The 51,529-nt window shown below is 39.2% G+C and overlaps 1 protein-coding gene and 1 long non-coding RNA gene across 2 annotated transcripts; one reads left to right on the forward strand and one right to left on the reverse strand.

Moving 5' to 3' along the window:
- Window positions 1–2,064: 2,064 nt before the first annotated feature.
- Window positions 2,065–40,526, forward strand: Gabrr1 (gamma-aminobutyric acid type A receptor subunit rho1). The gene is made up of 10 exons (XM_046431513.2): window positions 2,065–2,197; window positions 18,018–18,071; window positions 20,792–20,901; window positions 22,796–22,863; window positions 24,152–24,375; window positions 30,084–30,166; window positions 32,874–33,014; window positions 36,257–36,409; window positions 37,626–37,828; window positions 38,794–40,526. The coding sequence occupies exons 1-10, from the start codon at window positions 2,076–2,078 to the stop codon at window positions 39,085–39,087; spliced, it is 1,452 nt and encodes a 483-aa protein (XP_046287469.1). The 5' UTR covers window positions 2,065–2,075; the 3' UTR covers window positions 39,088–40,526.
- LOC131423801 (uncharacterized) lies at window positions 24,678–37,409 on the reverse strand. The gene is made up of 3 exons (XR_009225857.1): window positions 37,296–37,409; window positions 33,336–33,574; window positions 24,678–25,287 (listed from the first exon to the last, which is right to left on the reverse strand). It is a non-coding gene; the product is annotated as an uncharacterized LOC131423801 (long non-coding RNA).
- Window positions 40,527–51,529: the final 11,003 nt, after the last annotated feature.

Consider the following 51,529-nt stretch of genomic DNA (forward strand, 5'->3'; position numbering starts at 1 on the left):
AATTTTGTTCCTTAAAATGGCTTGTCACATTAGTTAAGTGAACATCAGTCTCAAATAAGACATTCCAGGCAAGGCCTTGATTGCATAATTGATTCTTCCACTTATATCCTGGCACAAAAGAAGACAGATTTTTACTGAACCTAAGCAAACAATTATACTGCCATGAAATATAAATGGGTAGAATGTTTCTGAACTTGAAGGAGGGGAATTATATCAGTGGGAATCAGATATCATTTTAAAATGCTTCATCATGGTTTACAAAAGCAGAATTTTAAAAATTATTGTTAATTACAGATAGCATAAGAAGGAAAAAAAATTCTTACATATCTAGGAAATAGGAATTTAAAACAAATCGATGATAATCCAAACAACCTAGATAAAATTCCCTCATCAATTCATTCAAGCCTATGTAGTTATTCGTCTATTTTTTGTTGCTGTAACAAAATGTCTGAGTAATGTAAAAAGAAAAGAGGTTTATTTAGCTCATAGTTTTTGAAGCTGAGCATCCATGATCAGCTGTCTTCACTGTTTCAGCCTCTGGTGTAGGTCTGATCACATCGAAGTCAGGCAGATGGTATCTTGGGAGTATATCAAGAGGGAGAGAGCAGTCACACAAAGAGACAGGAATCAAGAGTCAGGCCCTGCATGCTGGAGCATGCCTGTAATCCCAGCAGCTCGGGAGTCTGAGACAGGAGGATCGTGGGTTCAAAGCCAGCCTCAGGAAAATCGAGGCGTTAAGCAACTCAGTGAGACCCTGTTTGTTTCTAAATAAAATACAAAATAGAGCTGAGGAGATAATTCAGTGGTTGAGTACCCCTGAGTTCAATCCCTAGTACCAAAAAAAAAAAAAAAGAGAGAGAGAGAGAGAGAATATCAGGGGCCAGGCCTGCTCTTTTCATAACAACTCCCTCACTAATAGGGTCCCTTTAATTCCTTCTGAAGGCAGAACCTCCATATGAACGAATTACCTTGCACTAGGCCCCACCTCTTAAGAGTCCCACCACTTCAGCACCACCATGCTGGGAACTGAACTTCCAGGACACGAACCACTGGGGAACATGTTCAAACCGTATCCAAAGCACAACAATTAATTCTTGTTCTGCTGGATCTTGGGTCAGTAGTTTTGTGAAACTGTCTGCTTTTCAACTACAGAGTTCTGGGAATCGTGACTCAAGTCTGCCAATACAGACTCAAAGTTCAGCTTTGAAGAGACAGTGGTCTGGAGTACAGAGTACAGTCCTCTCCCGCAAGGCTCTGAGACTGTCCTTTGATGAAGACACAAACTCAGGCCTACAGATTAGAGCAGAGCCTTTGAGCAAGCATCAAAGGAAAAGAAAAACTATCTGTAGCTAACACAGACTTGATGGCTACAGTACATTTATTACTAGCATTTTTCAAATGTGAAAAGTACAATGAGGTTTGCAGTAAGAATAATGCAACTGACAAGGAAATTTAGTTCTTTCTGTGCAGAACAAGGATTTTAAAAACTCTACTCACCCTCCCAATATCTACAGAGATGACCTGCCCAGGTGCTGATCAATGTCTGAGGTCCTAGGGATTCAGCCACAAGGAGGGGGGGCTGAGAGCTGTCTAAATCCAGCCCTCAGCAAAGCAAATAGTAATGGCTGGAAGCTTAAAATAGATCTGGGGAGGAGCTATTAACATGGCATATGAAGCAGTTCAGCACCTCTGGACTTTTTCATTTTGGAAATTGCTGTGGTCCATTTTTACTTCCTTCTATGCAATGGACAAGAAAATACAGACGTTGACTAACATATTTGCCCCATTTGATGATGAACTAATTTAGACCAGCCAAAATAATTGTTCCACAGGGACACAGGAATTCAACCTCAGTTCAGAAAATCCCTGACATCTGACGTAGGAGGATTTATAGGTTTAGTGGAAATTACTTTCTCCTGCTTGCCAGATTACATACTGCCGGTTGATTTTTTTTTTTTTTTTGCATGAGTAAACATCCTTCCAATAATGAACAGACCAATAATGTCTTAAGAGAGAAAAGAACATCCGTTTCCTTTTTGTGGTTTCTTGAGAGACGTGTTTGGATTTTGAAACCCATGTTGGCTATCCAGAATATGAAATTTGGTATCTTCCTTTTGTGGTGGGGATGGGTTTTGGCCACTGAAAGCAGAGTGCACTGGCCAGGAAGAGAAGTGCACGAGATGTCTAAGAAAGGCAGGTGAGTGAACACTGAGCGACAGAGGATTTTAGGGAACGAGGCTGTGCAGAGCAAGCTTGGGCATTGTTCTGGGAACCGAGCATCATTTTCAGTTTCTGTGTGTTCTGTGTGGATGCCCTTTCCCTTTGTTCTCCCATTTCTCCCCTTTTCTTTTATAATGATACTAGATTAGATGATATTATCATCATATATTCTTAAACTCTTAACTAATAATTGTTCTGAGTGACAGAGATTCTGGAAAAAAGAATATATGCACATTTTCTAAAATATTAAGGGCAATTCTTTGATATCTGTATCCTAGGTTTAGGACAAATCTGTGAGTTCTCAAATCACCTATTGGATCTTTAATTTCGGAGAATTATTTTATTATTTCTATTAGATATGTGGGTCCCTTCTTAATCTTAAAAATAAAGGTAGATTGTGTTGAAGGACCATTTGATCATTGCCTACCTGTAAACTGGGAGGGGGCAGGGATGGAGCTGCCAACACAGTACGTGCGGCCCCAGCCGTACCAGCCTGTGCAGATGGAGCTTAGACAGGGAGCGACTCCCCACTGGCCCTTCTGCGCTTGGCCTCACCTGGGTGCTCTGACGGCAAGGTTGTATGTATGTGCACTGCCCACCTGCTTGGATGCCATTAGTCAATAAAGCAGGACTGTGGGGACAACCTAGTCCAGCACTCTTTCTTGACTGATGAGGAAATGGAGTCAATAAGGGCATCCTTGATTTTTGATCCTTAGCCTTAGCTCCAAGTTTGATTTTGGCTTTCTAGAAGAGCTGGAAATACCAATTAATATGAAAGGAAATTGAGCTTTTGGAAGTTTAGGGCTGGGGGCAGGTTGTGTCTTGCTTCTCAGTGCCCTGCCTCTTGGGATTTGAGAGACACTTATACGAATGGGCTCCTACACAGCCAGTATAGCTCATAGCACTTATTTCAAGCTGCTTTGCAACATCATAAAACTAGGAGCTTAAATATCTAGAGGCTACCATGAGCCCTGGTGTACTGAGAAAGCCCACTGTGCCCACCAGAATTAGCTTGGCAAACAGTGTAATTTGTGGAGTGATACAACCATAGAGATTGCTTGAACCAAATATGCTCATAGGAATTAAAAGTAACAATAGCTATGAATCATATTGGTTGTCATCAAAAACTTCTCATCCTCTCTCCCAAGTTAGAGTAAAAACCTATTAGCAAATGCGGGTGATTAATAAGTCACAGTGAATTAGACTTTTGTTTTAAAAATTTTTTAAAGATTTTAATTTTATTTATTAATTTTTTATTTTATTATAAACTCATAAATTATAACTATACATTTATGGGGTATAAAGTGATGCTATTTTTATGTATTGCATATATTTATATGTGTATAAATACATACACAATGCAAAATAATTAAATCAAGCTAAGTAACATATTCATCACCTCAAATACATTTCAGGTTTTTTTTTTGTGTGTGTGTGTGAGAACATTTGAAATGTATTCTCTTAGCAATTTTGAAATGTAATGTTAATAACTATGATTACCATGTTGTGTAATATATTGCAAAAAAAAAAAAACACTGATACCTCTGTCTATTTGAAATTTTCTACCCCTTGACCAATATCTCCTCCCAATCCCCCTCCCCACGCGCCTCTGGAAACCGAATTCTCCTTTCTGGTTCAAAAAGTTCAGTTGTTTTAGATTCCACATATAAGTGACATCATGTGGTATTTAGACAGGTCTATTTTTGGACATTAAATTTAAGAAAGTGGTCAGATAGTCTGTGGAGATCTCTTTTAGGCATTTAGAAACAATTAGTCTATTGGAGTTTGTTAGAGTTGGAGCTTACAAAGGAGATAGAGTCATTGGCTTTAGGTATTTGTGTCTGTGACTTGTTAAACCCAGAATAATGTCTTCCAGGTTCATTTATTCTGTCCACAAATGACAGACTCCCCTTCTTTTTTTGAGGCTAAATAGTATTCCATCGAGAATACATGCCATTCATCCAACAATGGGCCCCTGGGTTGCTTCCATATCTTGGCTATTGCAAATAGTGCTTCAGTGGACCCGGAAGTGCAGGTGTCTCTTCAACATCCTGAACTCGGATCCTTTGGGTATATACTATGAAGTAGGATTGCTGGACTTTATGGAAATTCTATTTTTCTTTTTTTTAAGAACCTCCATACAGTTTTCCATGATAACTGTACTAATTTATATTCTTACCAATAATGTACAAAGATTTCCTTTTCTTAACATCCTCTCTAATGCTTAGCATTTATCTTTTTTATAACAGCAATTCTGACAGGTGTGATGTAATATCTCATTGTGGTTTTAATTTGCATTTCCCTGGTGATTAATGTTATTGAGCTTTTTTCTTTTCTCATTTATCTGTTGGTTATTTTTATGTCTCCTTTTGAAAAAACAAATTGGCCCCTTGCCCTTTTTTAATAGTTGGGGAGAGGGGGGTCTTACTGTATTGTCCAAGTTGGTCTCAAATTCCTGGGCTTAAGCAATTCTTTTGCTTCATCCTCCTGAGTGCTGGGACCATAAGCATATATTGCTGTTCCTGGTTTGCCCTTTGTAAAATCAGGTTATTCACCAGGCATGATAGTGCACACCTGTAACACCAATAACTTGGAAAGCTGAGGCAGGAGGATTACAAGTTTGAAGGCAGTCTCAGCAACATAACAAGACTCCATTTTGAAACAAAACAAAATAAAAAACTTAAAGGGCTGTGGATGTAGCTCAGTGGTAAAGCACCTCTGGTTTTCATCCCCAGTGCCACCAAAAAATGCATAAAAATTAAATCTAGTTATTTGCTTTTTTACTATTAGGTTGTTTGAGTTCCTTATATATTTAGGGTAGTAATTCATTCTCAGATGTACACCTTGCAAATATTTTGTCCTGGTCTATAAGTTAACTCTTCACTCTGCAAATTGTTTCCTCTGCTGTGCTTTTTAGTTGGATGTAATCCCATTTGTCTTGCTTTGGTTACCTCAGCTTTTGGAGTCAGATTTTAAAAAATCATTACCTAAACCAATGTCTTATAATTTTACTGCATGCTTCCTTCTAATATTTTTATAGTTTCGGGTTTTACATTTAGGTCTTTAATCCTTTAAGAGTTCATTCCCATAGGATGTGAGATGAGAGTCCAGGTTCATTCCTCTGTATGTGAATATCCAGTTTTCCCACCACCCTGTATTAAAGAGACTGTCATTTTTCCATCATTGTGTTCTTGGGACCCTTGTTGAAAATCAACTGATTATAAATGCACAACTAGAAATGATGTATATTCTGAGCCATTGGTTGATGTGTCTATTTTTATGCCAAGATCATGCTGTTTTAAGTACGGTAGCTTTGTAATACAGTTGGAAATCAAATAGTATGATGCCTCCAGCTTTGTTCTTTTAGCTTAAGATTTTGTTTTGGTTATTTGGGGTCTTTTGTGTTTCCATGAACAATTTTGGATTGTTCTTTCTATATCTGTGAGAAATACCATTGGAATTTTCATAGGAATTGCATTGAATCTATATATTGCTTTGAGTAGTTATGGATATTTTAATAATATTAATTAGATGGGCACAGAAGTACACGCCTATAATCCCAGCAGCTAGAGACACTGAGGCAGGAGGATTGCAAGTTCAAATCCAGCCTCAGCAAAAGTGAGGCGCTAAGCAACTCAGTGAGACTCTGTCTCTAAATGAAATACAAAATACGGCTGGGATGTGGCTCATTGGTCAAGTGCCCCTGAGTTCAATCCCCAGCAACCCCCCCCAAAAATAATATTAATTATACCAATTCATGAATGTGGAATATCTTTCTACTTACTTGTGTCTTCTTCAATTTCTTTCATCAGTTTTTATAGTTTTTAGTGTAACTGATACCTCCCTGGTTAAATTTATTCTTAAATATTTTATTCAGGTTTCAATTTAGCTATGGGGCTGTTTTCTTTATTTAATTATCAGAATATATAAATGGGGCTGTTTTCTTTACTTCATTTTTAGAATATAGAAACCCCAATGATTTTTGTGTGTTGGTTTGTATCCTGCAACCTTAATACATTCAAATATTAGTTGTAACAGTTTGGGGACGAAATCTAAGTTTTCATTTGTAAGATCACATTATTGGAGCTGGGGTTGTAGCTCAGTGATGGAGCCCTTGCCTGGCATGCGTGAGGCACTGGGTTCAATCCTCAGCACCACATAAAAATAAGTAAATAAAATGGGTGTACTATGTTCATCAACAACTAAAAAAAATTAAGAAAAAAGATCACATTGTCAGCAAACAGCAACAATTTCATACTTTGCTTCCTTTCTTTGGATACCTTTCATTTCTTTCTCTTGTGTAATTGCTCTGGCAAGGACTTTTAGTTCTATAGTTAAATAGAAATACTGAGAGTAGACATTCTTATCTTATTTCTGATCTTAGAGAGTGAAATAGACTTCCTTTTTAAAGATTACTTTTCAAATTTTCTTTTTTTATTATGTCTACACATATAACCAAAAATCTTCCACATTTTTATCGGTGCCTTAGGCATAATGGTGAGAATCATTGTTACATATTTGTACTTGCACACAATTAACAATATAATTTGTTCAGTATCTTTTCTAGTAATTCTGCTTTCCCTCCCCTCTTTCCTCTCCTGGTTCCTTTTCCTCTACTCTACTGATATTCCTTTAATTTTTATGAGATTCCCTCTCTCCACACACATACCTTTCTTTTCCTTTTTCCTATCTCCTCTCCACATATGAGAAAAAAACATACGCCCCTTGACTCTAAGTTTGAGTTGTTTCACTTAACATAAGGTTCTCAAGATCCATCCATTTTCCTGCAGATGACATAATTTTCTCCTCCTCCTCCTTTTCTTCTTCCTCTTCCTCCTCCTCCTCCTTTTTTTTTTTTGTACTGGGGAGAGAATCCAAGGTACTTAACTACTGAGCAATATTCCCAGCCCTTTTTAAAATTTTTAGTTTGAGGCAGAGACTCTCTAAGTTGCTTAGAGTCTCACTAAATTGCTGAGACTGGTCTCAAACTTGTGATCCTCCTGCCTCAAATAGCTTCCCAAGCTACTGGGATTACAGGTGTATGCCATTTTTTCTTTAAGGCTGAATAGAACTCCATTGTGTGTATATGCTACAGTTTCTTTATCCATTCATCCACTAATGAACACCTAGGCTGATTCCTTAACTTGGCTATTGTGAATCGTGCTACTATAAACATGGTTTTGCATATATGGCTATAGTATGAAGACTTTAATTCTTTAGGATAGACAGTAAGAAATGGTATAGATGGATTGTATGATGGTTCCATTCCTAGTCTTTTGAGGAAACTCCATACTAATTTCTATAGTTGTACTAATTTACAATCCCACTGAGAGTGAAAAGTATTCCTTTCCCCCAACATCCTCTCCAGCATTTATTATTATTTGTATTCTTGATGGTTTCCATTCTAACTGGAATGATAAGTAGCTTTGATTTTCATTTCCCTCATTGCTAAAGAAGTTGAATGTTTTTTCGTACATTTATTGGCCATTTGTATTTCTTCATTTGAAAAGTGTCTGTTCAATTTATTTGCCCACTTATCAACTGAGTTATTTGGTTTTCTTGTTTTTGTTTTGGGTGTTAAGTCTTTTGAGTTCTTTATATATTCTGGATATTAATCTTCTGTCAGAAGAGTAACTAGCAAAGATTTTTCTCTCATTCTGTAGTTACTCTTCTCATTCTTGTTTCCTTTGCTGTGCAGAAACTCTTAAAATTTATACCACCCCTTTTATTAATTCTCAATAATATTTTCAGAACATTAGCAGTCCCATTGAGGAAGTCATTGGCTGCACGGATATATTGGAGTGCTGCAGATGACATAATTCTAATATTCTTTGAGGAGTTGCAAAGTCTCTGATCTAATTCATAGGTCTTTTATACATTTTGAGTTGACTTTTATATAGGGTGAAAGTCTCATTCTCCTATATACGGATAACCAGTTTTCCAAGCCCCATTTATTGAAAAATCTGTCTTTACTCCAAAGTGTGTTTTGGCACCTTTGTTGAGGATCAGATGACTGTATCTGTGTGGGTTTGTCTCTGTGTCCTCTATTCTGTACCATTGGTTTATGTATTTGTTTTTATGCCAATACCATCAGTTTTTATTAAAATAGCTTTGTAGTATAGTTTGAAGTCAGGAATTGTGATGCCTCCAACATTTCATTTTTGGCTTAAAATTGCTTTGACTCTTCTGGGTCTCTTATTCTTCCAAATGAATTTTAGGATTATTTTTTCTAGTTCCAAGAAGAATGTTATTGGTAATCTGAGGGGAATACTTTGAATCTATATATTGCTGTTGGTAGTATGATCATTTTAACAATATTGATTCTCCTAATCCATAAACATGGAAGGTCTTTCCATATTCTAATATCTTCTTTAATTTCTTTCTTCAATTTTCTATAGTTTTCATTGTAGAGGTCTTTCACCTCCTTGGTTAGGAAAAAAAAAACTAGTTTTTTTTTTTTCTCTTTTTCTTATGGCTACTGTGAATGGGATTATTTTCCTGATTTCTTTTTCAGCAGACTCACTATTGATGTATAGGAAAACTTGATTTTTGTATGCTGATTTCATAACCTATTACTTGGATGAATTAGTTATTAGCTCTAGCTATCTTGTAGTGGAGCTTTGTGGATCTTCTAAGTATAGGATCATATCATATGCAAACAGTGATAATTTATGGGAAAACAACTTTAAAACACAAAAATTACCCATAATCCTCAATCCTGGAAGGAACTTTGTTAGCATCTTAGTGTATTTTCTCCTGATCTTTTTTCTAAGCATATATTGAATATTGACTGGTTTGGGGTTATTCTATGTCTATAGTTTTGTAACCTTTTTGTATCTAATATATTACCTGCATGTTTGCTTATTTTAAAAGTCTATAGAATTCTCAGTTGATTGGCTGCACAATAATGTAAAATATGCATAATAATACACAATGTGCCACTACTTAAACATTTTCCTTTATGTATATTTAGTTGCTTCTTCTTTGATATTATAGATATTCTGTGTGTACATCTTTGCACATAAAAGTAGTTGACTGTATACATGAATATTTAATTAGGATAGACTCCTGGGTGTGTTCTGTACTAATTGGCATGAGAACATTTAAAGTTCTAGGTACTTTTGGCCAAATTTCTTTCCAAAATGTCAAGTGGACCCAATTTATAACCCATCAGACAGGTTAAATTTTATTTTATGTAGCCTGAACTTTTAAATGGACAACTTAATTTCTTCCAGACTCTAAACCCACAAGCTGCTGATAATAATTTATGCTTGTCTTCTTTTCATGGTTCATGCTAATAAAGTAGGAAACAAGGTAAACACAGACATACCTGGGATGAGGAAGCTGAGGTTCCTAGGGTGTAAAATTTAGGGAGATGCTTGCATAGCCCTGACAATGACTGCCTCTTTAAATTTTGCCCTATATGTACTTGCCTAGCACATAGGAGCCACTGGGTTCAATCCTCAACATCACATAAAAATAAATACATTTTTCTAACTCTAGTCTCTATTCTGGCAAATAATTCATATGTTTTTACAACATCTCCATGGAAGGCATATCCAGGTGGGCTCACTTTCACAAATCATGGTAAAGATCAGAATGCCACAGCATTGGGCAGTATTTCTAGAATGAATCAACATTACTGTCTCTCTTCCTCCCTGAAGGAAAGGAAACATAACTTGTCTACATCACAGGCCCCTGGACAAATGCCAGCTCAGGCTCTAGGAGGGCAAAATGACGTTCCAGAAGCCAAAAGAACAATTATTATACATTCTTTGCAATGCTAAAGAATTCACATTTATACTGAAGGTAAAGAGGATCTGACCAGTAGATTTCCATTTGAAGAGAGAATGCTTGCTTTCTTGCTTGCTTGGCAGTATGGTGGAAGGATGGGAAGAGTTTGAGAAGGGAGACAGAAAATAATCAGAGTCTGTGCTTGAGACTAGGTGAGAGATAGTGAAAGGTTGATCTAGGATAATAATAATGGAATAAACAGGGGTGGGGGAGATGTAGATGAGAAATTTTATGGAACAAGAATTGCTTGGCTTCAGGGTGAGAATTTGATTGGCTTCAGGGTGAGAGAGAAGTTTAGGTATTTGGATTGTATGACTGGGTAGATGGTGGTGCGGGAACTAACAAACAGGAGGAGGAGTTTCAGGAGTAAACATGATAAATTCAGTAGAACATATGGATCTGGATGTACCTGCAAGATTCCAACAGACACCTGTCCAGTAGCAGGAAGGGATATAGGTATGCAACTGAGGAGGGATATTGGGCTGGAGATATGGATTCCAATGTAGTCTCTATAGGCATGGTGGACGAAGTACCCAGAGAGAGCATGTAGCAAGAAATAAGAGCAGGATCAAGGTTAGAATCTAGGGAAGAACAATATTTAAGGAGAAATTAGAGGAAGAGGACTCAGTGGAGGAAACTAGTAAAAAGAGAACAGAGAAATAGGTACAGAGCTGGAATAGAAAGGCACTAAGAAGGCCGCTTATTTGACAGTTAGTAAATATTTTTAATGGCAGTTAACATACTGGGCAATGGGTTCTTCACCAATGACTAAACCAGATACAGGCTCACGAGGCTTACAGAATGGGAGGCATTCCAGTGAGGGGTCCAGGGTTTCCAGGAGGGAGTGATCAGTGGGGTCAGATCACACCAAGGTCAAAATCCATTGGGCAGAGGAATGAGAAGTAAGCCTTAAGATATAGGATAAAGTGGGCTGGGGTTGTGGCTCAGTGGTAGAGCGCTTACCTAGCACATGTGAGCCACTGGGTTCAATCCTTAACATCACATAAAAATAAATACATAAAATAAAGGTATTGTGTCCAACCACAACTAAAAAAAATTTTAAAAAGATATAGGATAAAATAATTAAATACCATTAATACTTAAAAAAAAGAGAGACAGGTGTCAATAGAGTGTAGCAAGGACAGGAGAAAATGGAATGACTATAGACAACACTTACAAAAAACTTGACCATGAACTGAAAGATTAAGCTTGAGTGAAGACAAGACAGGGAACCAGGCAAGAATTTTAAGCTAGGAGAGACTTGGACAGGGTCAGATGATAAAGGATAGAAGCCATAAGAGCGCAACAATAAAATTTTGACCTTGCTGCATCAGATGTTGCTATCAAATCTCTGTCACACATGACAAAGTGGGAGTCATTGCATTATGAGATAGGTCTCTCTGATCATCCTAAATACCCTGAACTTTGATTTTTCTCTTCAGCTAGTAGTGCTCTGTCTTCATCTTATTCCTTTATTCTCCAGAAATTTTCCCTGGACTGTTAAGTCCCCACCTTGTGTTTCCTGGGTCTTTTCTCTCTGCCCAAGATTTGCCCTTCTCTAAGGTTTCCTGATGCCTCTGCACATGCTGCTCCCATGCTCACGACACCCTTCTCTTTCTTCTGATTATGGCCCATTGAAATATTTAAGAGATATCACCTCCTCTCAACCTGCACCATTTATCTTTGTTTCTTCATGTTGAAGTACAACATCTGATTTATGGTGAATGCTTAAAAAATGCTGGACATAAATAAATGAGTGGCTCCTCTTACCCTTTGCTAATCCTGTACTTCATTAGTTCCTTCATTCATCCATCCAACAAATATGTATGTAGGGCCCTCTGCTCCAGGCACCATGCCCATGGCTTGGGAGACAATGATGGGCAACATGGACCTGCTCCTTCCCGCAAGGTGCTCACAGTCTGGGGGCAGGGTGGATGTTAATCAAATAAATCTTGCAGAATCTCAGACTTCAAGGACCTTAGAAACCATCTCATATTAAAGATGAGAAGGGTAAGGTCCCCAAAGGTACAAATCTTATGTTACAGTCCCACAACCTACCTTGAGTCCCATAGCCCACATTTTTCCACTTCCTGTATTCTCCTCTCATCATCATAAAATGAAAACCCAAAGTTATGTTGACAGATATAAACCTCAAGTCAAATCACGAGGAAATGCTTTTGTAAGTCAAAAATGGTTCAATGTCAGCTGTTTCATGTTTCAGATCTACAAGTTAGAAAGTAGACTTATCTATAATAAATAGGAAAAGTACAATCTGAGAATCTATCAAAGAGAAAAGATAGGAAGAAATTCAGAGCTTTAAATTCCTAAAAGGAACCAGTGCCTTCAAGGAGAAAGGCACAGGGAACTTATGTCCAAACATATTTACAAGAAAAAAAAAGGAATGGGCTAGGCTGAGATTTTGCCTGAGAAGCAAGTTGACAAAAGTGCCTTTTTCTCTCCCTGGAAGACGAATGCAGGCCAAGTCTGTGAGTCAAGGACCCACCAGGTTGGCAGGAACAAAAGTCAGTGATGGGTGGCAGAAAGATAGCTTGATTTGATGACCCCAAGATAGAATAGAGTTGGCAGGTTAGTTCTGCCCACACCCACAACCCCTGCTATTCTTTGGCTCCAGGCTCAGACCTCAGAAGCCAAGGAGTGTTCACACTGTATATTGAGGGATCTCCAGCTAGTAGTGCTCTGTCCCTCCTCAGTTGCATACCTATATCCCTTCCCTTCCAGAGAAACAGGCCAGTAGCATGCATATGTACATGTTCATATGTATGTATATATGCATGTGTGTATCCATCCATCCATCAATGAGAGAGGGAGAAGGGAAAAGAGACTTAAGAAATCAGCTTCGAGACATTTGTAGAGGGGCCTGAGGTTGTGGCTCAGTGGTGGAGCACTTGCCTAGCATGCATGAGGTACTGGGTTGGATCCTCAGCATCACATAATAATAAATAAATTAAATAAAGGTATTGTGTCTGTCTACAACTAAAAAAAAATAATAAAAAAGACCATTTGTAGGGGATGCCACGTCTGGAATCTGTAGGACCGGCTAGTTAGCAGCCTGGAAATTCTGGCAGGAGTTGATGCTACAGTCTTAAGTACAAAGGCAAGTTGGCAAGCAACATGGACCTGCTTGCAGAATTCCTCCTCTTTGAAATCCTCAGTCTTTTTTTCTCTTCAACTGATTAGAGGAGGCCTACTCACATTATGAATAGCACCCAGCAATGCTCCCTGGTCTGCTAACCTGAAGGCCCCACCCAGGGACATGAGATCAGTATAGGATGTTTTGCTCTGATCGAACTCACACTGATCTAATGTTATTGGTACATGATCCAATGCAGTAATGCTCCTAAGTCCTTTTGTAACCAAAGTTCTAGAACATGGCCAGGAATCAACCTGGAACATAACCTTAGCAGTTTCCACAGGACCCTGTTCCACCTTTTGAATATCAAGAAAGCATTTCCCCATCTTTAGTTGTCTGGCCACTCTCCCATCTTCCAGTTTTTCTCTGCTGCAGTATCCTTAAATTTCCTGAGATGTCATTCCTCTGGGTCTGTAGACTTGAACTCCATATTTTGAAATTCTGAATGTTGTCAGAATATCAGAGCCACCTGAGGTTCGATGACTTGATGACTGGGTCCCATGCTCAGAGATTCTGATTTAATTGCTCTGGGGTATGGTGTGGGTTTTTTTTTTTTATTGTTTGTTTGTTTGTTTGTTTTTAACTCCTTAAGTGATTCCTCGGATGCACAAGCAGGGCTGAATCATTGAGTTGGTTGATCTCATGCTGTCATGTTCACTCTCCTGGGCAGCAATGAATTCTCTTCACTTTTTCCAATTTGAAGGCTGTTCTCTTTGTGGGAGAATATCAAAGTAAAGCAGGATTCTGATAGCAGAACCTTAGCCTCACTATAATCCTTTGCTAACATGGCCCCTTCTTCTTCAAGCAGCTTTTTTCCTTCTACAGACTCTTCCAGCTAGAACTCAACTTTATAAAATTTTGCTTTACTTTATCATGTCTTTGAGTCCTACTGATGACATCATTTCTGAGAAGATAGAGACATCAATTTTGACAAGGAAGTAAGAACTAGCTAGCAAAAATAATCCTGATTTATTGGCATTTGTAATAACCAAGGGAAAAAAATGCTTGTTTGTGGTCCAAATGCTCAGATATTAAACTTGAATCCTCTTGTCTCTAACCCTCACCCATGGGAACAATTGGGCATGTCCAGTCCCGGCTCCACTGCTTGGAGGTGTGTCTGCTCCTGTGCACCAAGGAGGCCTCACAGGTTCATTAAACTCTCTAGAATACACCCTTGGGTTTGTGCTTCTCCTTCCGCATTCTGTTAAGTCTTCATAGAATAAGCTGTGCACAATGCTAAGGGCCTACGAGTTGTATAAGGAAGAGGCTTTCCTTTACTGAGCTCACAGTGGAATGAGGTGGTCAGAAAGCTCATTGCCACACAGGATGGTACACATCCTAACAGAAACCTGTAGAGAATTCAGTGGGAAGGAGAAACGCCCAGAAATGCCTCCAGAGGCAGTAGTACTCTACCTGGGAGCACATGGAGTTGTTTGGGCAGGGAAGGGGTGAAGAATGGTGGGAGGGACATTGCAGACACCTGGGACATCCGGAGCAGAGTGTAGAGACATAATTGCAAACTGTAAGTAATTGGACCAGAGTGGGAGCCAAGGCAGAGGGTAGAGACTTATTATGGGCTGTGCGTGCCCAATGTCTATGGATTTGACTTTGAGGGTGAAGGTTTTTAAGAGGGGGAGAGGTGTGATTATGATTCTCATTACGTGGTGTTGATATGATGGTTGGATTAGAGAAGGGCAAGGCAAAAGCAAGAAAGCCTGCTGCCTCCTTTGTGAGAAAAAAATGATGCATAGGGCAGTGGGAGCAGGGCAGGGAGAGAAATCTGGAAGAGGTTCAGGATTGGTGGGCTGGGTGGTGTGGGTAGGGGCCCAGCTGGTCTATTCAAAGACTTTTTGCAAATCAGAAAAGGTTATCTCTACAGGCAGACCTACCTCCAAACAGTGCAGCTAGAGCTGGACATGCCTGTTGAGAGCCACAGCTGAAGGGGCCCCAGCAAACTTTCAGACTGCCAGCTGATGATTGGCTCTCAGCGTCCCCAGCAACATCTAGCTGATTGGCTCCTCTGCGGTGATGCTCATTGGGCTGTTTCCCCCGCCCTTTCAGACTATGGAGCTGCTCATTGGGGGACTTTTTTGGCTCCGCCCACGCGACCCAGCCAATGGGCCTCAAGAGCAGGAGGAGTCGGGGAGGTTGAGAGGCTTGTGGGAAGCCGGTGGTGGCAGTTGGGCTCTGAGGGTTTTTCCTGAGGAGCTGTTTTGTTTGGTGTGTGTGGTTCTAAAAATAAAGTTAGTTTCTTTTGACAGGTGGCTCCTGAATTGTGCCCAGCCAGACTGCAGCACATGCCCAGTTGTTCCCACAGTGAGGAAGTAGCGAGAGAGAGAAGTCAGGACCATATCCCAGTATTTGGACCACAAACAAGCATCTCTTTCCTTGGTTTTGATGAATGCCAAGAAAGCAGGACTGATTTTGCTAGTTCATTTTTGCTTCCTTGTGAAAACTAATTTCCCTATCTTCTCAGAGATGATGTCATCAATTTATCAGGTGCACTCCTGTGCCCTGGCTGAGCCTTCCATAGTCCTCCATCATCAAAGGTCCCCCACCCCCACCCCTGCCTGCCGCCACCACCACCACCACCACCACCACCCATTCAACCTGGGAGAAGTTTTAGAGACCTATTGTAGGAAAAAATACACACTAGCTGACTAGAAACTATAGCATGCAGACACCAAGTTTCATAGGTGGGAATTTTATTCTATCCAAAATGAAAATAAGGGCTCATTCAATGAATACTTATTGGGCACCAATTTTTTGTAAGGTCCATGCTAACTTCTGCATGAGAGAATGAGAGAAAGACCTTCACCTTTGACCCAAATTCCTGGCAGTGGGTAGGCAGATCTTTCAAAAAGACACTGTGACCAATTTTGCTTCCAACCTTTGGAGTCAGACCCCCTGTATCTGACTCCTAGTGCCATCATTTTAAGTTATGTAAGCCCTCTGTGTCTTAGTTTTATCATATTTAAATTGGGGGTAATGATAAGGCCTGCCTCACAGAGTGTTGAGAGGAATATGTGAGCTGAATACATGTCATATGAATCACAATAGTACCTAGCAGGTCCTAAGTGCTCAGCAGTGTTCATTGTTCCTACTATGTTGTGTTCCTACTATTTTCAACATTAATAATCATATCCACAACCAGTAAAAAGATGTCAATGACATGAGGAAGTATTTCATGATGTTATAATTTGAGTTTAAAAGCAAGTTACAGTGCAATCTGTCTCTGAGGACTGTAAAGATATTTATAGAATGACAGATTATTTCTGAATTGCTTTCGTCTTCTTTATGCTTAACCTACTTTCCAGTTTTTCTTAGATGGGTATTCAAAAATATTAATCAACAATAAAAAGACTTTAAGGGTCCTGTTTATCAATCTTCCCTACGCTAGACCCTGAGCTTCATGGAGGCAACATTGGTGGCATCTCAGAGTGTGACAAACCTCCTTTTGGGCAGTGTCCAGTTCCGCAGGCTGGCCTAAAGTCGGAGTCAGTACTGGACCAAGCTTGTTTTCTGTTGTGACCCCTGTGTTCAGTCCTGCCTAGCTCTTTTTCCGGGTGCCCATGTAAAGGGGATGGTGCCTTCCTTTATTCAACTAACCTGTGCTGTGAGTCCACTGGGGCCCAGCTCTGCCCAAGGTGCTTGATGTGCTGAGGATTCTGCCCTTCCTGGCCTATTGCCCTCCAATCTTAGCTTTTTGCCCTTCTGCAGAGCTCACACCTGCCTCTGCTCCACTTTACTACAGATAACATAATCCCTGCACGTCCATCCTAATGTGCCCTATTGCATCAGTGAAGTCCTAGCAGAAAACAGCATTGCACTCAAAAGGGCTTAAACAATAATAATGGAATTAAAGAACTATTCACAGAGACATGGGTGGGGTTCAGGGAATATCAGGCATCCTCCTGTTCCCAAGGACTAGGAAGAGCAGGAAGCTTTGACTACCCCCAGGCAGAACAACGCAGGCATTGCTAGTCCCTGGCATCAAAAAAAGGAGATAACATATACTCTGATCTCTCTCCTTCTTCTTCATCACTTCCCATAGTCATTTGACAGAAACCATAGCTAGAGGGTAAGGACCAAGGGAAAACAGCTTACCAGACAATGTATTACTCTCCAAAGTTTTATTTATGGTGGATCCAATTTAAAATGTGCAATCTAGGGGAGGGGAGGGGGGATAGTAGAGGATAGGAAAGGCAGCAGAACACAACAGTCACTAGTATGGCAATATGTAAATCAATGGATGTGTAACTGATGTGATTCTGCAATCTGTATATGGGGTAAAAATGGGAGTTCATAACCCACTTGAATCAAAGTGTGAAATATGATATATCAAGAACTATGTAATGTTTTGAACAACCAACAATAAAAAATTTAAAAAAATGTGCAATCTAAATAAGGAAAGAGGATCACAAGTTCAAAACCAGACTCAGCAACTTAGTAAGACCCTGTCTCAAAATAAAAATGGCTGGGGATGTGGCTCAGTGATTAAATGCCTATAGGTTCAATTCCTGGTATCATGAAAAAAAAAAAAAAAGAAGAAGAAGAAGAAGAAAAACCCTTTGAAAGAATGGCATCAATTTCAGCCTTGGGTAGACTAGAGGGGGAGAGATTTTAAGTCAGGTTTTTTTTTTTTAATCACTTCTTTAAAATAATTAATCTTTCAGTCCCTGTAGGTACTTGGAAGAAGCTTATTGAAAGCCTAAATTAGTGCTTTGAATCTCAGTTTTTTCCCCCATATTTGATTCTGGTTAGATTTGAAGCAATCTGAAGTGTGTGGGGGGCTTGGTTGATTTGAGTACCCAGACTGTCTCTAGAATGTCTTTATTTCTTATTTTCATAGTCGGCCTCAAAGACAGAGACGGGAAGCACATGAAGATGTCCACAAGCAAGGCAGGTATGGTCATAAAAGCACACTCACCCTTCTAAAGAGGTTTCTTCCCACACCTCAACCGCCCCACCCCACCCGCCACCCAAGGACCTGGAAGCAGAGGGTGGGACCAGAAGAAGGGGAGCCCAAAAGGAAATGGCAGTGGCTCCTGGATGTAGGGGGCCAGGAGGTGGGGGGTGAGGGTGGACTCACCACAGAGGGGACTGGCTTTCCTCCCTTTGTGCTCCCAGCTTCCTCCCTCGCAGTCCTGATTCCCTGCTCAGATTCTTTCCTGGGCCAATTCTGCTACAAACTCGGTCCTTTCCTCATTTTAAGGGACACTCCCTCCTCAGCTTACAATGGGAACAAAGGCTCCTTGCCTCTGTGTGTCGCTTTATAGTTTAATAAAGCTTTCACACACTTTATCCCATTCAACCCTCTCACCTGTCCCTTTTATCAATCAGGAACCAAATTTTATCAATCAGGCAAACAGACTCCCCAGAGGCACCCAGTAGGCGGTTAGGAAATGGAGGACAGAGTCCTGTTTTTTCTAACTCCCAGCCTTAATTTTTTTTTTCTCCTCAATGTTAGCAGGTTTCTTAAGGGAAGCCGGATAACGGGACTGAAAGGTGGACCCAGCCAGTCACAGGGAGGAGCCCACGCGGGTTGAGAATAACAGGCACCAGGGCAGAGCTCTCCAGCTGCTCTCTCCTGACCAGCAGCTCCAGCAGCAGCCCTGACCTTGTTAGAGATACAATTCCTGGGCCTCAGCCCAGACCTACTGCATCAGAAACTGCAGGGGATGGGGAAGGTTCCAGAATCTAGGTTTTAGGGGGCCCTCCAGGAGATGCTGACTCATGCCCGTGTCTATACTGGGGAAAGGAAGTGTGTGTGATGGTCCCCTAGACAGAGCTGGGAAGACGGTTAATTATGTGTGTGTGTGTGTGTGTGTTTCCCCAGAGCATACATAAAGTTTTTTATTGGCTGCAAAGCAGCAGCATGACAATTTCTTTTTTTTTAATTGGTTTTATTTTTTAAATACATGACAGTGGAATGCATCACAATTCTTATTACACATATAGAACAATTTTTCATAGCTCTGTTTGTATATAAAGTATGTTCATACCAATTCATGACTTCATACATGTACTTTGGATAATGATGTCCATCCATTCCTCCACCCTTGCTAACCCCCTTCCCACTCCCTTCCCCTCCCATCCCTCTTCCCTATCTAGAGTTCGCCAATTCCTCCCATGCTCCTCCTCCCTACCTCACTATGAGTCAGACTCCTTATATCAGAGAAAACATTTTACCATTTGTTTTTTGGGGATTGGCTAACTTCACTTAACATTATATTCTCCAGCTGCATCCATTTACCTGCAAATGCCATGGAAAGGAAGTGTGTGTGATGGTCCCCTAGAGAGGACACAGCATAAGACAGAGCTGGGAAGATGGTTAATTGTTTCTGAGGATTCTAAAGATGGTGTTGACCAGTAAACGAAGAATAGTGAAGGCCACTGCTGCATTGCTTGTAATAGCAAAAACTGGGGTAACTCAGTGTCTGCCAGTAGAGGACTGGTCACATGGATTACGGTGCATCTGTTTATGGAATGTTATGCTCTGTAAAAAGAACAAGAAGCTTGGGGCACTCTGGCATGGAAAAAATCCAAGACATATTAAATAAGGGAAAAGCAAGGTGTAGAAGAGATTATATAATGTAAACCGTATAAAGAAGGGGAAAGCTGATAGGCGCTGTGGTGCACACCTGTGATTCCAGTGGCTAAGGAAGCTGAGATAGGAGGATGGCAAGTTCAACGCCAGTCTCAGCAATTTAGCAAGGACCTAAGCAACTTAGTGAAAACCTTGTCCCCCCCCCAAAAAAAAAAAACAGGGAGAGAACCAAGAATATATATCTGTATTTATTTACTTATATCTAGAAGAATATAAGAAACCAATAAGAGAAGTACCTGTGGATGTAGGAAGGGATGGGTAGAGGAAAAGGTAGGGACCAACTTTTCGTTGCATTTTTTTTAATTGCAAAACTCTGCAATTATCTTTCTTATTTTTAAAAAGTGACAATAAATAAAAATTTAGATGTAATTCAGAAGCTGCCTGCCATGGATAAAGGGTGGTTAATTTTCAAGAGAGTCCACCCTCCCAGCACTGTCCAACAAAAGGTCAAGGACATGAAGCTCAATCACACTCACTGGCTTTAACCTCCCCCAAGAAGACTGGGGTACTTTGGGAGGAGTTTAGGCTTCTTAATAAGACCAGGACAGCAGCTCTCAGTCGTGCTTACACATAAAAATCATCTGGGAAGCATGTGTGTGTGTGTATATGTGTGTGTATATATGTGTGTGTGTGTGTGTGTGTGTGTGAGAGAGAGAGAGAGAGAGAGAGAGAGAGAGAGAGAGAGAGAGAGAGAGAGCATGCATGTGGTGCCTGGGGTTGAACACAGCTCTACTACAGAACAATACTTCCAGCCTTGAGAAGGTTTTATTCCCAGATCATCCAAATCAGCATCTTTGAGGCAGGGCCCAAGCTTTACCATGACTCCTTGGAGAACCACTGTCCTAGACCTTCGGGGTCAGTTTATTTATCCCAAAAAGCTGGAGAATGGAAGAGGGGACATCCAGGACTAGAAGAAGAAATAACACATCCCATCAAACCTGTCAATATGGTCAGAATATGAATAGTTTTTACCTGACTTGGTTAGGATATGTGATCCACCTATTTCTTCCCCTCAGTAGCCCAATTCTGAAACGCAGCCCTGACATCACCAAATCACCTCTGACAAAGTCGGAGCAGCTGCTGAGGATAGATGACCACGATTTCAGCATGAGACCTGGCTTTGGAGGTATGAAATGAGCCCTCTTGAAGGGGTGTCTTATTTCCTAGGGTCCTTCTATCTGGGAAACCAAGCCTAGGGTCTTTGCTCAGGTTCTGATTGAGTTGGTCTCAGCTGTATAGGCATAAAGCACCACGCTCACAGCATCTTCTGAGCATTCACCGTCCCCACCCGGGGTTCTCCTGAATTCCTTCTCAGGAACTCCTGCTAGTGGGTAGCCAGGCTAGACCAGCCAGCTGTCCTTGGGCCACTGCTCCTGAAAAGGATGGCTCAGGATCAGTGGGGCCAACAGCTGGCTGTTTAAGGTGGGGGCAGCTGCAGCCCAAAGCTGCCTCCTGAAAATGCTCTGAGATTTATTCCAACAACCTTGACTAAATTTGTCCTCATCTGGGAGCTGGCAGATGAACTCTGAGTACATATCTGAGGGAAGAGTGTGGTCTACTTGGTTTAATTACATGAAAATAGCTTAAAAATTAATGATTTAGTGCAGAAGAATGCCAAAGCCCTTTGAAGCTTAGCCTGCAGCTGCCGGTTTCAGCCCTTTTATCGACAAATAGAGTTTTCCTCTTTGACAAATAGGCTTTTCTCCTGGAAAAAAGCTTTTTTTTTAAAAAAAAAAGAAATTATTTTTATTCCTTTTATTTCTTCTGCAGGTTCTAGAAAGATATCTCTATTCACTCCACAATCTACCTTTTCCATAATCTCTATAACCTTCCTGGACTCAAGTCTACCTTTTTACTCTGTGATGATTTTAGTGGGCTCTCTGCTTGACCCACATCCTGCAGAGAGGAAGGAGGTAGAAATCTATCCCCCTTTTTTTAAAAAAAAAAGAAAATTTTTGTTGTTGTTGTTGATGAACTTTTTTTTTAATACTTACTGTCATGGTATAATTTATTTATTTTTTTTAATAATTTTTTTATTTGTTTTAATTAGTTACACATGACAGTACAGTGATCTTGACATATCATACATTTGAATCAGATGGGATATAATTTCTCATTTTTCTGAGCGTACGGGTTGCAGAATCACATTGGTCATGCAGTCACGTATATACACACAGCAATAATAATGTCTATTTTATTCTGCTGTCCTTCCTTTCCCCCTCTCTCTCCCCTCCCCTCCCATCACTTCTCTCTACCCAATCTAATGTGACACACTTCTTTGTTGACAGACTTTTTATTTATTTGTACGTGGTGCTAAGAATCAAACTCAGTGCTTCATGATGCTAGGCAAGCGCTGAGCCACAACCCCAGCCCACCTATCCTCTTTGTTATGCTTTCTTGATCAATATTAAGTTTTCATGGCTCAGAAATGATAACAAGTCTAATGTTTCAAAGGCCATCCTGGTATATCATGTTCCCCTAAAAGCTACTCCATGTAGCCAAGATGCAGATCTGTGGATCTGACAAATAAGTGATCTGAAAATTACTTCAGTTCTGGGAATTATTTCCAGGTTATGCCTTTCTTGTGGTCAGACAAGAACTACCAGCTTCTATGATGATGCAAAATTAGGAAGTGCATATAGAAAATAAAGTGGGTGGCCTCATGCTAAGGAGTAAATCACTTACTCCTCAGATTTGACCCAGCCTTTGACCTGGGTCTTCATCATAGCTTTGGATGAGCATGTACCAAAGAAAAATTCTATAGGTTAACCTCCTCATTTCAGAATCACCTGAATGATTCAGACCCAACCCCCCACATTTTTTTTTCCTTCTGGAATATCATGGGGAACCAGCCCACGATTTCTTCCTTTTATCTCAGGTTGGACTTCAGGTTGGCACAACCAGACCTTCCAATCTGACTTGACTCTGAAGATCCAGGGAAAATATTTCTTTTGCTTAACTGTTGCATAGTAAAAGTTTAAGTTAAAAGAATAAATGCTCTTGTTATGCCCTGTCCCCAGGCCCAGCCATTCCTGTTGGCGTGGATGTGCAGGTGGAGAGCTTGGACAGTATCTCAGAGGTCGACATGGTAAGTGCTTCTCCGACCAGGAATATGATCAAGGACATTCACAGGGGACCTGAATTCACAGCTTCCTTGGGAGGTGGGCATTCCTGGGAAGTGGACATTCCCAAGCTGACTTTACTGAGGGATCAGGAAGGTTGTGACATTTGCCCAAGGCTACCCCATTGTTATGACAAACTTGATCTTTCTCCCTTTATTACATAGCCTCTTGAGGCCAGAATGCATTCTCTGGGCAAAGGCTGTCAAATATAAACTGCAGGGTCTAAGGTTGCAGCTGCCAAGTAGCCCAACACATCTTACTCCTGCAGATTCTACGCCTGGCTACAGAAATGCAGAAGCAGCAAAAGAGTGCCCTTCCATTTCATTTAATTTGAATTAATTAACTTATTTATTGGTGGGTTCTGATAAAATATTAGAACATTCTATGACACTTACAGAACTTTTAAAGTTATCTTAGTTTGGGTCCCTCAAGAAGCACATCTGAGCTGGGCGTGATGATGCACACCTGTAATTCCAGTAGCTCAGAAGTCTGAGGCAGGAGGATCGTGAGTTCAAAGCCAGCCTCAGCAACTTAGTGAGGCCCTAAGCAACTCAATGGGACCTTGTCTCCAAATAAAATACAAAAAAAAAATGGGATGAGGAGTTAAATGTCCCTGGGTTCAATCCCTGGTATCAAAAAAAAAAAAAAACAAAAACAAAAACAAAATGTCCCTGGGTTCAATCCCTGGTATCAAAAAAAAAAAAAAAAATCAGAATCAAGCATTCTAGCATAAATTTATTGGGGAGGTGATCCTGGGAAACACCGGAACACAATGGGGAAGTGAGACAGGGAAGGAGAAGGGTGCAAAAAGGACTGTGCTCTCAAACCAGTCATTCCTGGAGGACTCAGTCCCACTCTAGTTCTTCAGGAATCAGAAAAGGCCCAGGGTTGTCCCATCCAAAGGGTGAGAGAGCTGGACCATTTACCCACCACCCTCCTCTCTGGTTGAGGGAAGCCCAAAGGCACCAACTCTCAGGCCACGTTTCTGTTTAACTCATAAGTTGGTGAAGCAGCCTCCCCAGCACAGATGTAAATGCTGGAGACAGGGTGGGACTCGGGGACACTGTCTGCCACAGGTCTCTTGCTGGGCTCCCTCTCCCTGAAAGTGTCCTCCTGCTGTAGCAAAAGCAAGACCTCTCCTGGCTCAGTTTCATTCCCCAGCAAGGTGACTGCTCCCCAGGGGTACAGAATCTCCTGCTGACATTCCAGCAGGTGGATGTGTGTCTGGATTTTCTCTCTTCTCTTTGCCCGAAGGACTTTACAATGACCCTCTACCTGAGGCACTACTGGAAGGATGAGAGGCTGTCTTTTCCCAGCACCAATAACCTCAGCATGACATTTGACGGCCGGCTGGTGAAGAAGATCTGGGTCCCGGATATGTTTTTCGTGCACTCCAAGCGCTCCTTCATCCACGATACCACCACAGACAACGTCATGCTGCGGGTCCAGCCGGATGGCAAGGTGCTCTACAGCCTCAGGTAGGAAACCAGGTGGCTCACTAAACACGCATGAGTTGTACATCAGTAATTTTGCTTTTGGGCTCTGAATAACTTCTAACTTTTCCATAGCTGCCAAACTTATCAACATCAAGGAAAACTAACTTGACACATGAGTAAAAATTTTATGGAATTTTGAACATACATTTGGGGAAATTTCTCAAGCTGGTCAGTTGTGGCTTATGCTGCATCCTGAATGTTATATTTTAAGTTTCAAAAGTTTACTTGAGGTGGCTGGGACTATAGCTCAGTTGGTAGAGTGCTTGCCTCGCATACATGGCCTTGTTCAATCCCCAGCACTGCAAAAAAAGAAAAAACAAAAAAGTTTACTTTAATGAAATGCTTACTCCTCAAGTGGGAGTCAGAGAAATAGATAATGTGTTCTCCAAGGCTTGCCTCCTCTGATCTGCTTGATTCCCATTGGGGGGTAAATTTTAGAACCTCGTTTTAAAAAAAAAATGAAATTCTTTTGTTCCACCTGCAGGCCACAAGCATATTTTCTGTTTTGAAAAACTATGGGTTTCTGGGCTACTTTGTGACATTCAATGACATTTTGAATATATCACTTTTACAACTTTTACAAATTAATGAATAAAATTTTTTCTTCTCATGAGCTCAAATGCCTTAGAAGTTTTTATTTTATTTTTTTATCCTTAGAAGTTTTTAATTGCTCATGGAGCACTAACCTGTGGAAGGTTTTCCTAAACACAGCACACAGCCTCCGCTTCTGTCCTGGTGCTCACCTCCCCGGGAGGTGGACATGGAGAGGGACATGGTTACTGGCTGTGGTTGACTTCTCGGTAATTTACTCTGCAGATGGTACAGTTCAAGTTTGCGAACTTGGCTTTGGTTCACATGTTGATTAATGGTAAAGATGAATCCACATTCTATTATCTAAGAAACACACACACACACACAAGTTTACAGGTTGGTAGAGGGGCATTCTACCATGAGCTATATCCCCAGCCCTTTATTTATTTATTTATTTATTTATTTATTTAAATTTTGAGACAGTTTCTCACTAAATTACTGAAGCTGGCCTCAAACTTGCCATCCCCCTGCCTCAGCCTCCTGAGTAGTGGGGATTACAGGCATGCCCAGCACACTCTGCAGAGTGGAGCACTTTTCTCCCCAGCTCCCCATTAAGTGACAACAGGTTAGAGCCAGAAATGTCAACGCTAAATTTCTGCCCCATGTTCAAAAGCAATATTTGTAATACTCATCTTGATTTGGAATCTAAGCAATTAGGTTCCAAACTGAGAGTGGGGTTATGGAATTTTCATCTCCAAAGCTTAAAATGCCATCTCTTGGGGGCTGGGGATGTAGCTCAAGCAGTAGCGTGCTCGCCTGGCATGCGTGCGGCCCGGGTTCGATCCTCAGCACCACATACAAAGATGTTGTGTCCCCCAAAAAACTGAAAAATAAATATTAAAAATTCTCTCTCTCTCTCCCTCTCTCTCTCTCTCACTCTCTCTTTAAAAAAAAATGCCATCTCTTATAGGAAGTACTTGAGGGATCAAGGACAGACAACTCTTTCTCAAGCCATGCTGCTCAGGTTCTCCTTGCAATATTCATTTTTGAAGGGTTGTGAAGGTATCTTAAGGTTCAAAATCCACCAAAAATACAATTTCACAATACCACCAGGGCTGCAGAAAACTAGACCAAATCACATACAACCTATCATTGGTGTGCAAATGACTACTTGTCTGGAGACATAGTATGCAGACATGCATTATGTACGTTTATTATGAACATTATTGTTAGAAAGTATGTATAGCACATGACTTATAAAATTAAATAAAACTTTATACTATTTTTGTAAGTTTCGTGTACATATAACTTGAGCATTATTTCTTATTTTTTTTCTTGTTAAAACTTTCATCAGTTTTTTATAATTCAACCACCAATAATCATTCTACAGAATCAGATAATGAATAAGTGTTTGTAAATACCTGCTCCCTTATATGACTGTCAAATTAGTGTAGATTTGATGAATGTTGGTGATATTTTTGCTACATTAGTGAGACAAAGTGAAACTATGAGAACTAAGCAGGAACTTTACTCACTCATCAATAAATAAGCAACCTCCTAGCTAAACTAGATAATAGTTTTCAAATGTTGGAAGAATATTTCCTCAATATGTTGTACTATTCAAAAATGAACAGCATTGGACACAAAACACTTTTAGTTTAATCTACTTTTTCAGTCTAAATAAACAACAAAACAATAAATGAAGCCTCAATTTCTGCAAATACTCCCATCATGGCTGATTTCAAGCTTCAAACCTGTTGTTGCTGAATGGGGAGCTGGGGACACAAGCAGGCAGCAAACCACTCAGCAGTATTTTCACCACACAGACACATACACAGGCATAAAGAACTTTAGGAGCACAGATAATAGTAAAATATAATAACATAAGTAGGAGTGAGTTTCGAATATTTTTTATTTTTGTTTTTAGTGTAACTGGCTTAGTTTATTTGTGCCACCATGACAAAATACCTCAGTTTAGGTAATTTATAAAGTACAGACATTTATTTTCTCATAGTTCTGGAGTTGGGAATCTAAGTTCAAGGGTCAGGAGATTGGGTGCCTAGTAAGGGCCTGTTCCTCATACAGTGACTTCTTGCTGTCTACTCACATGGTGGGAGAGTACATGGGCAAGAAAAGGCTAGCTCCTTTCAATTCCTTTCTTTAAGGGCACTAATCATATCTATGCAGACAAAGCCTTTTGACCCACTGCCAACAGCCTCACCTCTTAAAACTATCATGTTGGTATTTAAATTCCAATACAAGAATTTCAGAGGTACACATATATTCAAACTATAACAGTAACTTACTTAATTTTAATTTTTATTAATAGCTGTGTTTAACAAATGGCTCACAAACTTTCTGAAAATCTAACAATCAGCTCTCAAGAGCTTATAGACGGCTAGTCCAGCACACCGCTGGTTGTGACCACAGGAAGCAGAACAAAGGAAACAGAATGGAAAACCTCCTGTGTGTTCAGGAAACCTCAATCGGCCTTACCAGCAGAAACATATTCTTTCCATCTCTGTGCCTAAAAGCAGAGTATTTGGTTTCTCATTACGAATAAAATCATGGGTTTTTCTTGATTTAAATGGAAAAAAACAAGATTTAGGCTTAAATTACTGAGAATGGTAGAAAGCCACTGTGCTTAGTGTGATTGAAGGCTAGTGGCCACAGGACAGACATGGAACCAAATGATCAGAGTACAAACTGTGTAGCTGCCGTGCAGTGGGCAGAGGGACAGGCAATAGGTATCAGGGTGGTAAAACTAAGATTTCCTAGGCACCAAGATAGAATAGAAAGGGAAATTCATAAAGGAGTTGCTCTATCACACTAGGTAGATTTTACAAAGGAAATATTGAAAAGCAATTCCATGGGTTTTGAACTCAAGATATAAAAAAATCAATGATTGTGTGAGGAAAAGAGACTGGTGAGGGGCTGGGGTTGTGGCTCAGTGGTAGAGCACTCGCCTAGCATGTGTGGGGCACTGGGTTTGATCCTCAGGGCTACATAAAAATAAATAAAATAAAGGTATTGTGTCCAGCTACTATATATATATATATATATATATATATATATATATATATATATATAAAGACTGGTAAGCTTTTCCTGGGAGTTGTAGACTGCCAAGAGTGGCCCTTCACTGGGACTACCTGAAGGGCTCCATGTGTATGTGCCTACAGTTGGGGGACAGTGTGCAGTTTGAAGGGGGTGGGGAGAAGGGAGCTTTCTAGCCACCCTGTGGTTGGAGCCAGAAGTTGTCATGGCAGTAGGGTCAGTCTGCACCCTAGGACTGTTGAGATGGTTAAGTGTGATGGAATGTGAACCACATGCTGGGGTGGGGAGCTACTGCTGGAGCATGGACACCTACTGCATGGAGGTGGGGATGAGGGTCTCAGAAAAGAAAGGATCAGCTTTCACCAGATAGCAGGTCCTTAGAGCCATGAAGCCACCCAGCCTGAGACCCGTCCTGCCCTCTTGCTCTTCTCTCACTAGACATGGGTAGAAACCAACCACTCAAATGCCAGCCTTGTATCTTCATTGAGGAGCAGAAATATTAATTTGAATGAAGTTTGAAACATTGATTAATAAGATCTCAGACTAAAATGCTTTATTTCTGAATTGAGACATAATTTGTGACCCAAAAGAGTTTTGACTATTAGGTGAGACTGAGCAGAGAACAAACAAACAAACAAAATAGAACCTGCTAAGTTTCTACCCATTCCATCCAGGGCAAAGGAAGATCCTTTTCCATAAACTAATTAAAAAGACTTGGAGAAACAAAGATAAACATGGGTTTTGATTACACCACAAATGCTTGTGTGATGTAAGGTTTTGAATGGAAAAGCATCAAGGCAGGAGGGGCCAGTCTGATGATGTTTGTGATTCTAAAAAGATCTGCTTCTGTACTGGCTAGTAAAAAGACAGGAGATATTCAGTCCTCTTGTTCATAACCAAAAAAAAAAAAAAAATCCTGCATCTGATATTTTAAGTTCTTAAAGTTAGCTCCAAGTATCCCCAAACTTCCTATTTCCTCCTCACTAGTGATACCATTAGGCATAGTTATGCTGATGATGTAACCACAGAAATGGAAGCCCACCCATTAGGTGTCCCAGGCAACTGCTGCCTGAATCCTCACTCCCGTCAATATTCTAATATACCCTGTTTATTAGAATTTCCAGGGGTCATGAGACTACCTAGCTGCACATGATCCCAAATACCCTGTAGAACACAGCCATTCCATATATAAAGGAGTGGGGTGGAAATAAGGCAAATATCTGGATAATTGCATTTCTTGAATACTCTTCCTTGAAATTTCTATTTAAATTTCAAATGTATATGTACTTCTTTTTTTTAGCTATATATTATCCAAATCGTATCCACAATTTATGCATAGCAGATTTTGTATGGTTGGAGGAAAAATGGTACATCCGGCATGAGCCAACAACCAGTATTGTATCCTGCCATGAAATTTCCCACTGACTAGGAGATTTTCATCTATGACTAATGACCTATATTTGTTTGTTCTTTGATGCAGAAGCCGATTTTGCTGTGTAAACTCTGGAACAGAACCATTCAATGCCAGCTAATGTGTTCATATTAGTATAACAAATCTCTCAGTGTTTTTCTGTCACTATGATTGCCATAGAATTATAAACACTATTATCAATATAAAAATATCAGTATATTTTTTAAAATGCCAAATTTGGCAACTGGAGTTAAGTATTCATAACATTGTAAACAATGTTGAACATCAATACAATCAATAAAAGAACAGAAGAACTTGAATTTATCTAAAACATGAGAAATAATATTTGCTCCTAAAGCTTGTTTTAAGAGATCATATTGAATGAGTTTTTATTTCACATGGCTATGTTGATTGAGACCATTGCTTCTTTAAAATGCTTGAATGTTCTAGCAGTTAGAGACATTCTGTGTGCCTCACACTGCTCCTAAGGTTAGACATAACTACCTAAGAGTTTTCCAAAGAGGTGTCATTCATAAGCTTCTTATCTAAATCCCAACACTTTGCTTATGAATTATAAGAAAGAGGCAGTTATCATACTGCAAGGAAGCAGAGACCTTTTCTGTTTGCTTTGTCATTTTGCACTTGTCTTTTGCAAGCTCTGAAAACTGGATGTTTGTCTTTTTGTTTCTAGGGTTACAGTGACTGCAATGTGCAACATGGACTTCAGCCGATTTCCCCTGGACACACAAACGTGCTCGCTTGAAATTGAAAGCTGTGAGTAGACTTGTTCCCAGGCATCGGCACACAGCTCCTAAAGTAATTCTAAAGAGTAGCAGGAACAGTATGTGCTCCTCATTCATGGCTATGCTTTTAAAGTGATTTTTTAGATTGAAGCTGAGTCCAGAGTAATTTTACAAAGGAGCACATGAAGAAGCTGGGGTCATGGCTCAGCAGTAGAGCACTTGCCTAGCATGTTCAAGGCCCTGGGTTCGATCCTCAGCACCAGATAGATAGATAGATAGATAGATAGATAGATAAAATAAAGGTATCATGTCCAACTACAACTAAAAAAGAAATTTTTAAAAGAAGAAGTACATGAAAAGATGCTCAATATGGCTAATGATTAGAGAATGGAAATCAGTACAGTGAGTGACCCACTTGCAGTCATTAGGATGGTCACTATCAAAAAAACAACAACAAAAAGTGTTGGTGAAGATGTGAAGCAATTGGAACCCTTGTGCACTGGGGATAGGAATGTAAAATGGTGCAGCTTACTGTGGAGAACAATTCAGCAATTCCTTAAAATATCAAAAACCATAGGTTCCAGCAATTCTACTTCTCAGCATATACCAAAGAAATGTAAGCAAAGCCTTGAAAAGGTATTATTTACAATAGCTAAAGTGTAGAAGCAACCCATGTGTCCAGTGATAGGTGAATGGACAAGGAAAATGTGCTGTGTACATACAATGAAATATTACTCAGCATTACAAAGCAAGGAAATTCTGACACATGCTACAACATGGACGGAACTTGAGGATATCGTACTAAATAAGACAAGTCCATCACAAAGAGACAAATACTGTACAATTCTACTTTTATGAGTACTTAGAGTAGTCAAAATAATAAAGACAGAAGGTAGAATAGTGACTGTGAGGATCTTGGGGAGAGAGAAAACGAAGAGCTATTATTTAATGGGTGCAGTGTTTCAGTTTAAGATGAGAAACTGTTTTAGTGGTGATGATTTCACAATGTTATAAATATATTTAATGTCACTAACCTGTACACTTAAAAATGGTTAAGAGGATTTTATGTTATTCTTGTTTTACCACAATAAAACAACCACCCAAATCAGGCACCAGGAAGAGCCAGGCTTAGGAAGGATAGCCAAGCTAGCCACCCCACGCCTCGCTGTCCACTCTCCTGCTCTGTTCTCTCTGCCAAAGCACTCCTTCTGATGGGCATAGTCTGGATTCTTCCATCACTCCAGTTTGCACACTCCTCCTGAACACTGGCAATTCCTGCAGCATCCAAGTTCTAGTGTGGCCTCTCTTTGATCTTGGGCCCCTTTGTAAGCCAAATCTGGGCTTACGGTGGTGGATCAAGTGGCTCCTGACTGTAATTAACTGAAACCTGGGAGTGTGGGGATGTTGACACCACACATAGCTGGGACAAATGGACCCTCTGTTAGGCACTGAATGTGGGAAAAGGGCGAGGCCTTAGTAGCCTTTAGTGGCTACTAAGTGCACAGTGTCTTTATCTCTGTGCTGTCATTCAACCCTCACAAAATCCCTACAAGAATGTTATCTCCATCATTCACGGCACAAGGCCTGCGCCTTGGACACAGAGATGAATGGCAAAGCTGGGCTGAAATACCAAGTTTGCTGGCTCCAGAGCTTCCCCTACCCTCACTATACTAGGCAGCTTCTGCCTCCATCTGTAAATGTAGCTTCTTCAAGGTTGTAGCAGTCAGGGTCCTGCCAGAGAAACAGAACCAATCCATTACATATGGTAAGAGATGCATTGTGAGGAATTGGCTCGCAGGATTATAGGGGCTGCTCTGTTCTCCCAGGTCTGCAGGGAAAGTTGGGAACTCTTAGCAGGAGCAGATGCCACAGTTCAGGTCAAAGTTCTTCTTCCAGAAAACCTCAGCTATACTCTTAATGCCTTTCACATAACTAGATCAGACCCACCCAGATTATCCAGGATAATCTTCTTTACTTAAAATCCACTGGTTGTAGATACTAGCCACATCCATAAAATACCTTCACAGATTAGTGTCTGATTGAATGACTGTTTACTAGAGTCAAGCTAAGCGAACACAAGAAATCTATGATCACAGATCAAGGGTTAGAAAGTGGGACTAAAATGGTGTTGGGAGACCCAGTAAGAATGGTTTACACATAGGGCTGGGCGCAGTGGCAGACACCTGGAGGCTAAAGCAGGAGGATCTCAAGTTCAAGGCCAGCCTTAGCAATTTAGTGTGCCCTGCCTCAAAACAAAAAATAAAAAAGATTGAGAATGAAATAAAGCATCAACAAAAAAGCATCCTTGGATTCAGTACCCAGTACCCGCCACCCCCAAAAAAATAAGGATAAGAAGGAAAGGATCAGCACTCCTGGTTTATAAGGCTGAACCATGTGAAAATACGCCAGTATTTAGCCATTTCTGACCACAATATAGCAATCTGATTTGGTTTAATCTTATAAGGGTAGGCTGGATTGTTGGTGTGAGCCCTTCTGCAGGAATCAGGAGGCTTTAAGTTTGAGTATTTTTCTCTGAAGACTTTTGGAAGACTGGAGAGAATTATATTTGTCTTTTTGCTTTTTTGTGTGTGTTGTTTATACTGCAATTTGTTTATTCAAACCATCTTAGCACAATCCCAGAGATTTGTATGGGAGATCAGGACACAGTTTCCATGTAGCCTGGTAGGCAGATCTGCCTTGCCATACCTCCTGCCTGATGCTGGCTCCCATCTTTTCAGATGCCTATACAGAAGATGACCTCATGCTCTACTGGAAAAAGGGCAATGACTCTTTAAAGACAGATGAGCGGATCTCACTCTCCCAGTTCCTCATTCAAGAATTCCACACCACCACTAAACTAGCCTTCTACAGCAGCACAGGTGAGCATGGGGTGGGGGCTGAGTGTGGGGAGGCTTTGGTTTGCCTGTGGTGGTTCATTTTTTATTTCAGAAAAGGTGTGACTTGCTTGTCAAGTAAGCAAAGCCTGTTTCACTTGCATTTGAAACTAAAGACGACAGTCCTAAGTGAAGTTTCGTGGGTTTCAGGCATTGGATGGAGGTGATTTTTTTTTTTAATACCACCAATGCACCAAAAGTGATAACCTAGAAAATACTATTAAGGACTCAAACATGTAAGCAGTTTTATTTGAGACTTGCACATTGCCAGATTAGTAGATGGCATATCACCCCCAATATACTCACCAGAATTCTTCTGTACAGCAAGAAAGAAGTTCACTTTGTCCTGATTTCCATTCACATTCTCCCTGCTCTAGTCAGTCCCATGTGATGCTCCACTCTTGGCCAATCACCTCTTGCTACATGGCTTACATGGTTCTTCTGGATGATCTTCTTCTGAACTGCAGTTCAGGAACCTCTGGTCATTCCCCTTTGGGCCTAGTCATTGTTTTTGGAGTCCAACGTCTGAACAGGTGTGCCCCCTCCTTGTAAAGAACACAAAAGCAAAGTAAAGCATAGCTGGACCAAGGATTGTGCACTCTGTGCCTAAATACAATATTGTGTTTAGCTTTATCTTATCTTAAAACACATTTCCTCATAAAGAAATGCAAAGGGGGTTATTTAAATCAGTGTTTCTCAAATATTCGTAATGCATGTGAATCGTGCAGGGAATGTGGTTAAGTAGAGATTCTGCTTTAGTAGATCTGGGCTGTGGTTTAAGAGTCTGAATTTCTAACAAGCTCCCAGTTGATGGTGAGGCTGCTGCTGCTGCTGGGCCCTATACCATATTTTGAGTAAGAAAAGCTTATATGTGAGCTTCTTTTTTAAAAAAAAAAATATCTTTACTTGTAGATAGACACAATGTCTTTATTTTTTTTTATGTGGTGCTGAGAATCAAGCCCAGTGCATCACATGTGCTAGGAAAGCACTGTACTACTGAGCCACAACCCCAGCCTTTATATGACCTTCTTAAGAAGTCCTCTTTGCATTTAGGATGAAGTCCAAAGATTCCTTGAGATGGATTCAGATGATATGAATCACTACATAATCCTCTGTTCCTTGATTTTGTGTACTTCCACCTTGTAAAGGGATGATAGGGTTCCAGAGGAATACCAAAGTCATTTATGATTCCCTGAATAAAATTTATTTTATGAATACTGAGAATTAATAAATGGGATGGCATCAAATTAAAAAGCTTCTGCACAGCAAAGGAAACAATTCAGAATGTGAAGAGAGAACCTCAAAGTGGGAGAAAATCTTTGCTAGCTAATCTTTGGACAGAGGATTAATATCCAGAGTATATAAAAAAACTCAAAAAAAATTACCACCAAAAGCCCAAATAACCCAATTAATAAATGAGCAAATAACTAGATAGACACTTCTCTAAAGAAAAAGTGCAAATGGCCAACAAATCCATGAAAAATTCTTCAACATCATTAGCAACGATGGAAATGCAAATCAAAACTACATCTCCAGTTAGAATGGCAGCCATCAAGAATACAAACAATAATAAATGTTGGAAAGTATGTGGAAAAAAAGGAATACTTTTACACTGTTGGTAGGATTATAAATTAGTGCGACCACTACATATATCAGTATGGAGGTTTATCAACATACTAGGAATGGAACCACCATATGACCCAGCTATAGCACTCCTTGGTATTTATTCTAAAGAATTAAAGTTATCATACTATAGTAACATGCATACCCATGTTTATAGCAGCACGATTCACAATAGCCAAACTATAGAACCAGCCTAGATGTCCATCAGTGAATGAATGGATAAAGAAAACATGGTATATATACACAATGAAGTTTTATTCAATCATAAGGAAAAGTGAAATTATGTCATTTGCAGGAAAATGGATGGAACTAGAGACCATTATGTTAAGCAAAATAAGTCAAACTCAGAAAGTTAGGGGTTGTATGTTTTCTCTCATATGTGAAAGCTAGAGAAGAAAAAAGAAAAGAAAGGTGGGAGGGCTAGGATCAATAGAATAAAGGGAGAAGGAAGGAGAAAAGGAGGGAATGGGGAAATACTAGAGAATGACTTTGGCCAAATCATGTTGTTAAATTATGTGCATCTATGAATATGTAACAACAAATCCCACCATTATGAACAACTATAATGCACTAATAAAAATGTGGGAAAATTTTTTATCAAAGGATATTAGCAGCTATCTCTCCAGAGAAAATGTACAAATTGACAATAAGGATGTGAAAAGATGTTCAACATCATTAATCACCAGGGAAATGCAAATCAAAGTCTCCAAGATATACTGCTTAACTCCTAGGAGGATAATTATAGTCAAAACAACAGATAAGAAATGATGGTGAGGATGTGGGAACCTTGAGCCCTCACACTGCTGGTTAGTATATAAAATTGTGCAGCCTCTTTGAAAAACAATTTGGCAGTTTCTCTGACCTGAAATGTTTAATGGGATTAGAGATTGGGGAGTAATAGCTATATGAAATATATCTTGTTTTATGTGATTAAAATATTCTAAAACAAAAGATAAAGTCAGCATGTTATAGCAATACATACATAACCCAATCAGTAAATGGGCAAATTAATTAAGTAGACACTTCCCAAAAGAAGAAATACAAATGGTCAAATATATGAAAACAAATGTTCAACATCTTTAGCAGCATAAGGCCAAATTACAGAACTAGCCTAGGTATCTGTCAGTGAATGAATGGATGAAGAAAACCCAGTATGTATATACAATGGAGCTTTATTCAATCATAAAGAAGAATGAAATTATATCATTTGCAGGAAAAATGGATGGAACTTGAGACCATTATGTTAAGCAAAATAAGCAAAACTCGGAAAATCAAGTATGTTTTTCTGACATGTAGAAGCTAGTAAGAAAAAAAGGAAGGGGTATATGTATAGGTGTGGGGAATCTCATGAAAGAAGGGAGACCAGTAGAAGAAATGGCAGGCAGAAGGGAAGGGGGAGGTACTGGGGAATGAAATAGTCCAAATTATATTGTTACATGTATGCATGTACAAATACATAAAAATGAATCTCACTATTATATATAATTATAATGCACCAATTTTAGAAAAGGAATAAAAAGGAACACAGCTACCAAAAAAAAAATTCTTTTTTGATGTTGCCGAGTAGCTATGACATGTGCTCTTTTCTTCCTTATGTCTCTCAGGCTGGTACAATCGTCTATACATTAATTTCACTTTGCGTCGTCACATCTTCTTTTTCTTGCTCCAAACCTATTTCCCTGCCACCCTGATGGTCATGCTGTCCTGGGTGTCCTTCTGGATTGACCGTAGAGCAGTGCCTGCCAGAGTCCCCTTAGGTAAGGAACATCTCAAATGCATATTTCAAGTATCTGAAAATTCAAGTTATTCCAAATAAAATCATTCTTTTCAAATTGGTCCTATACTCCTTTGGGAGCTTGAAAATACTTCAAGGTATTAATTCACAGGCAAAGTTTGATAATTAAGACTCTACATAGCAAGAAGTTTTTTTTTCAGAAGATGGCCTAAGGGATCTTTGTGACAGAATCTCTGAGGGAAGTGGTTTAAAATGAACTTTTGAATGCTATCTTATTGAAAGACTCTGACTCTCTGAACAAGGATAAGGAACCTGCATTTTTAAGGAGCTATCCCAGCTTATATTTTCTCCAGCCTAGAAACCCCCCTCCATAAGCATTCCATGGATGACAAGTAAATACTGGACCCATTTAACCACACACACACCACCACTGTGCAGACAGTGCAGGGGCTGCAAGGGACAGTGTGACCCACCAGGTTTTAGTGAAAATGGATTGGAGCTGGCCTCTAGGATGACCCCAATCCCCTGTGATTTGATGTTTGCCAAGCAAATGTTCTGAGCTTAATTTGAAATCCTGGGCAAATTTCCACAGACAGATGCCCTGTCCTCTAATGGTTGTTAGGTAGCTAAAACTGTTATTGTGTTAAACAAATATACATTCCAGCTTTTAAATGTGTCTCCTATAAATGAAGTTAACAACATCATACTTCATAATATTGACTTCTAGATTCTCAAGTGGGCAGCCAGGTCCAGTGTAAAAGGGGCTGCCAGAGATGCCTAATAGCTGATAAGGCAGGTTCAGGACCATAGGTTTCTACCATAGCAGCAAGGACAAAAATATTAAAATGAATCCCATGCACTTTCATTGCCTAGATTGAGCAGTACTTACAAGAAGCATATGTACATACCTGCTTAAGTAGGCGATTTCTTTTTAATAATTGAATTGAAACAAATGTCTCAATGCCAAAATGTCTGGGATTCTTTGCAAAAGGATAAAGTGATCCCAGGCTATGTTGAACCTGTAAGGTACACAGAGGAGGGAAAAGGTGGGGATGAGTGAAAGGAAAACTTTCATAAAAGCTAAATCTTGAAAGATGAGTAGGTGTTTGCTAGACAGAGGGTCTGGATGGAGACCTTGTAGGCTGAGGGAGCAGTAGGGACAAAGAAGCAAAGGCACAGAGCCATCTAGTATTTGGTGGAAGATGAGCCGGGTGCTTCATTGTCAATGTCTGCTACAGGCATCACGACGGTGCTGACCATGTCCACCATCATCACGGGCGTGAACGCCTCCATGCCCCGAGTGTCTTACATCAAGGCGGTGGACATCTACCTCTGGGTCAGCTTTGTGTTCGTGTTTCTCTCGGTGCTGGAGTACGCAGCGGTCAACTACCTGACCACGGTGCAGGAGAGGAAGGAACGGAAATTGAAGCTACGAGAGAAGGTGACTTTCCCGTGTACATAATGGGGCTGGGTCAGGGTGGAGCCTGGTCTGGCTGTGGGACTGTGGGTAAGTCAGACTTTCTTTGTAAAATGGGGTTGTGATACCCCTTCCCCCATCCTCCTTCTCAAGGTCATAGTAAAGAACAATCAAATTGATGTGTATCATAACAGTGTAACATTTACTCCACTACATCTTTCATTCACTGAAACTTTTCTTTAGCAGCTACCATATACCAGGAGCCACTAAGCCAACTTAACTAAGGATGGTTTCTTTAATCTTGCTGCTGCTCAGAGTTTAATGAGAGAATTCCAGGAGAAAAATAAATGGCAATTTAACACCGTGGAACAAATTATGAACGCAGAGGAGGAATAAAAGAACACACCAGGGATGAAGCTCCTCCATTCTGGGAAATTTTCCTTTACATATGACCTCATACATGTCCCATACCCCTTCCCAGGTTATCTTTCTTCCCAGTCTGGCTTTCCTTTCTTCAACCAGTTTGCAAATTGATAGTTATCTCCTCCAGAAAAATCTTACCACACAGTACTAACCTATTTCCACAACCTATTTGCCACATCTTTCCAATTCCTACCTCCACCACTCACGTGCATGCACACGCACATAATAATGTGATTTTGTAAACATTTTTAACCACAGGCTCAGTATGTTTATACTCTCACAGAGAACAGGGTGATTTTTCTAATCGTGAACCTTCTTGATAGTCTGTTGCATGACACAGCACTGTTTTCTAAGTGTCAATTTGTAGACTTTGATTCAACAAAAATGAATACTTGCTCTTTTAGGCTGTTGATAGTAAAAACACTGTTGTTTTCCCACCTTTCCCCCAAACTGGGAATAAAAGAAACTGGAGAAATGCAACATCATCATGCAGTTGCATTGGTAGGGCTTCCTTCTGAGCGATGACACTGAGCTCAAAAGCCAGTGAACGTTTGCTGTATTTGCAGCTCCCCTGCGCCTGTGGGTTACCGCAGTCGCGGGCTGTGATGCTGGATAGCAGCTACAGTGATGGCGAAGTGAACGACCTGGGCAACTACATGCCAGAGAATGGAGAGAAGCCCGACAGGATGATGGTGCAGCTGACCCTGGCCTCAGAGAGGAGCTCTCCCCAGAGGAAAAGTCCAAGAAGCAGCTACGTGAGCATGAAGATCAACACCCATGCTATTGATAAATATTCCAGGATCATTTTTCCAGCAGCATATATTTTATTCAATTTAATATACTGGTCTATTTTCTCATAGATGCCTGTAATTCTATAAATTTCAAAATTTTTTTTCATGGTATGTACTACAGAAATACCTGTATGATGAAAAAGATTTAAGATTTTGGTTTTTTAAAAAAATTCCCAGTACCATCTTCACTATCCCTTCTACAGCTTTCCAAAATTTCATTGGCAAGACAGTTTTTGCATTTATTAAGCATCTATTGTATACAAAGCATCATATTAGGTGCTATAGCAACTGATGTTATCTGTTACCCTGGTCTCCCTGAAAAGCACAGTATCAGTGTGGTGGACACTGTAGTTCAACCTCGTTTAGATCCCAGATGCTTGTTCACATGAATGCTTTCCTTGGAATGAATGTCATTATATTCTTTGGGCTAGTTGGAATTGGAAAACACAGTTCACTTGCATGGAACCCACATGCACCTAAATCCCTACTTCAACAGAAACTCATGCTTCAGTTTATAGTCTATTACCTATTTCTTATGCATCTCCTTGTATTTAATAAAAGGCAATAATATTCAATGTTCAGTTTATTTATAAGTTGCAGTTCATAAGACTTTGCCTCTTCACAAGCTCTTTAGATTGGAGCAATAGCTTAATAGCTTCTGGTGGAAACATCTCTGATAGGAAAATTTTGAAGATGAGGATGTATGCATGCCTTTTGTCTATTTTGTCATAGAGATAACTAGGCTAGAAAACTTGTATTTAAATGTTCCCTTGTATTTAATTATTCCCTTTACATAATCATTGTTTCAAGCCTTGGGGCAGGTTTTCAGTCAAAACGAAGTCCTTTCTCAGTAACATGGTATCTTCACTGAGGAACTTGGGAAGAGACTAAATAAACAGCATTTAAAGAAAATGCAAAATTCAGGACTACATATAACTCATGAGAATGAGAAGTACTCACCTGGTTTCTTAAAGAGAAAAGAACACCAAAAATCAAAAGAAGTGGGAAGACATCCCTGGATGTCTGCACTTACACTCAGTGAATACCAGCATTTTCTTTTTTTGTTTTTCGTCCTAGGGATTGAACCCAGGGGTGTTCTACCACTGAGCTATATCCCAGCCTTTAAAATTTTTATTTTGGTACAGAGTCTCACTGATTTGCCCAGGATGGACTCAAACTTGTGATCCTCCTGCCTCAGCCTCCTGAGTAGTTGGGATTATGGTGTGTACCACCATGCCCAGCTAGGATACCAGCATTTTCTAAGAACCACAAAACAATTGTCACTTAGATTTTAGGTTAGGCAGCCTCTGTACCCGGCAGAAGGACACCCAGTAGCAACTCATGTCAGGACATAGGATAAAGGAGAGGGTTCATTTTATGTTTTATTCAAAAGGCATTCTTTATGCTATGTATCTATAAACTGTATAGATCAACTCCAACCAAAACCACCCAAACAACACTTGTCGTATTTGAAACTCACTTCAATAAAGTGATTCTTTCCTTTGTCATTTTCATTTCCAAATTAATTTGACCGATTGACACTAAATAGCATCATGGTTATTTTTTTTTTCCCCGTAGGCCTATACTTCATTCTAACTTGAAAAAAAAATCTATTTGCACATATCCTAATTATAAGAAAATCTCTATTCCCCTCAATAAAAGTTCATCAGAAGATTTTTGGCAAACTCAAATGGTAAACTTAAATCTAGATGAAATTGTTAAATGTTAACTTTGGGGGCTAGAAGTGTAGCTCAGTGGTAGTATGCCTACTTACAATAAGCAAGGCCCTAGGTTCTCGGTTCCCATCCCCAGCACCAGGAAAAAAAAGTTAACATTTGATATTTAACAATATTATTTTTAAAACACTGCTTTTTCTACTCTTATTTTATGAAATAATTTCAGTCAAATTCTTCACAAACATCTTTGCCACCGTCTTCTTCCTCATCAGGAGGGCCACCAAATCATCTAGAAGTTTTCCAGGGCAGACCATCTGACTTTCCATGTACCTTGTTCGGGATACTCCACATTTAAACCAACCTATAGAATGATTTCTTAGTCTGCTAAAACTGCCATAACAAAATTCTACAAACTGGGTGACTTAGAGAAATTTTTTTTTCACAGTTCTAGAGGCTGAAGTCCAAGATCAAGGCGTCAACAGATCTGTTTTCTTCAAAGGCCTTTCTTCCTGGCTTGCAAATGGCTACCTCCTTGTTATGTCTGCTCGTGGTCTTTCCTCTGTACCTGTATGTGTCCTGATTTCCTTTTCTCTAGTCACATTAGATTACGGCCCACCTTTAAAGTCCCTGTTTCCAGACACAGTCACATTAGAGGTTAGGGCTTCAACATATAACTTTTGGGAGTGGGAGGACAAAATAACATGCTCATGGAAATTATCTATTTGCTCAGTAGTACATCTGACGCTTTTATTTTGTTTCGTTTGGTATCAAGAATTGACTCAGGAGTGCTTTACCACTGAGCCACATCCCCAGCCCTTTTGTTATTTTTTAATTTTGAGACAGGGTCTCCTTAAATTGCCAAGGGCATCACTATGTTAAGGCTGGCTTTGAATTCATGATCCTCCTGCCTCAGCCTCCTGAGCCACTGGGCATATGCCCAGGCATATGCCACCACACCCAGTCATCTGATGCTTTTGTGTGTGGGTGAGGGTGTGTGGTAACGAGAACCGAACCCAGGGCCTCACTCCCTCACTCATGTACTAGGCAAGTGTTCTACCACTGAACTACACTCCTAGCCCTCTAATACATCTTATAGATATTTATCCTGACTTTTACAACACAAGTACATACAGTATTATTTTTTAAAAGTTTGTTTACACTGATAGCCATGCTAGCCATTGTAAGGAATAAATGATTAAATTTATATTAAATTTATTTATTTATTTGTTTATATTTTGTTTCTTTTCTTAAAATTTTTTTTATTTGTTCTTTTTTATTTATACATGACAGTAGAATGTGTTTGACATATCAAACAGATGGAGTATAACTTCTCATTTTTGTGCTTGTATGTGATGTGGAGTTACACTGGTCATATATTCATATATGAACATATGAAAGTTATGTCCAATTCATTCTACTGTCTGTATTATTTCCATTCCCCTCCTTTCCCTTCATTCTTCTTTGTCTAATCCAGTGAACTTCTATCAACCCGCCCCTTATTGTGAGTCAGTATTTGCATATCAGAGAGAAAATTCTTTCTTTTGGAGGGATTGGCTTATTTCACTTAGCATGATAGTCTTTAGTTCACCCTTTTTCCGGCAAATGCCATAAACTCATTCTTCTTAAAGGCTCAGTAATAGTCCATTATGTATATGTACCACATTTTCTTTATCCATTTATCTGTTGAAGGGCACCTAGGTTGGTTCTATAGTTTAACTATTGTGAATCGAGCTGCCAAAAACTGTAGTATGCTGACTTTAAGTCCTTTAGGTATAAACCAAGGAGTGGGACAGCTGGGTCAAATGGTGGTTCCATTCCAAATTTTCTAAGGAATCTTCATGCTGCTTTCCAGAGTGGAAAGTGCTTTCCAATTTGCAGTCTCACCAGCAACGTATGAGTGTACCTTTTCCCCCACATCCTTGCCAAAATTTATTTTTGATAATTACCATTCTGACTGGAGTGAGATGAAATCTCAGTGTAATTTTAATTTGTATTTCTCTAATTTCTAGAGATGTTAAATGTTTCTTCATATATTTGTTGACCATTCATGTTTCTTCTTCCATAGAGTGTCTATTCAGTCCTTTTGGCCATTTATTGATTGGGTTATTTGGTTTTCGGTGTTAAGTTTTTTGAGTTCTTTATATGTCCTGGAGATTAATGCTGTATCTCAGATGCAGGTGGCAAAGATTTTCTCCCATTCTGTAGGTTCTTTCTTCATATTCTTGATTGTTTCCTTTGCTCTAAAAAAAAGGCTTTTTTGTTTCATACCATCCCATTTACTGATTCGTGATTTTATTTCTTGAAGTCTTGTTGAGGCAGTTGGTTCCTAAGTCAACATGATGAGGGGTTGGGCCTACTTTTTCTTCTAATAGGTACAGGATCTCTGATCTAATACCTAGTTCCTTTATCCACCAGAGTTTTGTGTAGGGTGAGAGATAAGGGTTCAATTTCATTCTGCTACAGAAGATGCTATCTTTTCTCCAATGTATGTTAATGACGCCTTTGTCTAGTATGACTGTATTTATGTGTGTTTATATCTGTGTCTTCTATTCTGTACCATTGGTCTTCATGTCTGTTTTGGTGCCAATACCATGCCATTTTTGGTACTATAGCTCTGTAATATAATTTAAGGTCATATTGTGATGCCTCCAGCTTCACTTTTCTCACTGAGGATTGCTTTGGCTATTCTGGGCCTCTTATTTTTCCAAATAAATTTCATGACTGCTCTTTCTATTTCTATGAAGAAGGTCATTGGAATTTTAATAGATTTAACAAGATTAACTAAATCTCTATAGACTTTAGGTAGTATGCGCATTTTTTAAATTGTAGTTGAACACAATATCTTTAATTAATTAATTTATTTATTTTTATGTGGTGCTGAGGATTGAGCCCAGGGCCTCGAATGTGTGAGGCAAGCACTCTACCACTGAGCCACAACCCCAGCCCCATGGTAGTATGGGCATTTTGACAATATTAATTCTGCCTATCCAAGAACATGGGAGGTCTTTCGTCTTCTAAGGTCTTCTTCAATTTCTTTGTTTAATGTTCTGTAGTTTTCATTGAATAATTCTTTCACTTCTTTTGTTAGATTGATTCCCAAATATTTTTTTTTCAGGCTATTGTGAATGGGATAGTGTTCCTAATTTCTCACTCAGTTGATTAATCGCTGATAATATTCTGCTACTTTGGTGAATTTATTTATTAGTTCTAGAAGTTTTCCAGTGGAATTTTTGGGGTCTTCTAAATATAGAATTATGTCTTCAGCAAATAGGGATAGTTGAGTTCTTCTTTTCCTATTCTTATCACTTTAATTTTTTTCTTCTGTATAATTACTCTGGCTAGAGTTTTCAGGACTATGTTAAGTAGAAGTGATGAAAGTGGGTATCCCTGTCTTGTTCCAGTATTTAGAGATAATGTTCTCATTTTTTCTCCATTTAGAATGATGTCGGCTTTGGGGTTAGCATAGATAGCTTGTACAATGTTGAGGTTTGTTCCTACTAGCCCTAGCTTTTCTAGTGTTTTGAACATGAATAGATGCTGTATTTTGTCAAATGCCTTTTCTACATCTTTTGAGATAATCATGTGATTCTTGTCTTTAAGTCTGTTGATGTGATTTCCATATGTTGAACCAACCTTGTGTCCCTGTCATATTAAATTTCTTTACTACCTTTTCTTTTTTTAAATACTTTTTAATTTTTGATGGACCTTGTATTTTATCTATTTGTTTATTTCATCTATTTGTATGTGGTGCTGAGTATCGAACCCAGTGCCTCACACATGCTAGGCAAGTGCTCTTCCACTGAGCTACAATCCCAGCCCCTCTTTAGTACCTTTTCTAGCAATTCTCTTGTGACCTTTAAAGCATCTAAGACTAGCATTGATTGAGATAATTACCATGCTACTGGTTTTTTTTCTCCTACAGGCAGTGCTTTGCTGTCAAAGATAGGTAATTGAAAGAGAACTCTGAAATGATGTGGTAAGAAATATAAAGCATCTCCCTCTTTTCTAGTGGATAATTTTGGAGAAAACATCATATATGTGGGCATCTATAGTACTTATTAAACTTTTATTGGTATAAGTAGAAAGATTTGGTTAATATTATTGTCTGATATTATGTGACCATATTCATTTTTATAATCTTTAATAAATTTTTTAGTTGTAGGTGGACACAATACCTTTTTTTTTATTTTTATGTGGCACTGAGGATTGAACCCAATGCCTCACACATGCCAGGTGAGCGCTCTATCTCTAAGCCCCAGCCCCAGCCCCAGCCCCACTTTTAATAATTTTTAAAAAGTTAAAATACTGCAAAATACACTTGACTAAAACCATATTAAAAGTAATGTAGTCTGTACCTGATAGTTCAGAAGATACTTCAGGATTTTGTTGTAATACAATGTGAAAATAACAATAATGTGGAGAAGTGTTAGCCAGTAGAGAACTGGGATTTAAGTCAAACCAACTTTTACTTAATGACTATATTCTCTTTCTGTGTTATATATTCCTAATTAGTATTCTTTAGTTTTTCATAATTCATATTTTATGGAGAATAAAAAATGTTAGGAACAATAAAAGATGACATTTGTAAATTCAGTTTTACAAAAAGCACATTCACTGTTTCATCCAAAATGAAGTTGAGAAAGACCGGCTTACCAGGAGGCAGATCACAAGGTTAGTAAGTAAAAGACTCCTAACCCAATGCTTATTCATCTTATCATATAATAGACGACCACTGGACAAGCAAATAATCATACACATTACATTGCACTGATACAAGGAAATATTTTTTACCAAGCAGTGGCACCATCTTGTTCATTCATCAAGTAATGTATAGTACCTATTATGTAGTAAGTAACATTCTAGACCAGTGCTTCTCAAACTATATGCACTAAAGGGCCAGTTTTTTTTCAACCCATCAGCTTTTGCATCATGAGTGTTTTGAAGTGCACTCCCTAACATGATCCAGTTCTGCACCTGCATTCTACCTCTAGGAACATGAATTTATGAGTTTCAACCATGGAGCTTGCTACTGTGTGTGCATTTATCACAATAAATATTTCATTTTGAAGTTAAGAACAACTATATTACAACTGAATTTTATTTTGATACGATAAATTTATAAATATGATAAACTTCAGTACCTGCAGTAATAAGCACATTATCCTATACTCAATCAAGAACTTTAAAGTACATCGGTTATTTCACTTCAGTATTGTCAGAAACTTTAAAAAAAAAAAAGTGGATGCTCCAACTTTTTAATTCCTTATTTTAAATTTACTTTTTAAAAAAATCTATTTTTGTTGTAGATGGACACAATACCTTTATTTATTTATTTCTTCGTGTGGTGCTGAGGATTGAACCTAGTGCCTCACACATTCTAGGCAACATTCTAGGCCACAATCTCAGCCCCCTAAATTTACATTTAATCTATTTTTGTTCAATTCTTGCTGGTACCTTTGGGTGGAAGGGGACATATTTACCCTTCTTGAGACCAAAGTATTTTATAAGTGCCCTCTGGTTTACCTAAAAAACAATTTACATATTGGTGAATTTAGCGTGTTTCTGGAAACTTGGATGCTATTGTACATAACTTGCATTTGTAGGGTGCCTGGATGGTACACAGGTCTTGACCATGAGAACTGAATGAAGGTAACTGGGTCTCCTTGGGAATCAAATCCATGCCAAAGTGAGGATAATTTATGTGAGGTGTCCAACCACCCAGTGATACTTTTTATGTATAACAGGAGGTAGAAAAGGGAGAAGTTTTTAGCTTTTTCACTTTCCATGACTTCCATGTTTCTATACTCCAACCCTTAAGTACAGAAACCTTTCATTTAATAATAATGGACTGGAGAATGCATATTAAGAAATTGACTGAGATGTTAAGGAAGAAGTTAAATAAAAACTCTTGATGAAAATCTTAAAGCTGGTTACTGGAGGGGGAGGCGGGGGGCGGGGGGAACACTTTCCATTTTGGGGCCAAATGTGAGTTAAACACAACCCCCCAATGACTGCAAGATAAAGTGCAAACAATTTCTTCAGTCTATATAATGCCCAACAGTTTGACTGGTATGCTGAATTGAATGGTTGCTGTGGCATTTCTAAGATTGTACACTTGTGGGGCTGGGGTTGTAGCTCAGTGGTAGAGTGCTTGCCTTGCACGCGTGGGGCCCTGGGTTCGATCCTCAGCCCCACATAAAAATAAATAAATAAAGATAAAGATATTAAAAAAAAAAAAGATTGTACACTTGTGACTTTATCTATACCTGGTGATTCTCCAATAAATAAGAGCCCTTTAAAACTGATAAGTCTAATTTATCCTGAAAAGCAAAAATAAGACAGAGGACTACAATGCTATTTTAAAGATGCAAAAAATAAGTCTTTCCAATTCCCTCCATTTTCTTTGGTTTAAAATTTTTGCCATTTCTAAAAGTATTCATTCACACTGGGAAAAATGTACTAAAGCAAGAAAAAAAGACTCTGGCAACAAATATAAAAATATAATCTTTAGTTTCAATTGCAATGTAAAACCTAAATGAATGTAATTCCAAAACATTGTCCCTGAAAAAAATGGATTCCAAAGGGAAAGAAATTTTTGCAGGCTAAGAGCTCAATGGAATTATTTGGTTAAAGGATTAAAGAAGCAAAAGTTGATTTAGGGGATGCTGGGGTTGTGGCTCAGTGGGAGAGCGCTCACCTAGCATGTATGAGGCACTGGGTTCAATCCTTAGCATCACATAAAAATAAATAAACAAAATAAAGGTGTTGTGTCCATCCACAACTAAAAAAGGAATTCTTTTTTTTTTTAAGTTGATTTAGGAAATGTTATTGATACAATGCCAAAATTTTCCTTGGCAAAGGCCAAGTTTCAAATCTTATTCAGGCATGTCTTAATAGGATTTCACTTGTAATTTTCCAGCGGTTTCTTTTTCTTAGGCCTTCTATTGGAAAGCAATCAACTTATATTCCCCAATTTAATGGTATGCCCAAAGAAACAGTTCAAACACGATGACAGAAGAAAAACCCTCTCAAAAAAATGTCTCAATCTTCATCCAAAACTGCACCATTTTTTCATGTTATGCTTCTGCACATAGCTATCCTTATTTTAAAATCCATTTTAATGTTCTGGCTTCTTGCCAAAAATCTGTGAAAAGTGGTCTTTAATTGTGAAATATAGCATGATTACATATATCTAGGAGTTTCACCTCAAAACTAGAGATTGAAGTATAGCAATTTTGCCATTTCATAATACTGTTCCATAACAGGATTTAATTACCATGGCATTCCCCAAGTTGGATTTTGATCTTTGAGTCATCATTGCACCTATTTTTAATTGTAATAAATGCAACTAGTTTCCTAGACGTAATCCCAGAAAAAAAAAAAAAAAAAAAAAAAACCTCTGCACTGCCTTACTAGGGATGAATATGATTCCAAAACATGACAAAAAGCAGAATCTTTGGCCATACCTGAGACCTACTCAATTAGACCCTGTATTTTACAAGATTCCCCAGGTGATTTATATGCACTTTCGTTAGCAAAGCTCTGAACTAAGTTCTCAGACCTACTCACCTTTCAGTATCATTCACTGCATTTACCCATTCAGCTATGTATATAATAACTGTAAGTCTTAAACTGATTTATTGATCTCAGAGAAGTTGGTGAAGTACTCCCTGACACCCTCTCAAGGTCCAGCTGAAAGAACACAAATGCCTCTTCAGAATATGAAGAAATGTTTGTCCAGGAATATTCTTAAAATATTCCTCTACCACAACACTCAGGCAAGCTTAAAAACTTGTTTTAATTCTCAGAGAGTATGCATCTGAGTTACTTGGGTGTAAGTGCTAATTTGGAAGGCGAATTTCCTTTTGTTTCCTGCCCATCCCTTTTTTGGGGGGAAAGAAGGAGTAGTTTGTGAAGTTCATCAAGTTATAGAAGACAGTCAAAAAAACTCTTTCATGGGTCATGTGTGGTGATATAAACCGGCAATCCCAGTGTCTCAGGAGGCTGAGGCAGGAGGATCACAAATCCAAAGGCAGCCTCAGCAACTCAATAAGGCCCTAAGCAATTTAGCAAGACCTTGTCTTAAAAAAAAAAAAAAAAGGGAGGGAGGGGGGGCCTGGGGATATGGCTCAGTGGTTAAAACAACAACAACAAAAAACTCTAGGTTCAATTCCTGATAACCCCCTACCAAAAACAAAAACAAACAAACAAAAAAACCTCATTCATAATCCTATTAGTCAGCAGTAACTAGTATTATTTCCTATCTTTGTGTCTACAAATTTTTATATAGCTGCTATCGTGCTTTCTGTGCAAATTGATTTTGATTCTTTTCCATAACATATCATGACCTTTTTCTACTAAACTTCCCATGATATATCGCAGCCATTTAAATCACTACATACTATGGATATACAAGTCAAAAATTTCCCCTAATAGTGGATAAAAAATAGCATTATGATGAAGAATCTGAGGCATACATTGTCACTCCATTTCCTTATATTAACAATGAATGCATAGAGTGGATGGTAATTGGAGACCTAGGGTTTTTTTGTTGTTGTCGTTGTTGTTTTGTGGTGCTGGAGATTGAACCCAGGGCCTTGTGCGTGCAAGGCAAGAATTCTACCAACTGAGCTATATCCCCAACCCCGAGATCTAGTTCTTTATGTTACAATAGTCTAATTCTAGCTTCCCAGCTTTATTATACTCTAATAATCAGGAACCCATATGAGTCTATACCTCAGAAATAAAGTAATTCCCTAGTATCCATATGGCATTGGTTCCAGGAAAATTTGGGGGTTCCAGGACCCCCAAATTTTGGGGGTTTTTTTGAAATCTTTCCTAAAATCCAATGATGCTCATCTTTCCTATAAACGGCATGGTATTTTGTGTGTAATCTATACATATTCTCCTATATATTTAAAATCATCTCTACATTACTTATTATACCTAATACAATGTAAGTGCTATGTAAATAGCTGCTAAATTGTACTGTCTAGGAAAGAGTGGCAAGGAAAAAGTCTGTACATGCTCAGCACAAATACATTTTCCCTGAATATTTTTGATCTGCAGTTGGATGAATCCATAACCTGTATATAAATAGTATGGGCCAGTAACCCTCTTAAGAAAGCAAGAGAAGACAGGAGTCTCACAGATATGAAATAAAGGAATTAAAGGGAAGCACAGCTGGCTCTTATGAAAAGTAGCAAGATTCCACAACAGTATAGTTGTGTAGTACCTTCCTTTATTTCTTGATTTCAAGATTGTCCTTCTCTCCTCCAATATAACATTCAGCTCCAGGCTTATTAACCTCAGAATTCCAGGGCTCATCATCACCTAAATGATCCTGTCTCAATTCTAAGTTCTCAGTAGAGTTAACTCCCACCTTTATCGAATTCTATTTTAGTTTGTGGTAGGCCTTCTAAAGGGCTGAAAGAGGGAGAAATGGACCTCCAGGGAACTTAGAAGTCAAGATTTTTCCTACTAGCTGACTATGAGCTCAACAATAGCCAGAACTAGAGGAACCCTTCAGACTTAAAAAAAAAAAAAAAAAAAATCAGCAACTGGTTCAATATGAAGGACAGGCTTTTGAAATATGCAGAAAATATATTTCTTTGGTAATGGGGCCATAGATCAAGGCATAGAATTGAAAAATAAGAAATATAGCCAGGCGTGGTGCATACTTATAATTCCCCAGGCTGAAGCAGGAGGATCCCAAGTTTGAGGCCAGCCTGGGAAAATTAGCAAGACCATGCCTCAAAATAAACTTTTTTTAAAAAAAGGACTCTGGATATAGCTCAGGGGCAGAGCACTTGCCTAGCATACACAGGCCCTGGGTACAATCTCCAGAAAAAAAGAAAAAAAATATTTACATATATAGTCTTGTGTGTTTATGTCTTTTATTTATTCCCCAGTTTTTAAAATTATATAAAGGACAAGGAATTATTTTAGTGTACTACATAAAATAATGTATGCTATACTGTGCTATATTTATAAGTTTGTTGATCTTGTTGATTGAACATGCGTGACCAATAAATATTATATAATAAAAAACATTGATCATAAAAAATAAACAAGTGAATATGGTGGTAATATATTGAGGTAAGAACTAAAAACACATTTTTTGTTAGTTTTCCATCACTGTGCAAAATACCTGAGATAATCAACTTAATAAGGGAAAAGATTTGTTTTGGCTCATGATCTCAGGTTTTGTCTGTGGTTGGTCCTGTTGCTTTGGGCCTGTGGCAGTACAGTACATCATGACAGGAGCAGGTGATGGAGGTGGTCTATTCATCTCATGGCAGCCAGGAAGCAAAGAGAAGAAGGGGCTGCATCTCAATATCTCCTTCAAGGGCACAACTGCAACGACCCAACTTCCTTCCACTAGGCTGCACCTTAAAGGTTCCGCTACCTCTCAACAGTGCCAGGGGCTGGTAACCATGCTTTTAAACACACAGGCCTCACCAGGCTTGGTGGCACATGCCTGTAATACCAGCAGCTCAGGAGACTGAGGCAGGAGGATCCCAAGTTCAAAGCCAGCCACAGCAAAAGCAAGGCACCAAGCAACTCAGTGAGACCATGTCTCTAAATAAAATACAAAATAGGGGATGTGACTCAGTGGGTGAGTGCCCCCCCGCCGAGTTCAATCCCCAGTACACACACACACACACACACACAAAAACAATAGCAATAACAACAACAAAAAAAAACCAAAACAGGCCTTTAGGGGACATTCCAGTTCCAAGTTCCAAACTGTAAGTTTTATTAGCCAAATTATTGTCATCTTAGGTTAAGAAATTTGTGCTTTGTGAATCAATTTGTTTTTGTAATTTTTCCTC

Source organism: Marmota monax, unplaced genomic scaffold (genome assembly GCF_021218885.2).
Source record: "Marmota monax isolate L192 unplaced genomic scaffold, Marmota_monax_Labrador192_F-V1.1 WCK01_AAM20220418_F8-fsc00013, whole genome shotgun sequence".
NCBI lineage: Eukaryota > Metazoa > Chordata > Mammalia > Rodentia > Sciuridae > Marmota > Marmota monax.

What these genes read in the sequence shown, in the direction of transcription:
- Gabrr1 (XM_046431513.2), top strand. Translation starts at nt 2,076, where the DNA reads ATGTTGGCTATCCAGAATATGAAATTTGGTATCTTCCTTTTGTGGTGG. An exon ending in CATGAGACCTGGCTTTGGAG is followed by an intron (nt 20,902 to 22,795) that starts GTATGAAATGAG and finishes CCCTGTCCCCAG; the next exon opens with GCCCAGCCATTCCTGTTGGC. An exon ending in GTATCTCAGAGGTCGACATG is followed by an intron (nt 22,864 to 24,151) that starts GTAAGTGCTTCT and finishes CTTTGCCCGAAG; the next exon opens with GACTTTACAATGACCCTCTA.